This window comes from Rhodamnia argentea, chromosome 1 (assembly GCF_020921035.1).
Source record: "Rhodamnia argentea isolate NSW1041297 chromosome 1, ASM2092103v1, whole genome shotgun sequence".
NCBI lineage: Eukaryota > Viridiplantae > Streptophyta > Magnoliopsida > Myrtales > Myrtaceae > Rhodamnia > Rhodamnia argentea.
The window spans coordinates 18446631-18518719 of NC_063150.1; the positions used below are offsets into that span (position 1 = coordinate 18446631).

A 72089-nucleotide genomic window follows, 5' to 3' on the forward strand; every position below is an offset into this window, starting at 1 on the left:
GTTACTATGTCTGAACTCTATCAATTCGCCACTAGAGCATGCCTTAGGAAACTCATATCGAAATTTTAACAAGAACAAAGGACGTTCGACGATCGAGGGGAAAAAGAAAAGATCGTCAAGCTTCTTTATTTCTAAATACTCAACACACAATACCCTAAGAGCAACTCAAAAACTCTGCAAGTGGTGACCCTGCTCATAGATTTTCGTAAAGAATGGAGCATCCACCTTGGACCATCGACTGCCCAAACTGGTATGTGTCCCGTAACACATTCAATAATTTTCAAGAACACCTTCCTAAACGGCGATCTAAATGTTCCTGTTTATATGGAACAACCACCTGATTCCGTGAATCACTTCGCTCAGACGATGTCTGCTCACTGCGACATGCTTCATATGCCCTAAAACAAACTATTAGGGCATGGCTCAATAATTTCAGCGATTTTCTTCTTGTATATGGATTTTTTTGCATCATTTTTTATCCGTCACTATTTGTTTACCGCTCTACGTGGATGATATAATACTCACTGGTGATTCTCAAAGACTATTGAACCATCTTGTGCAAGAAATTGGTCAAATGTTTTCCGTGAAAGACCTTGGCACTCTTCATTATTTCTTGGGCATTGAAGTTAATCGCTCCACTGATGGACTCTTTCTCTCGTAATAAAAATATGCCTTGGATCTGTCAAGTTGAGCATCAATGGAGCAATGTAGGCTGATTGCTACTCCAATAGCTATCAAGCAACCACTAGTCAAATATGGTGATAAGCCCTACGATGATCTATCCCATTTTCAAAGTATTGTGGGCATTCTTCAGTACCTTACCCTCACTCGTCCAGATCTCTCGCTTGGAGTCAACATAGTTTACCATTGTCTCGGCTTAAAAATTTAGGCTAATGGATTATCATATTAATGAAATTAACTAATCTAAGTCAAACTCTCCCAAGCCCTACCAATTCACAACTTAAGTTTAGTTTCATGCAAATATTCATCTTAGAGTCGTCACTAATTGTTATTGGTAGGTCGATTAGAAACCTAAATAAAATAGTAGGAGATCTATTTTATTCCTTCAAACCAGAGATTAAGTGTTTAGGGATTTGGTTACATTAATTTGTCAATTAATGGCCTCTCGGTACCAATTTTCATGAAAAATTTCTTGATTTGATGATTTATGGGTTTTCTCTTATGACATGACAAAGATATGCATGACATGGCAAATGTGATTCTAAAATATATGCTATGCATGATATTTTTGGTATTTTTTTGAATTTTCGGGTTTATGAAAAATGATGGCAAAAACCACCCTAAAGTGAAGATAACATTAATTATAACTTAACAAATTGACTTCTCAAAGTCTCAACTTATACTACATGTTATTTTCATGTAAAAGATGATAAAAAAAAGTAAGTCACCTTAAGAAAAAGGTGTCATCTTTTTGACATTTGTTAGGAATTTCATTAAAAAGAAAAACACAAAAAATTGAACAAAAATAAAAAAATTTGCACTTAATACAAATTAAATTCCGAAAATTCTGATTTTATTTGTAACGTGCCCTTACATTAGTGCCGTAAGAACGAATTAAATATAGAAAACTGTCAGCCCTATATACATAGGGTAAACCATGAAATTCTTTGGAGTTATCAATCCCCCTCTCAAAATAGAGGGTTTGATGTATAATTCTTATGTATATTCGAGCACGATTATACTTCAAAATAGATGTCAAATTACGTCCATTTGTTCCGAAGGGAGAAGGCACAAGGGAGTATGAATTATGGGCATGATTGTTTATTTAAGTGCAAATTTTGACAAGCAATCAATAACATGAATAAATAAATATCCATAAGAACATGATAATAAAATGCAAAAATTGTGAGTCACCAGGCGAGAAGCAAAAATCAACCAGACATCGAAGTAAAATCAACATATCATCACAAATTCGGCCAAGCATGATTTGGCCAACAGAGAAAGAAATGTGCCGAAAATTTACTTCTAGCAAAAAAGTGCGATTATCCGACTCGATCTTGAAAAAAGTAAGATAGTGAATATTCCACAAATAATTTAAGAAAAGATATATTCCAATTAACTTCACCAATTCTCAAAGATATGCACAAAATTCTATTAATCAATCAAATCAGACTTTCTCAAGAGATCGGAATTTATGTGCAAGAGAGTTGAATTTTCGGTCTTTTTAGGAAAGTAATGAACTAAAATTACTTATGAAAGATCAAACATTTTTTTGATATGTTAGAGCGCAACGCTTTTCAAGCAACTCCGGGTTGAAACATGGCGCGATGCGACTGGCGACATTGCATGGTTGATTGAAGGTGATACAGTAAAGCAACATCTCAAAAGTCCTAACTTTGACAAGCAATTAAAAGTTCATTCTTTTATGATCAAAAGGTTCTAACTTTAAAAGCCTTTGATTGCAAATCATATGAATTCAAAGAAAACAAATGAACATGTATACTTTTCAATCAATCATCACAAGTATTGCAATCAAAAGTTGAAAGAAATTACCTTTTTTTAAGCAAAAATTCCAGCACTTGCAATTCACCCTAAAAAAGCTTCCTTTGATCCAAGTTCGCTACGGATTGAACTCAAATTCAACCAAGGCTCTAACAAAAGGTGAGTAGCCACGTTAGATCTCAAAAAAGAATAGAAAAACGAGCCGTTTTACTACTGAACAGGGGCTGATCCGAAGCTTGAAGTGGCGCAACAGCAGTGTGGCGTAGGGTATGGTTTCTTGGAAGGCGTCGGGGCTACTTCAAATGATCTCGGGACACCGCAGCAGCAACTCCAGTAGCAGCCACGTGCAGAGGCCAAAAAACGGTCCAATAGGGAGCAAACGCAAGTCTCCAATACTGGTATTTGATATCTTCGGTGGTGGCTTGATGGATGACCATGAGACCTCTGCCTTTCTCACGTTTTCTCTCTACCATGTAGTGGAGTTCTTAAAAAAAAATCTGATCCCCCGAATGCGTGTGTGATAGATCTTTATATAGTGGATTGCTGGGGCTTCTTCAAAGAGTTTCGAGATTTCCTTTTTCATCTTCAAAGAAATGAGATTCCTTTCTTTCTTCTTCAAAGAATATCGCATTTTCCTTTTTCATCCTCCATCCGAGATTCCTTTCTTCACATAAAAATATATTTTTCAATGAATATCACACCCTTACATGGTCGGATACATAATCTCCGTGTGGCAAATCTTTCAGGCCATGAACAAATATCTTTTTTTTTTTTTCAAACTTTATTTCCTCCTTTCCTTAATCAAGTGAATATCATGTTCTGTTGTGCCCAAACTGTGAACCACATACACTTGAGAATGCAATCTTTCACAATATATGGCCATGATCAGAATGCTTGGTTGATTCTCACGATCTTGGGGGCTTAAATCCAACGCCTTTAAGTTCACTCATCGTCGGTCCAAAAAAAAAAAAAAAATACAAGTATGCAATGTAGAAAATTAAACTAAATTATGTGAAAATTAATTTAAATAATTTTTCTAGGGACTAAGCTTATCCCTAATTGTTATTCAATCAAAATTTAGGTGTCAACAGGCAACATATGCATGGCCCAACCAATACTCACTATTAGATGGTAAAAAGTATCCTGCGATATGTTCGCAGTACTTTACACATTTGGTTTTGCACTATGTCTCATAGTTTTCTTCATTTATTTGGCTTTGCTGATGTAGACTCGGCTAGGTGCAAACTCACCCAACATTCAACCACTGGTTATTGTACTTTTCTCGACTCAAATTATATTTCATGATGTGCCAAGAAACAACTTAATGTGGCCCACTCCACAGCTGAAGCCGAATATTGGGGTCTAAACTCGCTTGAATTTCATTCATACTGCGTGACATTGGGATCTATCAACATCAACCTTCGATACTTTTCTCGGACAACATTTCAGCATTACATCACACAACTAATCCATTTTTTCATGCTTGGATAAAGCACATTTAGATCGATTATCATGTTGTTCGTTAAAAGATTGCTTTGGTTCTATTGTAATTCGATATGTTCCGGCCTCCTCACAAGTTGTTAATATTTTCACAAAACCATTGACTCAAAATAGGTTTGTCTATTTACGAACCAAACTTCGTCTCTACTCCTTCCCATTGACCAGTCTGAAGTGGAGTATTGACGCAACAAATCATAAAGCAAAAAATCAAAATGATTGGAGTGCACAATCTTCTACAAATGAACATGAAGATAAGTTATCAAGTAGAGTACCCGCGAATTGATAATTTAACGATTTTTTTTATTTGTTTTTATTCTTTTTTCATGTATACCAAAATTGTTATCTTTTATCACCATAATTATAGGTAGTGATATCACTACTTATACTATATTATGTATCAATATGAAAGGAGCGCTTCATCGACATTCTTCATTTCTTTACATCTATCGTTGACGTGATACGTTAGTTCTCACAACTTATCGATGGATGCACTAATTTCTTGTTTGCAGAAAAGAAACTCGTACCATTCAATTCGACATTTTGAAGTGTATGCTTGCAACATGGAAAAATTGTCCAAAAAATCTGTATTTTTGCCAAAAGGGTGTGCAGCATTCACCACACCCCTCTTCAGTTAACAAGGAACGCACACTCCAATTTCCTGCCTGTTTTCTGTCATTTTGAGAGACATTTTCAACCACAAAAATGTTGTCCAGCGGTCGACTTTCTGGTGCTTGGTCTCAACCTACGCAGAACATTCTTGGTCTTCATCTTCGTCTTTTGTATGCATTCGTCGTCGAAGAACGCCAATATCCTGCCTGTTTTCCGTCACTTTGAGAGAAATTTTCAATTACAAAAATGTTGTCTAGCGGTTGACTTTTTGGTGCTTTGTCTTAGCCCATGTAGAACGTTCGTCGTCTTCGTCTTTTGTCTGCATTCGTGGACTTCAATTAGGACGCGCGAGTCACTACATTTGCTTGCAGACCGAGCAATGTTACATAAACGAGAAAAGTCTTATGAAAAGTCTTATTTTATAACCTTCTTTTTTTCCTACTAAACGTGTTGATTTTTGTTGTTGGAATTTGCTCATGATCCAATGCATGGATCGCGATGGTTTCAATCCGATTGAAATTTTCTCGTACTTCAATTGCCCTTCGAGCGCCTTGCAAGCCTCGTGAATAGGTTAAGTCAACGTTTGTACTTGTTACAACTCAAAAAAAAAAAAAGAAGAAAGATAATTTGCACACAATTAATGAGGTTCAACTAGTGATCGCCGATCGCTAACACCAACTGCCACATTGATAAATTTATAATGCCCCAATCACCTGTAACCCCGAAATTTCTTTGTGCATCTATCATTGCGTTTTGACAACTTATCGATGAATGAATTAATTTCTTGTTTGCAAATAAAGAGAAACTCTTGTACCGTTCACTTCACCAATTTGACATGTATGCTTTCAACATGGAAAAATTATAGAATAAAGTTTTAAACATATTGCACTTTTGTCAATTCAATCTTAAGCTTCTTAATTTTTCCAATTGAGTTTTAAACCTTTTTTGCATTTTGTCAATTAAGTTCTTTTGACCAATTTTGGACGAGCGCCTTCTAGACGAGCCCCTTCTCATGTGTAAACTAGATTGAGAACGACATGTGAAGTTAACGAACAGGGAAGCCTAAAGTCCAACCCAAAGTCTATATCAATGGGTGGAAAGACACCATACTAGAATAAAGTTTATATAAACATGAAAACAAGCCATGTGGGACAAAAGTTTTATAGAAATTTCATACACCTATGCTTTGATGAAATTCGACTGGTGTTTCTTCCTTTCAAAATTGCCTCTCAACTTTTTACGGAAGATAAAAATTGAACCAAACCAAGAGGAATAGCAAGAAAGTCAAACCACGTCAAAGACTTGAACTCAATGTTGAAGGTCAAACCACTACATTTTACAAAGAATACAATTAAGTCATAAAACTTATTCAATTGGTTCAATTGAGTTATTCCGTTAACTCCATCCAATCTAGCTAAAAAAATGTTGATGTAACTAAAACATGAAATTGAAAGCCAAAACATCATTAGCATTTTTCGTTAGCCAAAAATAGTAGAAATTAACTAGAAGGACTTGATTGCATTTTTTGTAAGTTTTAAGACTTGTATAGTCTTAAAATTATTTTCGGAAACATGTATGTTTTTTCCTGAATTCCCTAGAACCTGGCTATATAGCCGAAAACAGGATATCGAAATATATAAATATATATATTTAGACCTGTATATAAAGTTTTCGTAATCAATTTAAAACCCGAATATGTCTTAGCTTTTAACAGGGTAGTCAGCAGGTAACTTTTTGCTGGAAAGGAAATAACAACAAACAAGCCATTTTCAGGGTCGACCGGGTCATCTGCACTAGTCAATTGTTATTTGTCTTCCCCTACAAAAAAAAAAAAAAATGATTACAATCCATGAGGCATCACTTTCTCCGGAAGCTTTTCCAATCATCGTCTTGCGCACACGTGGGAAAATAATAATAAAATTATTAAATCTATTACAATTATATCAATTTAATTTTTTTTTTTTTGCTAATTGAGCCCTAAACATTTTCACATGGATACCGTCCATCCACCGACCATCCTACGAGATACTACCGACGCTAATGTAAATTCTTTTATGAAATTTTATTAATGTTTTCTTTTCTTTTTATTGTTAAGAGCCGGCAGGAGGCCGCCGGGCACCGGTAGAGGCCTAGTGACGCGCGCCACCAGTTCGATTGCCTAGATTTGAGTAAGGGCGTGAGCCCTCGCCAGCCGCCTGGGAGGGCAATGAAAACCCGACCACATTTGGGTAAGGGCCACCCTTGCCCTATGGCCAACAGCCTCTTACCAACCATTATAGATAAAAATTATTAAAAAAATTCAAAAAATTTTAAAAAATAAAAAAATTTTCATGCCAACGATGACAGTGCCACGTAGGATAGTTAGCCAATGGCCAACGTTCATGTCATCAATTTCCGATCAAAGTTGGCCAAATTGACTTAATTGAAGAAATGTGAAAATGTTTATGGCTCAATTTTCAAAAAAAGAAGTCGAGAACTAAATTGACATAATTGTAATACGTTTAAGAATTTTTTGGTAATTTTTCGGCACACATGCTAACACTTCACAGAGGCTGGGTTTACAATTTTCAATCTCAAATTGAAGGTGTCCAATCATCTTAAACCGAAATAGACATAAGGTTAAGTCTGAACGAGGATGGCCACTGGGTCATGTTGCAATTCTTGGGACAAAGTTCTTAAAATAGATGTAGAGCATGTTATCATCAAACGAATTCTTGACTATATCCCTACTCCTTGATTACGTGGGGACATTGCCCTTCGTCCGCTTGCAAAACGGGGATCAAACTTTACGCACCGTGACAAAGAAAAAAGTCAAATGATCTTTAAAAATATCTATTTCGGGTCTTATTGTTTGCCCATGAGCCAAGAGCGCAGCATCATCTACGAAAGTCGAGTCTCCCACGACTTTTGAATAGTGGGTGCACGTAAATCTAAAAGCCCATTTTTTTTCCTTTCACTTTCTTTTTTTTCCTTGCCCGTCGAGAAATGAGCTATATAAATGCATCATCAACCCGTTCTCTAATGATTTTAAATTTTTGAAGAAAATGAAAGCGTTTGTGCAAAATCTCACTCAAGCATGCATACAAAACACAAAACAGTACACACACCAGAAGAAGAACACAACCATGTAATAATGTGGCAAGAAAGTTGGGAGAGGACAACACGTACACACTATGATACGCATGCACAAATGATCTATACAGACGAGAGATGGGACGAAGATATGACCCATATAAGACAAACCAAACGATGATCAACAGCATCCAAAGCCCATGCATGCTCAAAACAAATAAAGAAAAGTAAGAAAAACGGAAGAAGAAAACTGGCTGGCAAGGAAGAACAATGAAGTGACCATCTCATAGAGGCAGACAGACAGAGAGACAGACAGATTTAGGATTGGAGAGACCGGAGCCAGTGGATGAAGCTTTGAAGGGTAGCGACGTCAGCGCGATGATGGTTCTGAGTGAACTCCAAGAGGTCGGACCATGTGAAATCCGGGTACTTCCTCGGCACTTCCATGCCGGTCCAGAGAAGATCTGACGGGGGTCTCACAGTCCGGTCCTCTCTCGGGCACACAAAGAACACCAGTGACCTCCTCTCGCTCTCCCTGTTCACCAGCGCCCTGTGCAAGCAACTCTTGTACCTCCCATTCGTTAATGCCTGCGATTTGATACTTCTTGATCATTCGCCCTTAAAACAATTGTTGAGAGTGGTTTCCTAACTCTTAACTCGACAAATATCGAAACCATAGATTATTATGGAGAAGGAAGTAAAGGAACAAATGCTCCCACGAGTGCCCACATTGCCATGCAAGTTCATTGGCAAGCGCACGTGGTCAAAGGACAAGTTGGCTGATGATTCAGGGGAACAGCTAAAATACAGGACGAAAAGAAGAGGTAACAACGGTTTTCAATGATGATAAGTTAGTTTTATTACGAGAAATGCTTATGTGACTACCTTAACTTACTGTAAGAATAACATTCTGTTTTGGACCATAAAAAAAAAATAACAAATTATTCAAAGTTGCTATGGGTTCCGCTTTTTCAAGAATTTGTTGCTCACAATATGTTGTTGTTTTCACAATAACCCAAAAATTTTTACGCTAGCAAAATCGTATTATTACGAGAATGGGCCACAGTCGTTACATGTGGAAAGGTGTTTTTACCGCCTATGACTACTTTATTAAAATTCTCGGATGTTCAATCCTTTCTGGCACCGCTTAGTTTCGTCTTCTTTTTTTCAAACGATATGTTCACTTAGCAGTTTTTAAAGAGGCCAAGCTAAATGATGATCAACTTTTTCATCCTTCTATTAGGGACACCTACATATATACACCTACATTGCAAGTCCTAAATTTTGTCGTACGCCATGCAATTGAATTCTGGACATCTTAATTTGTCCAATATCTTTCAAACTTTGGAAATGCAATCTTTGCTGCTGTTAGAAAATTCAAACCCAAAAGTTCAGATTTTAATGAGGAGATACCGTGTGAATATAAACCCCCATTATAATTTCGCACCTAAGCCTGTCTAGTATTTTTTTAGCACCTTCTCTTATAAGTAAATCACAATGAATAGGATAAGCAATATCCACATGCAAAATAAATCGATACAGGTTTAAAATTTTCGGCGTGATTCTAGTTCTATTTTATAGTCGGGAAGAAACCAGTGTGGAAGTACCATGAAAGTGTCTCCAATGTTGACGACGAATGCGTCTTGACGCGGCGTGACGGCTTGCCATTTATTGCTTACAAAGACTTGGAGGCCACCGACTTGGTCCTGGTGGAGGATGGTCAAAGAGGTCGGGTCGGAATGAGGACCCGTGCCCATCGCAAGCCCGGGGGTTCATGCACGGCGGGTACAAATTGCACCTCATTATCGAACTCCCATCCTCAAAGAAGTCCCTGTAGTGCATGCGTTCGATCCCCAAGCTTATCGCCAGCAACTCCATGATCACCAGTGCTAGCTTCTTCATTGCCTCACAGTACTTCTGGTACACCCATCTGATTAGGATCACATGTTTATTAGATAAAACTATAGTCATTTAAAAGTAAATTCCCTTACAAAGTCGGGGCATATGTTCATCTAAGTAGTTACTTATAATGGAAAAGCGTTTTTATCATGATTGCAAAGACTCCTATATATGGAAATGATACTTTGCAGTAAGCATGTTTCCATGGAAAGTTACTCTTTGCTTGGTCCATCTCTTGTGATTAAGCCCAAGATTTTTCCATGCATGCATTGGTAGTGGTATATCAGCCAAGCCTGAACAAAGGCGGAAAATGACTTGGAAAGAAGGATTGTTCTCTAAGAGAAAAGGGAAGAAAGTAAAAGAAACCGAATGGAAATTCAAGCCTTTTGTTTTTGTCAAGATGTTGAGTTTTGTAAAACTATGACCAACTCCTCCATGTTTGCATCAAGGGTGATCTATTTTCAACTTTATTTTTCTATTGACGTGGAGAAAAATCATGACACGTGCAAGTCTAAAGATTGGGTAAATTAAAATTAATGAAAAAGTTAGTTCGATCGCCGTGTGCCACACCCAATAAATGGGTGTCCATGGTAGCACTTTTGCTCTAGAAACCAATTTCTGATCAAAAGTTGATTTTTCTACTTCTGAATTTACTTCTTGTTCAATTGACTCCAAAACTATGTCTTCAACAAAAAATGCTCCAGAAGTACAAAAATCGGATTTTGCTTCAGAGTTACATTATCAAACAGATTTATGCTCCAAAAGAATATCTGGAGCAGAAATTTTATTCCAAAAGTTACGTTACCAAACTGAGATGCTAGAATCAGCCTAAGCTAGCATTTTTTTTCTTGAGTATTTAGGGTTGTGGAGTTATTATTTTGACATACTCATAAAAACAACATTAATAACCGCAAAATTATCTTACCCTGTATGTTCAAAATCATTACCCAAGACAGATTTGAAGTAATCAACCACCACAATGTCAGAGCTCTCATTCTTGTGAAACCCAAAAGAGAATGTCTCCTTCCATGGCAACTTGGATGAGTACCTATCGGCATGAGCCCCGGAGTAACCACACACACCTCCAGTCCTCCTCTTCATGCCGAGCTTCTTGCTCATGGGGAGCCCGAAAATAGCGTCAATCTCATCATAGGCGGCTCTTATGAGGCCCGGGTCGACGCCGTGGTTGATGACTTGGAAAAAGCCATGGTTGGTGCAAGCAGTCCTGATGAGCTCAGCAGCCTGAGAAGTTGCTTCTTCATTGCCTTTTAGGAAGCCTGACAAGTCTATGAGTGGCTCTTTGAGCTCATCTTGGGCGTGAACAAGGTCTTTGGATGGCCAAATGAACTCTTTTGGTAAGTTTGGTTGCTTTTGGAGCAAGGAGGGGTCAAATAGGAGGGTCTCCTTCCCATCCTTGAGCTCCATTGCAGGACAAAGAACAAGAGTTGATGATGAAGTGCTTGTGTCCATTAGAGAAGACATTCTTTTGTACGCTCTTTTGCTACTGAAAAAACTAGCTACTTATAGAGCACCTGCAAGGTGGGACCCCACCGTTTGGACAACAAAACAAGGATGAATATTTAGAATAAAGATTTTTTTCTCTTTTTATATATTCCGTAGAGTATCTCCAGATAAAAGATAAATTCACTTAAGATAATACTGCAAAAAGATCATATCATCCTCCACTCGATAGAATTTTATGGATTACGCTAGCTACCCTTGAGATCAATGCAAGTGGCTTAGTGGTTTGCATGCATCGTCATAGATTTGTTAAATCGAAAAGTTCTCAGAAGCCTCATTATGAAAAATTGACGAAAAAATTAGACACTCTAGATAGTTTTAAACTACAAAGATGAAAATTTATCAGCATCAACGGACCAACTAAATTATCTTCTTGTTTTGTCAATATTTTCCGTATAGTACTCTCTTTTTTTTTTTTTTGCTTAACACTTGAAAACCTTTATTCAAAATTTTATAATCTTAAGTCTGAACTTTATTAATGGATTTAGAGCCATTTTAAGATAGCTGTAGTTGAAACGTAATCGTGTTGTGCTTTTAGTTGTGCTGTGGAATACGCTTTAACTTATGTGTTTGGTAATACGTATTTTAAATTTGCAACAGTTTAAAATTGGGTAATGGTGGAACACCTCATAAAAGCTACAACACACTTATTCATAGCTAAGTTGTTGTGGGAAAGTTATACCAAACAACCTCTTATTAGGTACACTGGTAATATAAAGATAATTTTATTTTGTCATCACTAAAAGTTTGACACGTGTATATTTGATAGTAAATTAGACAACTAAATGTTTGTATGCGATATCACAAATATAGTAGTAATATGAACTATTTACACTGCCGGTATACTTATCAAATTCCTTTCCTCGTGTGACAAATTAAGGATAATCATTCCCCATTCGTCATGTTGTGTGCCTGATCACTTAATCCATGTAACCTATTTGCGATGTCGCCGACTAGATTTGACATTCTTGTCATCTTATTCACACATTACTTCACTCGAACAAGCTGGAAAAAAGTCATTCGTGTTCGAGTAGTGGCGACATTGATGATTTGATGGTAACCATGTGGACATTTGGGCATGTTGAGGGACCGAAATTTGATGTTTGGAGAAGTTCTGGGACCAAGACTAGAATCCACCGTTCTTTTCTAATCGATGTGCGGTACAACGACAGGCAATAATATATATTTCAATGGGAAAATTATCCAAAAAGTCTTGACCATATTGCATTTTTAACAATCCAGTCATAAACATTTTAATTTTGTCAATTCAATTCTAAACATTTTCATATTTTGTCAATTGAGTCTACCGAGTCAATTTTTACAGGAAATTATCGACGTGGACATCAACCATCCTACATGGCATGGCCGACATCGACGTGAACAATCTTTCATAATACTTCAATATTTCTTTATTTTTTTCTTTTTATCTTTTCTTCTTTATTTTGGAGGGCGGAGGGGGGGTTCAAAGGGCCGGCAGCCCCCTGGCAAGGGTGTAACGAGCCCTCGCGGGCCACAGCGAGGGCCACCATGCCCTTGCCTCGCTAGATCCAGCGATTGCCTTGCACTTGTGTGCTCCTTTGTCCTAGCGAGGGCATGGCGAGCTCTTGCAAGCCGTGGCGAGGACATGACGAGCCGTCACGGGCCACAACGAGGGCTTGGGCGAGGGCCACCACTCCCTAGCATCACCAGAACCGACGACTGCCTTGTACTTGTGGGCTCCTCTGTCTGCTTGGAGTTATGGGTGTGGCAACCGCATGGGTTGGAGTCAAAGCGAGAAGCCAAACTGTTGTAGAGCAGCTTGTTGTCCCTGAAATGCACACTAGTGTCAAAGTCTTGCTAGATTTAGCATAGCAAGGGCGTCTCGGCCCTCACCCAAGCCCTCATTGGCCATAGCGAGGGTGGACAAGGGCTGTGATGTCGTCGCTGTGGCCCGCGAGGGCTCGTCATGCCCTCGTCGGCCTTACTGAGGGGTCGTGACCCCTCACCCACAGCGGACGATGCCTCGTCGCTTGAAACAAAAGAAAAAAAAAATAGAGCAAAGAAAAGAAAAAGGAAAAATAAAAATATATAAATTCAAACATTATAAAAATTATCCACTTCAATGCCGATCGTGGCACGTAGAGCAGCCAGTGTTCATATCAATAATTTTCGGCAAAAATTATTTGAGTAGACTCTACTAGTAAAATATAAAAAAGTTTAGAACTTAATTGACAAAATTAAAAGGTTTAGGATTAGATTGGCAAAAGTGCAATAGCCTAAGGACACTTAGGACAATTTTCTTGTACTTTGATCGATTAGCAAACTTGTGCTATACTCGATAAGATCGTGAACCGCCAACAAATATATAAATAAAGTAGGGCATATCCAATTTCGCCATCAATTTGTTACATATCTTAGCATGCCAAATTAATAAATCAGTCTGAGTAAGTTCATAGTTATTTTGACGAATTGGTATGAGCGACCGGAGTTAGCGGGTGATCCTAAAAGAGTGGGAGTGGAGAAAGGCCAAAGCCGCCCATTTTGTTCTTCTGATCACTCTTAGTATCTAATTATCATTAACTCATGCATATTTTATGATGCACCTAAATAATTCATTATAAAGGTGAGTTGTCTCAAAACAGTCCATCAGAAAAGTTGACGCAAAGGTTTGGAGAAGAGGTAAAGGGACCAACGACACGGACTCCTGTCACTCTCACCAACAATCAACGGCGGTTTTGAACGTTACTGTAGCATTCTTTTTTTTTTTTTTTTTTTTTTTTTATGACTTAAGTTTTCCTAGTATTTTTAACTAAATAGTTGTTTTGTGGTTTTATAATCTTAAGCGGAAACTCATGATGTTTTTTTTTTTTTTTCTAAAGCATGTACTGTTGAATGTCCATATATGGAGTCGACTTAAGTTTTCCAAGTCATTTTTAACTCAAATAGTTACGTTTTGTGGTTTTCACAATCTTGAAAGCGGAAACTCATACATGCTTTTGATAATTTCCCGAATTTTAGATAAGATAAATGTTGCGGGATTCTTCCGAATTCTCATCCCTACTTATCCTACCAAAACTTAAACTTGACAGATCATTATGTTCTCATCCCTACTTAGCCTACTAAAATTTTAATTTTAATGATCATTATGCTACTGTATTAATCAAACTGATGCAAAAACTATTTAACAAAATTAGTCTAATAGATAACTTGTCAAAGACTTGTTAGAAAGAAAGTCATGCGAAATCCAAAAGATAAAGAATTTACGTAGAAAAATTTATTTTTCCAAGAAAAATTTGTGTTTGGAGACAAGGCCGTACATGACCCCTATCATCTTTAATGCTCTATTCTGTCTTATATGACGGTATATTGTCCTCTCTTTGTCACACAAGAATAAACAAATTTTTGCTTTAGTTTGAAAAGCAACCCATTCATAAGTGACTCAGTTAGTTAGGGCATATTTGAAATTATGTAATTAGGTGCACTGATTTCAGATTTGATTTCTCAGTTGAGCACTTATTATTTGTTTTGGAAGCCATGGTGGTAGATTGCTGTATTAGTCTCCCTTAAAGAAGAGTTGAGGTGCGCGTAAGCTGGTCCGAATACTTCGATTATAAAAAAAAATTATGATAAGGTTTAAGGTACCTATCAAGAGTACATGAGGGAGGCGAAGGACTAAGACACGAGACAAAGCACATGCATTCCCCGATATGGATTTTGTCTAATGAGAATCAATTTCCCAATTCCAACACTTGTCTTGTCCTACGAAGAAGACAACAAATCATGTAACGCCTATCCCTTTCCTTGCAGTTGTCCACAAGCAACGTGTCTTGTCCATTTTTTGGGGGCGTGTAGCCCCGGATGCCCATAATCCTTTGTCCGGCAATATAAAATGTTATTCAAAGAATATTAAATTTATTTATTTGTTTTTATCAATTCAACGCTAAACTTTTTAATTTTACCTACTAAATCTTAAATCTTAAATTTATTTATTTATTATATGTTTACATTTTTTTCAATTATTTTATTAATTTTGTAAAATTTCTCTTTTTTTTTTTTTTTTTGCTTCAAAGTTCCGATGACCTCTGCCGACCATTGAGTAAGGATTAGCGACCCACGCCAGCCCTGGGGTGAGGGCTACAAAGCCCTCACCAACCATAAGCGATGGTTACGACCCTTCGTTGAGGCGACAGAGGGCATCACAAGCCCTCATGGACCACAGCTAAGGCATTGCGGGCATCACTCGCCCTCATTGGGCTACCACACCCTCGCCTCGTCGGATTGCCCACGTTAGGGCCGGCAAGGGTGTCGCGGTCCTCATCCACCCTCACTACGGCCAACGAGGTCTCGCAAGCCCTTGCCAGATCTAGTGATGACCAACTCGCCTAAGGGCCGGCGGGAGTTGCCGGCCATTGCCCAGTGGCCGGTGGAGATCACCAACCCTCAACCGCCAGCCCTTTGAAACAAAAACAAAAATATATATAATAAAAGAGAAAATTCAATAGAAAGTATTCAAAAGATTCAAAAAATATCAAAAATCATCCACGTCAACGTTGGCATTCACCGGATTGTCACGTTAGCGATTTTTCATCAAAATTTACTGGATTGACTCAATTGAAAAAACGTGAAAATGTTTATAACTCAATTAACAAAATTAAAAAAATTAAAATTGAATTGACAAAAAAGTGCAATGTATTTAGTTGTCAAATGCAATAATGCACTTGACAACTTGGGGGTTTTGTTAATTATAAGAAAGAATATCATCTAAGGCTGCTATTTTGGCGATGAACAAGACATGGTGACTTAAAGATCTTTGCATATTGCTCCTTAGCCAATGTGACATTTTTTAACATGTCCTTCTTCTTCTTCTTCTTCTTTTCAATTTTTACTTATAAATAAAAATAAAAATTCAAACTTTCCTGGATTTCATGCATGACGTTATTAAAATGTTGTCATACATCGCTTAATAATGAGTCTTATATGCTTTTTATATTAATGTTGTATCTCTCCACTTATCAATTTAAATTTTTGGGTTTGACTTTCTAATACCCATAATTATATATAAATCAGTAACTTCACATATATAGAGTACCATTTCATCCGGTCTGTCATGACAAGTAGGTGATGCGGTGATTCGAACCAGGGTTATGCAACATCCAAAAACCAAACAATCAATTGTTCAGCAAAACTCTCAACTGTTTTTGAACATGCATATCATGTATAAGGTATTTAGCGAACTCCATTTTACCTTCGATACAAGCACCAACACCATTTTTTAGAGGCGTCTATGCTTTACTTATATTTGATGTGGCTGTTTTTTGCAACTTTTGTGAAATTAATTATTGGTACATAAGGCATTGTTTGTTTAGCGAAAAATGAATAATTTAAAAAAATATTTTCGTGAAAACGACCACTTGTATCATTTATAAAAATGAATGAACGTGAAATATATTCATCGACCACGAAAATATTGAGTCATAAATTATTGTTGATAATGAAAATATTTCTCGTTGTTTAATTATTTTAACCGATACAATAAATCGTTTTTAAAAAATATTTTTCAAACTATTTATTTTTTGAAAAACAAACAGAGCCAAGATTCTAAGTATCATAGAGACGGTATACTTTTTCCGATGATTTGATTACGTAGGACACTGTAGGTGAATCCACGTAACTTAGTATATTGAAAAATAGGAAAATTTTAAATAAGGATCCGAAGTGCCCTCATTTTCTCAAATAAGAACCCGAAAAGTATATTGTTTCAAATAAGGATTTAAAATGCTCTATTTGTTTCAAAGAAGGGTTTGACCAAGGGCATTTTTGTCATTTTTCTTTTTTTAATCCTTTTCCCTTTTTCTTTTCTTTTTTCCTTTTTTCTTTTTGGTTTTTCTTTGTTTTTTTCCCTTCATCATTTTCATTCCCACCGACGAGAGCTGGGCAGCTTCGGTAGTTCAAAACACTGACTTGACTACGTTGCCTGCATTTTCAACGAACAATTCCCACGCCTCTTTTGTCGTTCAAAACTTCGACTGTGAATTCGGCATCAGTCTTCATCTCTCGACGTATCTCGAAAGACCGAGACGTCAACATAATCTTGGAACCTGGATGTGGATGGGGAACGCCCAGACAATCGAAATCAATTGTCTCCCGCACATCATCTCATATGAGGTGGAACCTATCTACTTTCTCCAGTCCCTAGGAAAGTCTCGAAGCCATCCTCTTCACACTTTCTTCTGTCCTCACCTCCATTTTCAACTATCTGCTATCTGTGTCTGAATGGCTTTCAGGTCTAGTTTCTTCAACATCGTGACCTATATGACCACACCAAAATGATGCAGCGGGGAATCGGTCCCCAATGAGTTGTTCAGGTTCTTCAGTAGGGCTGTCTTGCCGACTACTCCCCATATGTTGATTCTTCAGACACCGCCCTCTCCCAGAACTTTGGCAAAATTTTCTGATGCCACAATTTAACTCTCAATCCTAGGAACAGGAAGGTGTTCCACAGGCTTGACAGGACTGTTCATGACCACCATGCCTGCCAAAAAATTCCCGGCTTTGACAAGTCGTTTGAAATCATTTATCGTCTCTGCGACAACCAAGCCAAGTTGGCAACTGATTTCCGACGTAAATTCAAGTTGTATTTGTAAATTTATTTTCGATATTACCCTTGTTTATTCTTCAATGGAAATCTCGTCTGGGCAAGGCAAGCCCTTGCCGGCCGTAGGCGAGGCCAGCCCTAGCTAGATCTTGGCGAGGCCAGCCTCACGGTGGCCGACGAGGGACTGGGAGAAGCTGTCCCTCTCGGCTGACAAGGCGAGCAGGCTGTGTAACTCCACCTAGGGAGGTGCGTCGACGGCACCCAGGCCAGGCATGGGCAGGGCGAAGCTGCCCAGCTCTCATCGGTGATGAAGAGGATGAAGGGGAAAAACAAAGCAAAATTAGAAAGAAAAATGGAAAAAAAAAAAGAAAAGAAAATGACAAAATATTTAAAAGGAAAATGACAAAAATGCCCTTAGTCAGGCCATTGTTTAAAATAAAAAGGGTCCGAAGTGTCCTCATTTTTTCAAATAAGGGCCGAAGTTGCGCCCAAATGTAGAGATAATATGTTTGGCAAATAGTACACACTATCAAATTAATTCATGTTAGATTCGAAAAACCAGCGTCTAATTAAAAAGCGTCAACTTTTAAATTCGGGTCAATTCGAACATAACGGCATTTTGATCCGAATAAAAGAAATAGCATTTCGATTTCTTGATGAACAGTAGAGATAAAGATAAATCCATCAAATATATTTATAATAGGGTTAATATTACGAAAAACTCCAAATTGATACACACGTGACAAAATTATCAAAAACTAATTTTTTGACCACCAAAATATCTAAACCAGTACAACCGTGAAAAATTTACTTTCTTTGAGGTTTTGTTAAATTTTACCTTCAAATTATGAGTTGGATGAAACATGACAGTTGACGGGTGTACCGGTTTGAGATTTTTACTTTACGTTTGTCACAAGTATACTAGTTTGAATTTTTTCATGATAATAACTCAATTTAACAAAAACTAACATAGGGTAAATTTATCACATGTGCACCATTTTGTGATTTTCAATGGTCGAAAAATTTATTTGAGGGTAAATTTGTCACTTATATACCAGTTTAGGATTTTTTATGATTAAAAAATTAATATTCGATAATTTGTCACAAGTGTACTAATCTAAGGTTTTTCATACACATGTGACAAATTTACCCTAACTAATTTTTTATCACCAAAAATTTCAAATTGGTACACTTGTGACAAATTTACGGTCCGTTAGTTTTTCTTAAATTCAACCTTCATATTGCGGAGATAGATGGCACATGACAGTTTACAAGTCTACCAATTTGAGACTTTTGCCGTCCATTTGTCACATGTGTCTTGGTTTTAATTTTTCATGATATTAATTCAATTTGACGGAAACTAACGGATGGTAAATTTGTCACAAGTGTATCAGTTTGGATTTTCAATGATGAAAAAATTAATTTGAAATAAATTTATCACATATATAATAATTTGCGATTTTTTAAAGTTAAAAAATTAATTTAAATAAATTCATCATAATTTTATGATTTAAAATTTTCCGTAATATTAACTTCATATATAGGGTAGAAGCGTTTGACTCCTAACCGGGACGTGTCACTTCTCAATTATGATCAATAAGGCAAGCACAATCACAAAAATGAAACCCTAGATGAATCATACGGAGTCAAATTGCATCGGAAAATTATGCGTGGACTTCCTGCTCGGCTTCGTCCTTGTCTTTTGTCTGACTTCGGCTTCGTAGAACGCAAGAATAGACGGTTTTGTGCCGGCCTTCCCAACACCGTGCTCGTTTTGCTTACATGTTTTTTCCTGAAAAGTTATTGAAAATCAATGCGTATGCTTATTTGATATGGGATACCGATTATTTAAGCAGATCCGTTAAATAGATGGATCGAACTGAATTTAGACTCAATAAAAAATAATCCGACTTAAATTGACCATTTAATCCTAAGGCAAAGTATAACGGATCAATCGAATTGGGACCGTCTAGATCGGACCAACTGGCCAATTTTGTTCGGTTTCCAATTCAAGGAGAGAACTGGATCGAGCTGAATAAATTAAAAAAGAAGAAGTTCTTGAGACCTTCAGTTCTGGAATTGACCTTGATTTGCTTCGGACACTTGTTGTAAAGCCTCTCAAGGGCCTCAACCTGCTCAAGCATGTAGCTCGCAAATTTCCCATTGTCTAAGCTATTGCTACTATTGCTGTTCCCATCCCAAGTTTACCGTCCTTGCAGGAGGTTGCCACCGCCAGAAAAATTTCAATTCAATCACACTGACTTTCCGGGAAAATTCTGACTTTCCAGGAAAAAGAACCGCAGAACTTCTCAAGAAATAGTCCACAATGCCTGACCCCAAAGCACCCTCCTTTTCTTTTCTCGACTCTTTAGAGCTCTCAGCCACATGCAAAATGCAAAATGCAAAATGCCAAATGCCCACGATTTCAGTGCGGTTGTGAGAACTGACTGATAAGCACCACCGAACACAAGACGAACAGTGAAAAATCTCTCTCTAGAGATCAGCGCTTCTTCAACCTAATACTTTTCCTAAGCGCAAGCTTCATATATAAGTTTTGTCTATTATTCGAGAATCGGAGCTCAACTCTTCAATGGGACCGAATAATGTTTTTTTAGAAAGAATTTCCTAATGTAATCCTCATACATAGTATGACTTCTAGGTTTAACAACGACGCGGTGCAATTAATAACAGATGGTCCCGTGAATATGACGCTAACGAAAAAAATTTAACGACCGATCCAATGATTGGACCACCCGGGAACCAATCACTTTTACTTAACACGTTTTGACATATTTCTATGCATTACAAATTTAATGACTCTTACCCAGCCCAACACACACTCTACCCAACTCATATTGCTAAAATATTTCATATTTAACTCAATCTAGAAAAATACATACCTCAATTGAGGTAAGAGCGTGAAGTGAGCGAGCGCTCAATTGAGTAAGGGCAAGAGAGTGAAGAGAGAGTCGTGCAAGTACATATGGATTAGATCTAAGTAAGTTGTAATACATTTGACACCCTTATAATTTTGGATTTTTTACGATCTATTTAATGTATAACTAATTCATCTAACCACTTGGCCGATTAAATATGGGTTAAGAAAAATGAGTCCATAACCCATTTTGACCATTCTATATAAGAGTTCGACACCAATGTCCACATGACCGAACAATAAAGTTGGCGTAAACAAGGATTGGCAGTAGGAATATAAGTCAAAACATCTCCTAGAACTTAGTGAAAAATGTAACGGTGTTGGAAGCGCACGACAGAAGTTCGATACATACACCTAGGGAGATCGTAAAGCGGGAGCTTAAGTTTGAGTCTGTCAACATATCCAGTTGAACCCACATTTACTCGAAAGCTTAAACCAATGAATAGACCAACTTGGTTAGTTCATGAATGCTGCCATCGGACCAACATTACTACACTACAATGCCCGTCATCGGCACATCCAGTTAGACCTACTTTATGATTGCGGGAACCGGTTCAAATGTGAGGAACAAGGCTTTATAAGTATACCTTTGCCCACCATCAACTATGATACTATTTGTTGGGAGCGAGTAGCAAAAGTCCAATACCTTCATTGGGAAAGATCGCTGAGATGGAATCTAAGTCCAAATCCGTCAATATATCCAATTAGAACTATCTTATGATTGTAGGAACTGGCTCAAATGTGACGAACAAGGCTTTATAAGTATAGAAAGGGTTTGGATTCAAAGCAAGGCACGTGGAATCAACCAATTGACAAGATCCAACTTATTTTGTCCAATTTTCTTCTCTTTTAGCAAAAGATCTTGCTCTTGCGAGTTTGTTTCGTGATCGTGCCGTTTGATTTTTCCGCTTTGGATTACCCATGGGACTAGCTCGTGTTCTTTTCTAGGCTGTATATCGTTCAACCCGTATTCTAGCAAAAGATGAAAGTCGACCCACCAGGCGTGGACCGCCTGCTATCAATTCCGATCGCGTCTGCAAATCCCGCCTCCAGGGATGGAACACCGGTTTTTTGCCTGCACTCTCGTCGAATCTCGCGTTTCGGAAGCTCCTGTAACTTGTTTCGCCTTTTCATTTCTCTTTCTCTATGCTCGAACATGTTTGCCACGATGCAGTGCACTACACGGTGGGGCGTGTTGATAAGTGGATGCATAAGCCTCGCTTCAACTCGTGTTCTTCGTCCACTTATGCATGGGTTGTCCGAAGTTAATTGTGTCAATTTACTCTTAAACTTTTTTATTTTGGCCAACTAATCATAAATTTTTTCACATTTTACCAATGAATCCATCCGGCCAATTTTGATTGGAAATTATTTAAATGAATGACAGTCATCCTCTATGATATTGCAGGCCCTTATGTGGAGATATTTTAATATTTTATTAAAAAAAAAATCTATCCTTTTTCTTTTCTTTCTTTTTATTGTTAAGGCTAGCCGGAGGCCCGGTGACGTCCACCCGCCATTAGGTGAGGGCCTACAAGCCCTCCTCGGCAGCTGGCGAGGTCGCAGCTCTTGCCCAGATCTGAGTGAGGGCTGCAAGACCTCTCCGACCACTAGGCAAGTGTTGCAAGCCCTCACCTTCCAAGATTAAATTTCACTCCATACCTAAGTCTCTAGAGCATGCCCGAGAAAGCTCGGATCGAAATCTGATATGAACAAAGGAAAAGCTTCTTCATTTCCAACACCAAAATACACAACACAGCACAACACACTAATAGGAATAGAGAAACCCCACAACAACTGGCGACGATACTCATAGATTTCCTAGAGGATGCAGCATACGTTTTCGTTCACCCACTTTCCAAGCATGTACGCACCCCGTAGCTTCTTGTACAGTGGTGAGAATTCGCCCCAGTTCCTCGTCTACACCGCCACGTTACTAGAGTTAAAGACTGATTCAAAGACAATCGAAACAATTCATGTAACGGTAAATTTTTTTAGGAAATTTTTTTTTCAAATTACTTATTTTTCATGAAACAAACGAAACTTCAAAGACAATTGAAACAGATCATGTTATGGCAATTTTGTCTACTTGAGGTGGTAATTTTTGTGAGAAAGATAGAGAGAGGTAGAGATCCTACTTAGTTATTAGCTCCGCACACCTGAAGGCCAAATCTCACCTGCATGACATTTTTCCTAATTTCTAGTGTTTCGAGGGCAGAAAATATGATCAAAGAAAATATTTTCCGATCAACAGAAAACATCCTTTCAAAATTGGGGAAGACGTTTTCCATTTCTGTAAAAGGAGAAATCATTTTCCACTGTTTCTCACGCGTGCTCTTGTCCTCTTCCTCAAGCCAAAATCTCACCCCACCTTCTGTCACTCCTCTCGATTTCTCTCTCTTCACTCCCACTCTCTCTCCTTGATCCCTCCCGCTCTCTCGATTTCACTTTCTTCACTCCCACTCTCTCTCTCTCCTTGATGGCTCACAGGGAGGAGAAGGGTTTGCTGATGTGATTGTGGTCGTTGATGTTTCTGGACAAGTTTCGTTAGATCTGAGAGAGGGACTGGAGGTTGCAACGGACGATGTTGTCCACGAAGCGCGGGTCTCTTCCTTGGTGCGGCCCAGAGGGACGTTGATGACGTATGACTCAACGACGACGGTGTCCTCCTCCCTGTCGCCCTCGTCGGAGGGGTGGATCATATTGACAGACCTGTAATTCGCGAGGTGATGGTCACCGCCGACCACATTGAAGCTGATGATATGGCACTCGTCCTCGAGGATATCAAGGCGCTCGGTGCTGTTGGTGGTAGGGAGGCCGGAGACGAAGTGGATCTCGTGGAGGGTGCCCACCACGTTGTCATCGCTGCCGGCGAGGACGTGGCAGCTCATGACAAAGTGCTTTTAGGACCTGGGGGTTGTCAAAGCGGCAGACGAAGGACTAGACAGTGGAGAAGGAAGCGTCGATGCATTACAACACGGCGGAGCAACACTGGTTGGGGCCAACGGCCTAGGTGTGGTAGAGGGCGGCCGCCTTGGGGACGGGGCACAAGAGGCGTGTGCTTTGGGTAGTCTTGGCACATGGTGGCTATCATGGCAGCGGCCGTGGCCAGGGCAGGGTTCGGGTTTAAAACAAAAAATTATTGAAGGATGTAAATGGAGGAAAATCAAATCCACTTTTCCATAACACACAACAAAAAATATTTTCCGAGTCTTTTTCATGTTTCAGTCAAACACCGAAAAATATAGTCATTTTCTTGGAAATTGGCTTCCCGAAAAACATTTTCCAAAAGCGACTTATTTTTCGTGAAATAAACGGAGCTTATTATTTATTTTGTCACATCCTTCTATCAATCACAGTAACTTACACCTAGATCTGTCAAAACAGATTCAAACCCATTTAATAACCCATAAGTATTTAAATGGATTATAAATAGATCATAACAAACTTAGCAGGCCAACGTAACGAGTCTACAAAATAAAAATAAAAAAGAAAAATAAGTGGATTATAACAAATTTACAACCAATTTAAGAGGCATCTATCATTTCTTTGAGTTCTTTTTTTTATTTTTTTCCTTCCTTTTTTTTCTTTCTTTTATCTTACGCACGACGGCCGCTGGTGAGGGTTGTTCTGCTGATTGCCCACGGATTTATTGCGTGGTCACATTGGTCTATGATCTACCATCACTCATTGCCGAACCACCACCAGATTCACCAATATTACAACCTAGGGCTGTCGCCGCCAACACCCACCTCTATCATCAATCGCTTTAACATTCAGACCTACACAACATGATTTAAACAAGTAGATGAAGGGTCGCCATGAGCAAATCGATGTTGATGCACATGATGGTCAACACTTGGGCCATGGATACAACATCGTCAACTTGCCGATAACCGCCATTGGTCACCTTATCAAGGAAGAGTTCTCGGTTGTGGTTGCCAATGAGTAATCTACTGGTGATAATTGCTGGCTAATGGAGATTGGAGAGTGAAGAAAAAGAGAGGAGAATAGGGAGAATTGTCTGAGGAAAAACCACTACGCCTAATGGGATCTCGCGGCGGTGGCGGCGAGCAGGAAAGGGGTGCTCGCCTGCAGCACCGGCCCTCACCTATGGTCGGCGATGATCGGGTGGTGTCGCGACCCTCTCAATTCTTAGGTCGAGGGAGCAAGGGCTAATGGGTCATCGTTATCTAGCTCGTAATGGATGGATTTCGGACACGGGCCCATCCCATGGCCTATTTCCCAAGTCACGACGAAGAGGTTTTATTAAAGAAACAAGGGTCGACCTTCTCATAACGTTGGGGTTGGACCCATAGTCGCAATATGTGCATAGTGCGCAAGCCAACGGAGTGGCCATCAATCATTTTTTGGAGGGTATGATCGGAAACCCTATCGAGTAGTAGGGAGAGTCCGTTTGATTCTACGAAAACCGGATAAATGGATTCGGGATGTTGACACCGAATTTTGCCAATTCTGTATTTTATTTTCTTTGTAAAATAGAATATGTCAAATTTGTTAAATATGCATCTTTTTCTTGTTTTATTGCAAAATAGAATATATATATATATATATATATATATATATATATATATATATATATATATATAAAACATGAAAGTAACAAAAAAAGGGATCGGGGCCAGGTTGAACCTAGCTTGTGCTTCGGCCCACCTCTTTTCTCTTTTCAGCCAAGCTAGGCCCAAACTCCCTTTTTCTCTACGGCCCAGTTGGGCAATTCTCCTTTTTCAGCCCACTTCTACCCTTCAGCCCTTCCCACTCGTCACCCTCTCCCTCACCATTGCCATTTCACTCACGGTCACGACTCAGGTCACTCACAAGCACACCATGTACTTAACATGTTATCTTGTCAATACACGTCCCCCAAGCAAATTTCACTCCCATTCACATAAGGAAGTTTGGGGAAGGAGGCAGAAGGAGAGTATAAGTGAAGAGAGTTTAGCGGGCTAAGGGTTCTTTTTTTCAATCGCCAAAAAGAGAGGAAGTAGCGCAAGGTTAAAGGGAGTTGAGGTGTAAGGAGGCAAGAGCCAGCTGCGTGTTGATCGGGAAAGACCATTGTCGACCACCACCCGTGCTTGTTGTCTTCCCCCGTTGGCGGGGGTCCTAACAGGTTGGTCTTTTCCTCTTGGTAGATCGCCCCGACAGAAGAAGCTTGTCGAACCAAAATCGTTTATTATTTGGTCCGGCGAGTTTCAACCAAGTTAATGAGTTAGTTCGCCTCCTACGTCGCTTGTTGTTTGTTGTCCGAGGTCAAACGGTAGCCTTGGTCTTGCCTTACTCATCTTTTCTATTCGCGTTCCCTTCCCCCTCTCCTTGGGTCCTCATCGAAACACCATGGCTTCCGCCATAGAGTTTCATGCAAAATAGTGTTTGATTCATGCCTGTTGTTACCTATATCAGTTGTTGGTCTGTTGCACTTGCTTGGTTTTGCTTTGTGGACCATCGTTTTGGGCACGTTGCCATCGGGGAAGGCCTGACAGGGCCCTGGCTCGCCATCTAGGAGGTAGAGGATCCAAGATCCACATAAAGGAAAGCTGAGATGAGCTTGGTTTGAGCAGAGACCAGTGCGACTAGCATAGTCCAATAAGGGCGGTTGAAGTTGCGTCTAAGCAGAAACCCAACGGGACGGCTCCGTCTAGTCAACGGTGTGACAAGCGAATCCCAACAGGTGCAGAAGTGACTCGAGCACAAACAGAGGAGATGCGACCTCGGGCAGAGGCGACGCAAACGTGAACGGGTGGTGACGCCAGCTCGAGCAAAAAGAGGTGCGGGTTGAACGGTGGCACTTCGACGAAGCGACATAGAGACCGGATTACGAGATGACAGAATGGCTGGTAAGTCCCGGCGTCAATCAGCCAGTGGTCCGGTAGGGCTTGATCTAGTGGTCAAGCAGAACTAGTTGGCATCCAGGAGGTCCGGCAGGCGTGACTTGGCGGTGGTGCGGTGAGCGAGTCTCGACGGCATGGCAGTGAGGCGTTCGGAGGCTGGCAATATCGAAGGAGCAGCGTCGTTATCGGTGTCGCAGAGGAGGATGTTGCAACGCAAAAAAGACAACGAACAGTAGCGCGAGCAGGCCTTCCCACGTCTGTTTCTTTAGCTGTTTGGGCTGCTCGGATGAGCTAACCTGGAAAAAAGAGAAGTTACTGGGCCTGAGCTATTCTGTTACAAGAGAATGGGCGGTCTAGGCTTTGGGAGTTGGGCTAGAAAGAAACTTAGGCCTAGTTCAACTAAGACAAAGAAGTGGGCTTTGACCTCCCTTGTGCGAGTCAGGCTCGGGTCTGGTTCTCTCTCTCATTATGGATTAGGTCCAGCGACCTAATCTAGGTCCGGGTCCGAGAACCCGACCCGGACCCAGTTCCCTTTAATTATTAATAAAAATAATAAAAATATATAAAAATTAAATAAAAATCAAAAATTTCAAAAAATTAGAAAAATGGTCTCCTTGACCTTTTTACCCCCCATGTGAAATTTTAAGCCTCGGATTGGCGTTGATTGAAGACCGATGTCCAGTCCGGTCCGATATCGATATACTTCGACCTTCACGTCGTAGTTGTTTGTTTAAATATAGCCATCATAGATTTGGTCTGCATGTATTCATTCCAGCCTTATTTTGTATATTTACCTGATTGAGTGTTTATTATAATATTATCTTTTGAAAACTTGCCTGTTAATCCCTTTCTCCATATTTTTAGGTTAAGGATAAATAGGTAATTACACAAAATAATAGAAAAACATTATGCATGATCATTTAGTATTGGTTAGATGCTTGGCAAGCTTAAAATAATATGCAGAATGTATGGTCACCTTAGGAAATATTGACTGGTTAGGTACAGAAAGGGCGTTAATTATCTAGTTAGCATAAACAAGTCCCTAGAACCCGGAAGCTCGGTTACGTAGGAATCGAGATAACACTCCCGAGTCTCGATTGATTTCTAACCGACCCCAATAGACTAGTGGCAACTTTTAGTAGCATTTTAGTTTGCTAATCAGTAAAAAGAAATCCAACGTCATGCGAGGTAGGACTTGGGAGAGTCCACACCATTGACTTATGGCAATAGCTCTAAACCCGCTAGACCTCGGGGGAGGTTCAAGGCAGGTCACGATAGCTTGGCGACTCTACTGGGAAAGTATTTATGAACCTTTGTAGACTTGAACCATAATAACCAGTTGATTGCTCCCTAACTTGATCTACATTTTGTAGCGCCGCAAGGAAAACCAGGTTAATTTGCTAACCACGTGTTAGATGTTTTTGCATGTTGGGAGTTATAAGGGGTGTAGTGATTGTTGACCTGTCATTTTGTAGGGAGTCATTTGGAATGTATGTTATTTGGATATATATTGAAGTGGTATTCGATATACCTTGTTATGCATGCTCTCATACACTACACTTTTTTCACACACATCCAGCGGTCAAACACGGATCGCAACCCCGGAAAACCCTTAGGAGGTGTAGGAAATAGATTGAGCCATACGCAGTCTCGCAAATGGCATGATCATTTTCTATCCCGCTCATCACCTCGAAATATGTGCCTCAATCCGATTATGCTGTTAGCATTTTTAGGGGCAGTACATCATTTTGTTGTGGTGGGAGCCTTTAGCCGTTAGTCTACCCTACCTTTTATGTCTCAAACCTCACTATTAGCATGTGCGTATTTATGCCATTAATAGATACTATTCACCAACCACTATGAGTATGATTCCTACTTTCTCCCAATTTTTCCAAACCTTTGTTTGTAATGTCCTTGTTATGTTAATTGATTGATTGAAATACTTATATGTGATATAGACTCGATAGGAAAACGTGACATCACTCTTATCCCCATTCCCGAAATACCTTTGTTGGCATGGTGGCAGAGTATGGATTGTTACAACTAGTGATATGTCAAGGAACGAATCGGCCACTTCATACATCTACTCTAGGTTCGCGGTCGGGCCCGTGCCATCCATGCCATAACACACTTTTGGAATCCGATCACATCCACCTTCATCTTCAAAGGTCATGAGCTAACCCCCACCCTCGAAGAATACTATCTTATCACCGGCGTCTACCTAGAGGAAAAACTAATTGAGCTACCTTTGGATAGTGATCCCGTGAGCACCCTTGCCGAATTCCTCGATTCACCCAAAGTCGAGATCACTAAAGTACTCAAAAGCAACGCCGGCCGTTGCCCTTTGACCTTTTTATTTGAGAGATTCTCAAAGATGCCAAAGAAGGATGACACCAAATCCGCCAGAGCTTTTCTTCCGGCTTTTTTTGATTTCATAATTTTTCCAATGTCCAGAGTTGCCATGAACCCTCTTCTTGCCCATGTTGTGAGACAAGTTTGCATCAATCGGGACTTCATCCCTATGATCCTAGCTGAATCTTTTTTGTCTCTCAACGAGTTTAAAACTGATATTGATGAGAAGAAAGTGTTTCATGCGTCCGTGAGCCTTTTATATACATGTTTCATCCCTCACATTCATAAGACATCTTCCCACATAACATATTCCATTTTTTGAGGAGCTTAACTCCGCACCAAATCCAATGGAAATTCAAGGGGTCCCAATTCCAAAGCATCCGCCTTGCTACCGCCAACACCGATCCCATACCTTTGTTAGGATTCACTGGTGCCACTACCTGTCACCCACTAAGGACGGTCGGACAACATGGGGTCTTCAGGATATCACACCGCCATTGAAGGAGCAATTATTCGGGTTCAACCTCCCGCACGATCGGACGGATAAGCAAGAAATCACCCTTCGGCAAATGGACATTAACAATATCAAGAATGCTTGGGAGAACTGTTATAAGCGGACCATTGTCCAAACTCCCGAGCTAGATAGCGAGATGGGACTCCATCAAGCATCCTTGGCGTACATCCATCACTCGGCGGATCCTAGGGAAAAGTACACTAGAAGTGCCATAACTTGTGTACGGCGTTCACTTAAATGCCATAACTTGTGTACGGCGTTCACTTAAATGCCATAACTTGTGTACGGCGTTCACTTAAGTGCCATAACTTTCAAAAATCGTTCACTTGAGTGCTACGTCGGAGCAAAATCGTTCACTTGAGTGCTAGAGTAACTTTTCCGGCGTGCCACGTCGGCTTTCCAGCGTGCCACGTCATCTTTCCGGCATCTACGGTAACTTTTCCGACATGCTACAGTAACTTTTCGGGCGTCTACAGTAACTTTTCGGGCGTCTACAGTAACTTTTCCGGCGTCTATAGTCAGATTTTCCGATTGCCACGTCAACATGGCACTCAAGTGAACGATTTTTAAAAGTTATGGCACTTAAGTGAACGTTTTGAAAGTTATGACACTTAAGTGAACGCCGTACAAAAGTTATGACACTTCTAGTGTACTTTTCCCGCGGATCCTAATTGCCAAGTTGTCCTACCTTTGATTCCCCCGAAGGTAATCCACTATGGTCTCTAGCAAGAAGACGGCCAATGAGCCAAGAAACAGGGATAGGTCACCTGAAAATCCCATTTTGTGGTCAAGGGAGTGGGCATTTTGATACCGATGGATCTGTTACCTATCGAGTCTATATCATACTTTAGTCGTTTCTATGACAGTCTTTTGTAATTTGATGTTATAACCCTGTTTCAGTTTTTTTATGTGAAACTTGTATTTCTTTATAGACTTTGTTGTCAATATAATTATTATGCGTTTTTCCATGTGACCATGTGTCACGACCTATCCTTTCCTCTCTCGAGGATCATTAGGTTTAGAGGCATTACCTATCCGTTTAGGCGCAAACTCTCCCGAATCTTACCTCTCGTGACGTTGGAATTCATTTTTATGAACTAACATTCCAAACCATTAAGAGTCGCTACTAGCCTTTGGGGTCAACTAAAAACCGATCGAGATACGAGAGTATTATCTCAATTCCTACGCAACCAGAGCATCTAGGTTTGGGGACTTATTTAAGCTAATTATTTTAACTAACGCCCTTTCGGTATCTAACCAATTGATATTCCTAAAATGACCATGCATTTTACCCATTACATCAAAACTTAAAGACGTCTAACCAGAACTAGGTGACCAGGCATGATGTTTTTTTGTCATTTTCATGTAATTATCTATTTAGTTCTCAGGCTAATATTCATAAGAAGGAGCTTTAACGTAAAGGAAACCTCAATGCAATTTTAGCGAGATGCCGAACGTTAACTAAAAGAAAAAAAAATGACTATCCATTAACAAAAAAGTAAACTCGCGGATCAATTGCAAACTCAAATAATCGGACACGAAATGTGGTCGGGTATATAACAAACTAAACCGGAATGGACGTTAACCAAATATATATAAAAAAGAAGAAAGACTATTTACAGATAAAATAAAAATAAACATGCGGATGAATTGCAAACTCGAACAATCGGACACGAAATGTGATCGGGCATATAACAAACTAAACAAGAATAGACATCGGTCGACCCCCATTGCAAAATAACGACAAAAGAAACTAATTCTACGAAAATGCAAAAGCAAAGATTGTTTGGTTCTTCCGATTTTTTTTGTCCCTTTCGATTTTTTTTTTTACTTTTCTTTTATAAACGAAAAAAAACTTTTATGACTCTACGCTATAGAAAAGGAAAAAAAAAAGGCCTTCACATTAGAAAAGTATGAAACATGAATGTAAAACCAAGGTCGATTACGAATTATAAAAAATGGTGTGAGTTTGCACAAAGCGAATTACCTCTTTTTTTTGCCTTTCTTTTTCTACTTCCTTTTGGTCTTTCATATACAAAAAGAAAAAGTATTTCTGATTCTATGTTATTTTTAGATTACGAAATCTTCTAATAAAAAAAATGCAAAACACAAACAAAATAATAGAACCCTAAGTCTAATATGGATCATCTTAAAGCGCCGTGGGTTATAAATAAAGGGGGTTCCTTCTTTTTTTTTTTTTGTTTGGTCTTTCCTCAAGCACTTGCATTTACAGAGAATCTATAAAAACCGCCTCAAGGAGTGTTTTTATGACTGCAAATCTCGAACTTCGGGTATCGCAAGCAGCAAACTCAAACATAGATACGAACTACTATGCACACAAAATGATTTGAACTCAGTAGCAAAGGATGGATCAAATTAAATCCCAATGAAAGTTCACCCCAATATGCGAGTTTGATATAGTTGAGAAAAGCTGGGTTTAGAGCCAAACAAGTGGATATGCTTCATTCCAATCAGAAGTCTTTCATGTATGAACTAGAAAGGAAAAAGTGTTCGGCCCTAATGAAACTAGGTAACGTGTAATTTCCAGCGCATCGATCGGCTCTGAAAACGGTTAGATGCACTCATTGAAAGAGCAACGCGAAGCAAGCCATATGGGAAACTCCTAGTCACCAACCACGACTCGGATCAACACTTTTGCTGCAACAAAAACTACACTCGAACAAAACAGGGCCATGGCCAAGAGGAAAAAGAAAACAACAGGATATAATATGGCATGAATAGATTCTATATTACTTGATACAATATTAACTTGACTACGAGTTCATCGGACCAAGGAAATCAATGATCTCAGGCCAGTAAACCCGAGTAATTAAAACGAAAAATCAAACCCCATTGCAGATAACTTACATGTTGAAAGTTGGAACCAACAAATAGCGATGAACTTCATGTTAAAACAAAACGTGGGAGCCTTCCTTATGCTTAAATGCGATCCGCCCTCACTCATCTTTTTTTTTATTATGTTCTTTTTCTTATTTCTTCGAGAGAGAATAATGAGAGACCCCAACCGACCGATTACATGGCTTTTGAACAGCAAACAGCAAGACCACAAGAAAACAAATGAAAATCAACCGGAATCAAGAAAAACAGCAAAATATACGGTTTTAACATAGCATTTTATACTACTCAAACTACAATGTTAACTTGACTACGAGTTCGTCGGACCAAGGGAATCATAGCTCTTGGCCCGGTGAATACGAATACTTGAACACAAAAAAGAGAAAAGGAACAGGGGAGGATGAACCACCTGTTTTAGAGCTCAAACAGCAAACAACGGCCACAACCTTCCCTGTTCACTAATACGGTTAGTGTTCACTCATTCTCTCTTTTTTTTTTATGTCTCCTTTTGTGTTTTTTTTTTAAAAGAGAGAATGATCCCTTGAGCCCCCTACGTTCTGCCATCTCCTCTGTTTTATATCCTCCACCAGTTAATAGGTTTTTTTTTTCTTTTTCTTTTTCCTTTTTGTGTTCTTATCCCCTCGGAAATTCACCTCCCCTGCACCGCAAAAGCTAACTCTCTCCTAATCCTCTGCTTCTATCTCAAGCGAGATTTTCTACTATTTTTGTACATCGGCTATTCTCTGCTGATTGCCTTATGAATATCTGCCCAAAACAGCCTCCGAGAGAACCCTAGCTCAGCTCCACATCAGCTCAAGCTTGCTACTTGCGTTTGGTCATCATTCTCTCAAACTGAATGAATTCTGTACCTGGTCTTAAGCGAAAATCTTCTGTTGCTAGTCCTTTCAACCGAAAAAATCCTACAGCTCATTCTTTGCAGATTTTTTTTTAAACAGTTGTCTCAATCTAGCTCCAAGAGCCATCCACATCAGCTCCACATCGGTTCCAAATCAGCTCTACCTACTTGCTGATCTATGTCATCATTTTCCCTCAGCTTCAGCTGAAATTCCTTTGTATCCACCTCTTTGTTAGCTAATTGGTTGGCTCTCAACTTCTTGGGAACAAGCTGAAGTCACTGCAAGTTGCTTCTCATTCATTAGTCATCCTTCCTTCTCTGTTGGAATTGAAATTCTCTGGTAGATATTTTGCTATGTATAGACGAAACTCTGCCATTTTTGCCTTGTACATCCGAAACTTTGCTATTTTTGCCCTGTACAGCCGCCCAAATTAACCTCTAAGAACTGATCGGCTTCAACTTGCAGATTCAACTTGCCTTTATCTTTCTCTGGTCATCATTCTTTTTTGTCCCATGTGCTTTGCTCCTTGACTTTTCAGCCGAAACTCCCTGGTGCAGCTTCCTCAAACTCTTTTGGCGACTACTTTTTGGCTCTTCAGCTTGTCAGGAGCCAACCTAGCTTATTTACAACTTGCGCTTGTAACTTCTGTTGCAAATATGGACTTGCTACATATATTATCCTCTGCCGTAGATATCATTTGCTACCATATCCAAAGTTATCTGCAATAGATATTATCTCATGATGTAGATAATATTCTCATATATTCTCTGCTGTAGATGATATTCTCTGTAGTAAATATTCTCAGATATTCTCCATTTGCAAATTCTTGGTATAGATCTCTCTCTCTTTTTTAAACCGTGTTATCATCTTTTTGTTTCTCACTCAATGACTCGATCCGACATCCTTCTTTTTTATTTTTCTTTCTCTTTTACACTTTTTTTTAAAAGCACAATGGGTGTATTTACATGAATCGGCCTATTCTATTTTGCGGAGAAAAATAAAATACAAGGCTGATAAAATTAGGTGTCAGCATTTGCCCCTCTTGGAAGGGGATTTCGAAGAGGTTCCATTCCAAGATGATTGAACACCTAATTTTGTTCCGTCAAGGACCGGCTTGGTCTATAGGGAATAGAAAAATGGCACGACAGTGTAAGAACAGGCTTGGTCTTTCGGGGAAAAGGTAAATAGGCACGACCTTGTAAGAACAAGGTTTAGCCTTCCGGAAAAGGAAATGGCACGACCGTGTAAGAACGGGCTTGGTCTTTCGGGGAAAAGGTAAATAGGCACGACCGTGTAAGAACAGGTTTGGCCTTTCGGCAAAAGGAAATGGCACGACCGTGTAAGAACGGGCTTGGCCTTTCGGGGAAAAAGAAAAATAGGCACCACCGTATAAGAACGGGCTTGGCTTTTCTAGATATGAAGAAAAATGGCACAACCGTGTAAGAACGGGCTTGGCCTTTTGGGGAAAAGGTAAATAGGCCCGACCGTGTAAGAATGGACTTAGTCTTTTGGCAAAAAGGAAAATAGGCACGACCGTGTAAGAACGGGCTTGGCCTTTTGGGGAAAAGGTAAATAGGCCCGACCGTGTAAGAATGGGCTTAGTCTTCTAGCAAAAAGGAAAATAGGCACGACCGTATAAGAACGGGCTTGGCCTTTCTGGGAAAAGCAAAATGGCATGACCGTATAAGAACGGGCTTGGCCTTTCGAGGAATGGCAAATAGCATTATACTTGTTATGGAGATTCAGGTTAAGTATTCTCGATTCCTTACACTCTCTTTGTGTCTACGGTCTTGGATATACTCACAATGCATACATTTTAGTCAATCCGAAAGGTCTTTCAAGGACTATAACGTAGGCTCGGTTATGGGCTTATATAAAGGGTTTTCATGCTTTGAGGTCACATTGGGGAAGCATTCGATCATTACCCTCGTCGGGTTTACAAGTCAAGAACCTGGAAGGTAAAACAATAGATAATTGGCTCCACTCCTTCAAGTAATAACTTCATTGTAAAGTCTTCATGTCGACTTGAAACATCCCAATCGGAAGAGACTTCGGATGGGTTGTAATGTCGGTTTGGGAAGGCTTGCAAAGCTTAGTTTTTCCTTTTGGAGGCTTCATGGGTCAATGATCATATTGGCTTTAATACCAATCTTATATGCTTTTGAAAAGCAGCTGACTTTGGGAATCCACAAAGTCTCGAGAGTCCATTGGCTATCTATCTTTGTTTGGCAAGAAAAGAATTTCACTCTATTTTCTGCATTTGTTTCTATTCATGGTAAGCTATATGCTTCTTTTTTCTTTTTTCCCCTTTTTTTATATGAGCTCTCCGAACTCTCAAGACATCTCACATCAATGCATAATTACCATTTTTCCTGGTAAATCACATGCCTTGCCCCAGTATAGGGAGATGATAATCACTCGAGTTTCGGAAATGAATGATTTTAGGCTCAACTTGGCTAAGCAAAGGATATTAATGTTTAGGTAGAAGAAATAAATGCTCTTCTTCATTTCGAGATGCTTCGAGTTTCAACGAAGATTCACCCGAAGTTGCCACAAAAAGGTTAACACAAGTGAAGGCAATTAAATTTTTCCTACCTTTTCTCCAATTAATTTTCAACTATAATCTCACGTGTTTGCCCCAATCTGGGGTGATTCTTGACAGGGGTATTTTGAACATTCTCCCTATTCAAGCTCAAAGTGGCAAGCAAGGGATATATGGTGTGTATGGGGAAAAGAAGGAACTGCATTTCGTCAATTCGACCCATGTATACATTGTGAATGAGCTTTGTGTCTTAGACATGATTTTTACTCCACTCAACTCTCAAAGTGTATCGGGGATATATTTAGGACATGGCTTACCTTCCCTCCTCTTTGATGCTCACTTTGCATGCTCTAGTACCTCGTTTTCATTTTGCAAAATCATATGTTTAAATTTACCTTGACGAGATTATTTTTTTTTATGCAAGATGCATGTATACAGTGCATGGACAATATCAAAGAAGGTCATTCAACTCTCTGGACGAAATGCTTTCTGAGCTTCTATGATGATTTGAATGCTGGATTTTTGAAATCATTTTTCATTCAGGCCGTCATTCTAACAATGCGTTTAAGATTGCTCAACTTAGACTTGAGATGCCTAAGTTCCTCGCAAATGTCTTGACGATTAATGAATGCCACTCAAACATTTGAAAATGGTGATTTCAAATCTATTTTGATGAAAAGACATTTGAACAACTTTTTCTCATTTCTTTTTTTTTGGAGTTTCATGGAAAAGTATGCTTACCTAGACAATGCTAATCAGTAAATCCTTTTGCTTTTATTTGTGTGAGGCTGAACTCTAGCTCGTCATTGATAACCCTCACAATTCTTGGATTGCTTTGCTAGAGATATCTCTGACGTCTCATATGAACTTCGTGAGCTGGCATATTGAAAAAAATTCTTCGTCTCATTTGGGCCGGGCGCTTGCATCCTCTTCCCGCAAAAAGGAGATGCAAAAAAATTTTTATTAATATTTACAATGGAGCTTCCTTTCTCTATTTACAAGGTGCCCCATTCATGCCGTTCCCAGGGATCGAACTCCGGGCACATCCGGACCTGTTCATTCCCCTGACCACCAGGCCACGGCGCTATTAGCGTCTATAAGGTGCCCCTTTTTATTTATATGAGACCTTCCGAGCATGCCATGCTCCTTCACGTTATTTCAAATGTCGATTATTTGCAAGGCTTTTGCAATGGGCATCCCATTATGTCGATCTGACATCTTCTTCTTTGAATATGCCTTAACCACCTGCAAAACAAATCAAATATGTATGTATGCATGATATGCATGAAGTAAACAGGCGCAGGTGACTCGAATTTTCAGGAGGAATGGCCTTCAAGGCCCTTTTGATATTATTCTTGCGAAATACTTTTTCACAGTATCATCATTTATAAGGCTTGGCCATACTTGACCGTCCATTTCAGCTAAAATCAAAGCACCACTAAGGAGGACCTTCTTAGCCACATATGGCCCTTCATAATTTGGAGTGAACTTGCCTCCCAGGTGTGGTACAAATGGCAGCCTCTTCCTTAACACTAGGTCATCGATCTCGAAAAGCCTAGGACGAACTTTACGGTTGAAAGATTTTGCCACTCACTTTTGATATATCTGGCTATGACATACGGCGCACAATCTTCTCTCATCGATCGGGTTCCATTGCTCATACCTTTGCTATATCCACTCGACCTCTAACGGCTTTACTTATGAGAGAACTCTTAGCGAAGGAATCGCAACTTCAACAGGCCGAACCGCTTCCATACCATGCACCAACGAGGAAGGGGTTGCCCCGGTCGAGGTACGAATCGACGTACCATATGCCATCAATGCATAAGGAAGCCTCTTGTGCCAATCACGGTAATTCTCATTTGTCTTCGATAGAGTCTTCTTGATATTCTTGTTTGCTGCCTTGATTGCCCCATTTATTTGTGGGCAATATGGAGAAGAATTCAAGTGACTTATTTGAAATTCCTCTAATACCTCATCAACTAGCTTGTTATTTAGATTCGTGCCATTATTTGTGATTGTAGCCTCCGGAGCTCCATATCGAGCAATGATATCACGACGAACAAATTTGGCCGCGGTCCTTGCAGTGACATTAGCGTAGGATTTAGCTTCAATCCACTTTGAAAAGTAGTCGATAGCCACTAGAATGAAACGATGCCGTTCGATGCTTGAGGATAGATCGAACCAATCACATTTATTCCCCACATAGAGAAAGGATATGCTTCGGACATCCGGTGTAACTCATTGGGCGGAGCGATGATCTTGTCATTGTAAACCTAGCATCGATGGCGGTGGTGAACATGTTGAATGCAATCAGCCTCCAAGGTGAGATAATAGTATCCCAGTCTCATGATCTTTTTACTAAGCAAGTATCCATTCATATGGGGACCACATTCTCCCTCATGAATTTTGCTCATCAAATGATTGGCTTCCTTGGCATCGACACATCTCAAAATCAAATGATCTCTTATATAATGCATTGCCATTGAGGAAAAACTTTAACGAGAGCTTCATCAAATATTTTCTATCAGCCGATTCACTTCCTTCGGGGAATTCTTTTTTTTGTAGATATATCATGATGTCTTGGTACCACGGCCTTCCATCTGTCTCTTCTTCTATCGCTATATAGTGAGCCGAACGCTTTAAAATTTCGACTCTTAACGGCTCAATATTTAACCCTCCGGTTACCTGAAGCATCAAGGACAACATGGCCAATGCATCTGCGAATTGATTCTATGATCTAGGAAGATATTCAAATGTTATTTGCTCAAACTCCTCAAGTAACCCCGCTAAAAATTCATGATACGAGGACCAACTTCGGGTCACGAGTTTTCCATTTTCCTTGAGTCCGGAGGATGATGATGGCTGAATCACCATAGACCTGCGGTCTTTGAATCCCCATATCTATGGTGGTTTGCAAACCAAAGATACGACTTCATATTCAGCAATATTATTGGTGCATGGGAATATCCACCTAGTAGCCACTGGATAACGTTGGCCATCCGGGGAGATAAGCACCGCTCCTGTACCCAAACCTAAAAGATTTACGGGTCCATCGAAGTACATCGTCCACTTATCGGTGGTTATAAATAGGACACGATCGTCAAGAGGATCGGTATGAGGAATTTCTGGACCCATCGATTTCTCCGCCAAAATGTCAATTATAGTGCGACCTTTCACAGACTTTTGAGTTATGCTCTGTATATCAAACTTGGAGAGGAGGATTTGCCACTTGGTGAGTTTTCCAATCGGCGTTGCCTTTTCCAGCGGGTATTTGATGGGGTTGCATTTAGTGACCAGTAGGATCCGGTGATGAAGGGTGTCTTGCCACGGCTTGTGCAATACCCAAAGTAGAGTTGGACAAGTCTTTTCAACCTCGGAGAAGTTTACCTCGGAGTCGGTGAACTTTTTGCTGAGGTAATATATCGCGCATTCCTTCTCGTCTAATGGTCTTTTCTGAACTAACACTGCCCCCAATGACTCCTTATGGATGGTAAGGTAGAGAATCAAAGGAATACCGGGAGTTGGTGGACTAAAACTGGGGAGTGAGTTAGGTAATGCTAAATTTTCAAAAAAGGCAGCTGGCATTCAACATCACACACAATCTTTGTGTTTTTCTTAAGGAGCTTTAAAAATGGCTTTGCCGTCTCGGATAATTGGGATATAAATCTCGCCACATGACTCAACCTTCCTAGTAGGCTACGGACCTCTTTGATAGAAGTAGGAGGTCGCCAATTCGCATATGGCTTGAACTTTCGGCGGGTCTATTTCAATGCCCCTGCTGGCGACCATAAAACCCAGCAATTTCCCGGACTTTACTCCGAACATACATTTCGCGGGGTTAAGGCGTAGTCGAAACTTGCGAAGACGTTCAAACAGCTTGCATAAAACCACGACATGGTCCTCGCTTGGCCTAGACTTCGCGATCATATCATCCACATATACTTCGATTTCCTTGTACATCATATCATGAAACAATGCGACCATGGCTCTCTAGTATGTGGCTCCTGCATTTTTTAGGCCAAATGGCATTACTTTTTAGTAGAAAGTTCCCCATGGAGCAATAAAAAGAAGTTTTGCTCCTATCCTCCACTTTCATCCATATCTGGTTATAACCGGAAAAACCGTCCATGAAAGAAAACAGCTCGAATCCAGCCGTACTATCGACCAGTACATCGATATGGGGAAGCGAAAAATCATCTTTGGGGCTAGCTCCGTTCGGATCCCGGTAATCGACGCATATTCTGACTCTACCATCTTTTTCAATCATAGGGATGATGTTTGCTATCCAATCCGAATAATGCGTAACCTTAATAAAGTTTACTTTCAAAAGTTTCATCACTTCCTCCTCAATTTTTTTGGACAACTCGGGTTTTATCCTTCTCAATCTTTGCTTTTTTGGCGGTATCTTTGGATTGGTTGGTAAAGTGTGTTCCATGATTTTAGGATCTAGTCCCGGCATATCGATGTAAGACCGGGCAAATACATCTTGATACTCTTGGAGAAGGTCAATTGTCCTAGCGGCTTCTACTTCTTGTAACTGTGCTTCGATTTTAATTTCTCTGACACATTCTGCACTACCTAGATTTACCATTACTCTTGGTTCTGTTGTTAGTGTCGGTTCTGCTGTTAGTGTCTTTGATTCATCATGGTTGTTCCATTCAAATTCAATCATCTTTGGGTCCTCGGTATCGTTGTCCGAGTCCAAGGGATGCTTCTCTGGTGAATCCGAATCACATGCATGCTCATGAATATGCATAATGTCATGCCTAAGACATGATGCGGAAGGGTTAGCAAATTTCAACATAGATAACATGTGCAAAACGTGTAAGATAACATGTGCAAAACATGTAATATTTTGAAATTGTTTTGGGAAAACATTTTTCAACGGGAAGCTTTTGGATATACCCTCATCTCATCGGACTTGATAGCCCTTTAGAAAACTTCTTTAAAAAAAAAAAACTCGGGATACGTGTGAAAGTCCAACCCTCGGGATTATACCGAGTTCGTCATAGGACCGGCATGTACTTTCACACGACCTTAATAAAGTAGTGCCTCGTTTTATTCAAACGAGGGAGCCGCATAACAACATTTACAACCTTAAACCCACGGCTCTAGGTCTAAAGGTCAAAAAATAATTTACATACTGCCGTCGGGAATCCTATGTACGGGAAACGGTCGCAAAGGACATATGTACATCTCAAAACATAAAGGAATGAACAACCCTACTCTAGAGGGTTGACAAAAACTCCCGATGATTCAGGTGCATCGGATCCCAGAGTGACATAGACGATGAACTCCTCGAACAGCTCGGCTATACCATCTCCTCCTTGTGCAACATCCTAGTCGGGCCAGCGAAAACCTCTTCAATAGGAGTATGATAAGACAAATCCTTGGTAGCTATACCATCGATTGTATATGTCAGACGATCCTAGTTATCACCAAGGCAGCTTCGGCTTCCTCGGTCTTTTTGATCGCATCTTTGGTCATAGCCTATACCTCCCTTGCCGAGCTTCTGATGTGCCATGATGGGCTTTGTGATTCCTTGGCCATATAGTCCCGGACCTTGTTTAGGTATATGGCCATGCTAGAGTAGAACCCGGGTGGACATAAGTGATGGGCCGGACATTCTTAGGGTTTGCATGGCTGCTCCTTCGGGAACATGGATAGCAGATACCAGTTTAAAAGTGTGATAGCTTGCCTCTTTGCTTCCCCCAAGCTCGATGTAAGGGATTGCCATGCCTTCCGAGATTTCCATATTAGATTCTCCATGTATAGTTATCAGCTGGCCATCAACAACAAATTTGATTTTTCGATGCAAACATGATGGTACGAGTCCAGTTGTATGTATCCAGGGCCTTTATAGTAGCAAATTAAAGGAAGGAGGGATATCTAGGACACGAAAAGTGATCAAAAAAGTAGCTGGTCCAACCAAGAGTTTCAAGTCCACCTCACCTAGAACATCCTTCTTTACACCATCGAATACACAAATATACAAGTTTGACGCACGCATTCTTGACTCATGAAAATTAATCTGACGAAGGGTGATTAATGGGCAAATGTTAACCGCAGACCCATTATCAATTAGAACTCTTGATACCATCCTTCCACAGCATTTCACGGAGATGTGTAGCACATCTGCGTGTGATCGGTCACTAAGGGGAAGGTCTTCATCAGCAAAAGATATCTAGTCCTTAAGCAAAATGGACCCAACAAATTCTCCTAGCTGAGCTTCATTGGTTGTCTCTAGTATATGGATTCGCCAAGAACCTTTAGTAGGGCCTCTCTATGTTGATCCGAGGTTTGAAACAGGTCGAGGATCGAGATCCGAGTGGGCATCTTCCTCCGTTGATCCACAACTAAAAATTCACTAGTTTTTACTACCGACGGGACCTGTTTGGCCTCTTTATCAGATTCAGGCTTCTTTTCAATCAATAGCTTCTTTTCGGACGACCCTGGAGGTGCAAGAGAGCGACTCGTTCGGGTAAATGAATCGACTCCGCATGTGTTATAGTCCTAGAGAGCGACTACCTTATAATCTAATGGGGCTGATGAGGACGCTATGTTGTTAGCCAATGGTATCGCTGCGTTGTACTCCCACGAGCCGATGGAGCTGGTGGATTGAAACTTGATGGTGCTGCTACGTTGTAGTCCCACGGAGCTGTTGCATCTTAATTTCATGGAAGTGACATCTTGTAATCCCAGGGAGTAAATTCGACATCGACCGATTGGAATGGCTCATCGGGTAAGAAACCATCCTCTGCACCAACGGGCGATGTGTCAATCATGATCAACCAAAAATTGCTACCAGAGAGATCCATACTAGCATTTAAACTAGCTTCCATCTTGATGAACTCTAGAGAATTTAAATCAATGAGCGTATGTCCCGGGTTCTCTTCTAGAAACCTATACATATCATCTTTAGCGGGTAGGTCAACGATCATAGGTGTTATTATAGCAACAATTAATTCATCGGGGTTTGATGCTCTTGCTATATCTTCCCAACCATTTGGAGCGACATCCTCGGCATTTATAGTCGGGAGCAGTGGAGTTGAAAAAGTAACTCCGTTGCTAGGTTCGGGAGTATCATAGTCATCATCTCACTTATTCCAATGGGCTCAAGTCTCGGGTATACACTCTTGAAAAAACCAAGAAGGGGGTAAATATTTTGCTATAAAATCATATCCCCCGCTAGGCTGTCCCAGGGTGTCGAGTACCTCGTCATTTTCAAGCTGCGGTTATCGAAACTCATGATCCTACGGGCGCCTATCTTGAGTATCAGATTCCTGTTCATTGGGCGACCCAATTGATGATGTGAGCGATTCATTGAAGTCCTCTAGCTCGACCAAGAGGTTGCCAATCTCGGTCCCAGCCAATTCTACTTGAAGCTCAAGTGTTCTTTGGTAACGAACGACACATGACGTCATCGGTAAAGGAGTAGGGAGCTTCTTTCGGGGGATTCGTATTACGCCCATTTGGACCATTTCATGGATACGAGCTCGTTTCTCGTGGATCGTAACATCTTTTGCACCGTAATATCCAGCTAGCACTAGGGTTTCGTATAATCGAGAGATGTTTACTCGTAACTTCTGGTTGGAAGGATCTTCATCTTCAAGTATCATCCCAACATTCTGAGGATGTGCCGGCAAGGGGTTTTTTTGGATGTTAGGTTTAGAATTTTTAAACGAAAGTATTTTTCTATCTAGCAGATTTGGGATCTTAAGCTTGAGGACAAAGCGGTTGTCAACGTCATACCCTTTCTTGCCCATATAGTATATGCGGGACTTTGATGGGTCAAATCCGAAATAATTCGAGAGAGGATCTCAAGCAACTTCTTTGGCTACAAGACGTTTTTCCAACAATATCGGCAAGAGCCGAGATAAGGGTGCAGGGAGTGGGGTAAAGACTTCGTCTTTCTAGGGTTGCTGTTACGATAACCCTTGTAATAAGGGGTCGAGGGACCCAACGAGGCCGCCGGTAGTCGTTCTCTTGCGGGAGGATTTTGTATAAAGGCGATTTCCATTTCTTTCTCCTTCTTCGCCATAGGCCTTCGGCTTGCCCCCTCCACAATTCTCCCCAAATGCATACCACTCTTGATTCGTTCACCTATTGCAACCAATTGTGGGAAGTTTTGACACCTTGAATAGACGAACTTGTGATAAAATTCGTTAGGAAGTTCCTTTAAGAAATGGTCCAGTAATTCGCTTTCTTCAAGGGGTAGGCGGACTTCCGTTGGTAGCGCACATCATCTCTAGGCGAATGCCCGAAATGTTTCATCCCTCTTCTTTTCCGTCCATGATAGAGCATCGCATGTTGGACCCATTTCGTGTTATACTTGGTAATGATCTACGAACAACTTAGCCAATTCTTCCCACCTTTCAATTTTATTCGCATTCGAGTCCAGGTACCAACGAAGAGCTGCTCCTTCTAGGCCGCTTTGGAAAGTCCGAGTCAACAAATGGATGTTATTGACATATGGGCCCATTCCGTTGACATAGTGCTTAAGGTGTGCTCTAGGATCGCCTGTCCCAGCATATTTTGCGAAGTCGGGTACTTTGAACTTCTCTGGAAATTCGATTCTGGCAAATTGAGATAAATCCCCGATTGCTTCACGATCGCGCTTATTTTTTAATTCCAATTCGAGCTCAGCAAACCTTTGTCTAGCTTGTTCCTCCAACCGGGCCGAGATAGCAGTAGTTACGGGTTCGAGATCAACGGGTCCAGGAATAGGAACCGGCACCCCTTCAATGATTTCGGCTCCAGGATTCTCGTCAACCAAATCGGGTATATCAAGCGGTGCGGCTAGATTCGGATTGCGTTGCGACAGTGTCCTCATTTTTTGAACAAGTTGCGTAATCACCTGTCTCAATTCATGAACTTCGGCCAATGCGGTTACACCCCGATTCTGTGATTCTTGTTCCATTTGGGCAACTCGAGACCAAGTACAGTAAGGTGAACGTTGGAACTTCGTGATTTTTTACCTGTTTTGAAGGAAAAGTCAGCATGTAGAAAAGTAATGAAAACAACAAATAGAACCTTTAAGTTCATATTTCTTTTGTGATGAAACCGAGACAAGGAAAAGCTTGATAATTCTCATGATGTTTCATCAAAAAAGGGAAAATATGACATTTTAAAGGAGTAACACACGATGATTGTTCAAAATGCCCCCGTTTACATTTAGCTAGGCGAGTACAAAAAACAAAAAAGGTCTTCACCGGTTTCATCACAACTTGGTGAAGAGAAGGTTTATATACAATATGTGACATCCTGTATTCCGACTCATTTTTAAAGCCTTGAGTAAATGAAAAGTCTCATTGATGTATTTCAGTTTAATCTCACTCGGAAATGGTCCATTTTGAGCGGACTAACCAAATGGGAATGGCTAGCTAAGAAAATCAAGTACGTGACCTAAGAACTTGATCCTGGACTGACTCTTTGGCCATGAAAATTGTCGAGGGAATATTTTAAACCAATATAGGCCGATCCTAGAATGATTAAAGAACGATTTGGATAATACCCTACGCTTGGATCACGAGTGATTTCGTTTGACCTCGTATGGGTTCCGAACGTCCCTAAATTATTTTCTAATGATCGTGCCCATCGGGACTAGTGATTGACCATCGCAATTGAATGACAACCAAAGTCACCATGGCTCGAGAAATTCTTAAACATGATATTAATCACGGGTCAATACGCGTAACTCCTAAAAGCCTCCCGTTAGTTTGAGATATCTTGAAATTTCAATTGATCGAGATTGATCGTGAATCGAGCTTGGGAATTTGACGTCAAACCTTCAAGGGGTTTCGATAATTAAATTTTGGACGTTTCCTTATCCAGTGTACAATTTCTTCATTGTTCGCCTCAAAAGGTTCGGGAAAAATAAAATTTGGACTGAAAATGGAAAAAGACCCATTTACCCTTGGAGGATACCCAATTTTTCACTTTTCCTCAAGGGTATTTCGGTTAATACCTCTCTTGGCCGAAATTTTGGACTAGTTTTAGTGAGGAAATTACCTTTTTGCCCCTCTTGACTTTGAAAACCCCAAAAATATCTAGCCCTAATGTTATCCAACCTTTTTATTAATCATTATTTTGGTCTTCTTCTCCATTAATTCAAGATAACTTTCTCTCTCTACCTCACTCCCCTCCTTGGCCGAAAATTCCCTCTCCCCCATCCTCCATTGCTAAACATTTTCCAAGCTTCCCCATGTTGCCTTGAACTACGTGAGCTCAATTCTCCACCGTGAACCGCCTTGAACCGCCGGAGTAACTTGGGTTGAAGCCAATCAAGGGGAGTCGCCGGAACCGTCGGTTGGAATCAAAATTTCTCGCGACTTTCTCGTCGAAAAATTTGCTAGATTTGTGATAAGTTGGTTTTTAACCTTAGATTAGGTTTTTAGGTTGCTAATAGACATTTTATTGAGTAGTTTTGAAGAAAAATTGGTTGGATTTGTGCTTGAATATGGTGTTGGCCGAAAATGAGAAGGGGAGGAGAGAGAAATGCTGCAAGGGTGTTTATTTCAGCAATTGAAGCTTGTCAATTGGTAGGTGAGTGGTGCTACGGATATTTGGCTATTGTCAAGGATAAGGAAAAGCCGAAAAAGAAACTTGAAGAGATACCTGTAGTCAAGGAGTTTCTAGAAGTATTCCTGAAGAGTTGTCGGGATTACCCTCGGAGCGAGAAGTAGAGTTTGCAATAGAATTAGCTCCAGAAACATAGCCCATCTCTAAGGCACCTTATAGGATGGCTCCGGCGAAATTGAAAGAATTAAAGGTGTAGTTACGGGAGGTGTTGGATCAATGGTACATTAGACCCAATGCATCACCTTGGGGTGTGTCTGTGTTGTTCGTGAAAAAGAAAGATGGGTCACCGAGATGATGTATTGACTATAGGCGGTTGAAGAAGGTGACGATCAAGAATAAGTACCCACTCTCAAGGATTGATGATTTGTTCGATCAACTTCGTGGGGCATCAGTATTTTCGAAGATTGATGTTCGCTCGGGATATCATCAATTGTAATTCAAAAAGGAGGACATTCCGAAGACGGCATTTCGGACGAAGTACGGTCATTATGAGTTTCTAGTGATGCCATTTAGACTAACGAACGCCCCAACTGTTTTTATGGATTTGATTAATCAAGTATTTAAGCCCTTCCTGAACAAGTTTGTATTTGTGTTCATTAATGACATATTAGTCTATTCAAAGGATAGAGAGGAACATGAGCAACATCTGACGATAGTATTACAAACCTTAAGAGATCATCGGTTGTATGTCAAATTTAGTAAGTGTGAATTTTGGGTGGATCGAGTTGTTTTCCTAGGTTATATAGTTACTAGAGAAGGAGTGTCGGTAGACCCAGCAAAAATAGAAACCGTACTTAATTGGCCAAGCCCGACTACAGTATGCGAGATTCGTAGTTTCTTGGGATTGGCGGAATATTATAGGAGATTTGTGGAAAGATTCTCGAGGATTGCCAATCCTCTGTCAGCTGACTAGGAAAAATTTGAAGTTTAAATGGAATGAAGAATGTGAAAGGAGTTTTCGGGAACTCAAGAGGAAATTGACTACGGCACCGGTATTGATGATACCGTCGGAATCGGGAGGATTTGTAGTCTATAGTAATGCCCCACATAAGGGTCTTAGGTGTGTCCTAATGCAAATTGGAAAAGTCATCACCTATGCATCTAGGCAACTAAAGTCGTATGAGCTGAATTACCCCACCCATGATTTGGAATTAGCGGTAATAATGTTTGCGCTAAAAATATGGAGGCATTATCTCTACGGAGAAAAGTTTGAAATCTACACTAATCACAAGAGCATTAAGTATTTATCTTCTCAAATTGGAATTGCTGAACGATTATGATTGTGATATATTATATCATTTGGGAAAGGCAAATCAGGTGATAGATGCTTTAAGTCAGAAGTTGACGTCGATAATAAGCTTACAAATGCGAGCGTGCAATCCGCTCGAAGAAATCTCAAATTCAGAATTTAAAGTTGAAGTGTATGAAGTAACCGGTATTTTGGCCACGCTTAGGATTGAACTTGAAGTGGTGCAAAAAGTTAGAACCTTGCAACAAACGAATGAAGAAATCTTGAAGATTCGGGACGAAGCATTAAAAGAAAGATGGATGGATGTTAGCATATTGAAGGATGGAATTGTTCGCTTCCGAGGACCTATTTGCGTGCCGGATAATAAAGAATTGAAAGAGAAAATTTTGAACGAAGCTCACGGGAGCAAATATATTATTCATCCTGGAGGTACTAAAATGTACCGAAATCTCTTATAAAATTATTGGTGGAATGGGATGAAGAGAGATGTGGCTCAATATATAGCCGGATGTCTAACGTGTCACCGGGTCAAGATAGAGCATCAGAAACCGACGAGATATTAAAACCATTAGAAATTCCTGAATGAAAATGGAAACATATTACTATGGACTTTATTCAAGGACTTCCTAGGACGTCAAGTGGATATGACTCTATTTGGGCGGTGGTCGATTGTTTGACAAAATCAGCCCATTGCATGGTAGTAAAAGTGGACTATCGGATGGAAAGATATGTGGAATTGTATGTCGGACATATAGTACGTTTGCATGGCATACCTATGACTATCACGTCAAATAGGGATTCCAAATTTACATCCAATTTTTAGCGAGGTCTTCAAGAAGCACTAGGAACTAGGTTGCAATTTAGTATAGCATTTCATCGTCGGAATGACGGGCATATAGAAAGGGTCATTCAGATTTTTGAGGATATGCTTCGTGCCTACACCGTTGATTTTAAAGGAAATTGGGATGAGAAATTGCCTCTAGTGGAATTTGCCTATAATAATAGATATCAACAGAGCATTGGCATGTCACCGTTCGAAGCGTTATACGGAAGGACATGCAAAACACCCGCATGTTGGTCCGAAGTGGGTGAAAGAAATTAACGGGACATGAATTGTTATAGATTACTTCGGACGCGGTGATTGTAATCCGTGAACGTTTGTGGACAGCGCAGAGCAAACGGAAAAGTTGTGCTGATAATCGAAGACGTCCATTGCGGTTTCAAGTGGGCAACCATGTATTTCTAAAGGTGTCATTGATGAAAGGAATATCTCGGTTTCAAAAGAAATAAAAGCTAAGTCCGAGATATGTTAGACCATTTGAGATCTTAGAAAAAATCGGTGAAACGATGTATCGGTTGGCACTTCCACCAAAGATGTCCAACATATATAATGTTTTCCATATCGTTGAGGAAATATCAAGCAGATCTCTCTCACATATTAGACCATGATATCATGAAAATAGATGAGAAAGTTCGCTACACGAAAAAACCAGTTCGAATTTTGGATCGAAAAGAACAGATATTGCGAACTAGGACGATTCCATTGATAAAGGTATTGTGGCAACACCACAATCAAGAGGAGGCAACTGGGGAAAGCGAGGCCACAATGAGACAGCAGTATCCATTTTTGTTTGAGTAATGTAAAGAAACAAACAATTTCGAGGATAAAATTATTTAATAGGGTAAGAGTTTGTGACACCCCTTTTTAAATAGTTCTAAATAAATGAGAATTGGAAGAAATGGATTATAAAGCTAACTCGAGTAGAATGGAGTAACGGACCATTCGGTTTTAGTCACTGGATTAATTAATGGGCTCGATGGATGAACGGTGATTGAATAGCCGAAGATTTGATCCCGGCCCGTCAAATGAATCTCGGCCCATTTGTGCTTGGCCGCAAAAGGGACCTCTTTGGAATTTTAGCCCACTTAATTGTTCGACCTACTAGATTTATCGGTCTTTAATTCTTGGCCCAACACCATTCACGATAATCAGGGTGCGAGTGGTCTCGATTTTTGCTTAGATTCAACCCTTTTGGGGGGACCGACCTTCTTTGCTCTCTGCTACCGTGAGCTACGCAAAACGCAGCCCAATCACTTAATCATTTTTTTTTTTTCTCTAGCCCAACCACAGCCGGCCCCTTTTATTTTCTTTTTGGGCCAAATGTAGCGGGCCGCGTGAAGTTGACCTAGCCGAACTTGGGTAGCTGCCCCCTTGGTCATCCGGCCTAGCAACATGGGCTTCACGGAACCGGCCCGATTGCCTCTTAGCTACAAATTATGAAGGGCCAAGAAACCCTTAAAGCTTGGCCCACCCGAGAAGCCTCAAAACCCCATTTTGGGTAGACCTACCTTCGGCTCCTTCTTTCCATCGATCGTGTCACACGCTACGTTTCCCCTCCCCTGTTCGGCCGCTTGACTATGTAGCCCTCTCCGTCCAACTAGGCACCGATGACTTCACCATGAACAACGAGCTCTGTCCAAGCACAGCAAAACTTAAGGTGAGTCAACCCTCTAACTCACTTACTAAATTGTTCGATTGGGGGGGTTGGGAATGGTGAACGGAAGTGTATAAGCTACGAGTTGGGTTCGATCAAGGAGCGCCATAGTGCATTTAGTCGTGATTCGATTGCATGTGTGAAAAAAATGAGGAAATGGATCTTGCGGACTAGGTTTTAGTCATGAAAATGTACTAGCGGGATGAGAAGATGTGGCTCGGCTCACACTCGGGGGGCTCATGTTACATTTGTCAAGCGTCAGGGAGCCAAACCGTGTTGCATGTCCGATTTATTGATAGGTTTGGGCGTCTTGGGAGTTAGGTTAGTCGGATGTTGGCCGACCATTGAAAAAGGTGATGCAAGGATGTGTAAATAGAAATGTGGATCGAGGAGGGAGTATGATCGTGCACGACGGGGGTCGAAGTTGTAAACCGAAAGGGAGGACCGTGAGGGGATAGTCTCGGTTGTGTTGGGAGTGTCGGAATATTCACAATATGGTTGTAATAAGTGATTTGTAGTAGAACTAGTTGGGTAAACGAATAAATAGGATACAATAGGTAGAAAGTTGTAAAGTCGGGCGCATGGTATTTGTGGCCAAGAACCTTAGGGACTGGATTGAAGTGTGCAATGTGGGTTACGGTCGTATGCGTTCTCTTCTTGTATGTGGTAAACCCCTTCTTGATGTATGTTGTGCCAATTCAACACAAACGTGTGAATATGAGTATTAGGGATGGGTTTGTGTGGACCCAAGTTTAGTTACATACTTGGCATAGTGAATCCGACTTCTATGATAGAAATTTGGTATAGTGAAACTCGGTATAGCATGGCATAAGGCATAAATTATTCATGCACACAAGAATGGTTTTACATAACATGAAAAAGGAGCGATGGTGAATCGTAGAGTTAAGTTCTTAATCAAACGTATATACCTCATGGAGTTTATGAGAAGACCATGTTATGTGATTGGGTGGCCCCGATGTGTGATTGGAACGATCTATGAGGTGGTACGAGACGATACTGTGAATACATGATCATACGACATATCATAGCATCTCATGTGCATTCTCACATATAATGAACCTCGAGATGATGGACATGGTCTTAGCTACCGAGTGTTTTGATACTTATTTTTTTACTGTTTGTTGTTCATCACATCAGATAGTTTAGTTAGTGATTTAGAGTTTCGACTTGTTGAGTTTCTCACTCCGTTGTCATTGACAATGTTTAGGTAAGTATGGCTAGCCTACTAACCATTTTTATCAATTGGAGTTTATTTTTGGTCTGGTTGCCGTTTGGAGTTCATCCACGTCATTGTCACTATGTGTTCTGGACTCGTGGGAGGTTCCCTCACGCTGGCCATTGACAATGTTTAGGTAAGTCATCTGGTTCGAGCTACATAGCCGACCATTTAGTTATAGGGTGACTCTCGGTAGTTGTAGGTAGGTGGCAACTGTGTAGCATCGATCGGCGGTGACTTTTTGGGATAATGGTCGATTGATGTAGAGTCATGGGAGTTTTTTTTTTTTTTTATGTACATGTTGTGGGTGGTTAGGTTTCTTTTGATGTACTGGGTAGAGGCGATAGGCGACTTTTTGAGGCCTTCCCCAATGTATTCTCCCTAGTTGTACTTAAAATTGATTCAACTTTTGTCGGCCTTTAGTAAATAAAGTGCTGTGTTTTGATAATTTGCCTGTGTAATTGCCTTCAATTAGTTAATTAATATTATTTGTTAGTGGATGTGGCCATGACGCGTAAAAATAAAACAAATATTTTCATCATTCGCAAAAATGTTTAGATATAAATTATTATCAATGACGAAAATACTATTTATTGACTAAGTACTTCAAAAGGTATATGCGATTATTTTTATCAAAATATTTTTAAATTATTTATTTTTCACAAAACAGGTGCACCCTTAATCTCTAAATAAATCCAAATTTGCTTAACGATGCAATGAAGAATGATCTCCACGTTGAGCCTGGTCAGCGGGTTCGGGACTAGACTGGATTTGGTAGAATGGTGGTCTCATGGGTCCCATTTTCTTAACTATTTGAAGAGCTGACGATGGCCACTTTTAAAATTTCATAAAATAACTACCTAAAAATTAAAAAATGATATACTCCCAAAATATGAAATGATTGATTATTTATGTGAAAATAATGTTTTTTAATTTATCTTATCTCTAAATGATTATAATTTCTCTTTTGCTATGCCTCTTTGCAGAGTGCGGGAATTGAACCCCGCACCTATGATACTAGGCACTCTCGTTGTATGGTTGCTTAGTTGGTATGTTTTAATCACTAAAAATTTGCACAAATAATACCATGAGAAGTTATAGCACACATTCTACTCCAACAAACTTTCATAAAAAGTTTCATGAAGAGTCTATGCTTAGGGTCAGTTTATTTTGTATAAAATGAATGATTTCAAAAACATTTTCCTAAAAATTAATGTTTTGCATCGCTTACAAAAATACAAAAAAATCTCCATATTTCATGAATATGTTTAGACATAAATTATTGTTGATAAAAAAATATATATTTAATTTATTAATCATTTTAAGTGATAAAAATATGATCGACTAATTTTCAAACGATGGAGAAAATATTTTTTATCTCTATCGATTAGTGCATTAACCTCAATCCATGGTGTACTCTCTAGCTCCATCCTAATTTTCAGACACCAAAAGAAAAGAAAAGAAGTAGATTCGAGCACGAGTACGAATTCTCCTTTTCCTCTCTCAGTCAACTGGGCCCCACCCTCGATCGCCGATCTCACGCTACACGGGCCGCCACGTGTCCACCTCGGCGAGCATCCGCCACCCTAGTCCCCACCCATCTCCTCCTGCTCGCAGCCGCGTCCGTGGAGCCTTTTTCGAACGCCGCCACTGTTTCTCTTTCGCCCTCTCCTCCTCACTGAACGCAGCACGACACAGCATTTGCTCGAACCGCGACTGCAATCCATGGCGTCCTCCACCGTGATTCCGCCGCTTTCGGCGTCCTTCGTCGCCAGCAAGGTGAGTTCCCATGCCGGTATCTTTCGTCTTCGACTTGAGTGCCCGAGTCATTGTCGACCTGCGTTCGATTGGAGGATTCGCGCAATCTAATCTCTCTTGCTTTTTTTGCAGAAAGAGTTTGGGCTTTCCGCATGCTTCGCTTCGCAGCCGTTTTCCTCCACAAAGTCGAAGAAATCGGTCTCGAAGAAGATCGTATCTGTCATGGCGCCTCAGCAAACCGAGCGCAAGCCCGCCACCACTGGCTCAGTTCGGTTATTTCTGATTTCTATTGTCCCATCTTCCGATTGAGCTCGATTACAAGTTTTATCTTTTGTGGGGATTTTTCTGAGCGGCGGATTGTGGTTGTTTTAGGTGAAAAATGCGATGACGATGACTGAGAAGATATTGGCTCGGGCTTCTGAGAAGCCGGAGTTGAGTCCCGGAGAGAATGTCTGGGTTGATGTTGATGTCTTGATGACGCACGATGTTTGCGGCCCTGGTTCTTTTGGCATCTTCAAGAAGGAGTTTGGTGAGAATGCTAAGGTATTGAACCTTTGCTTCTATGGCTTCCCTTCACGATTTTCGAGCTCTTTGAGGGTGTTCAAGTTTCTGATTTTATTTTCCTTGAACTCAAGGTCTGGGATCGCGAAAAGATTGTCATCATTCCTGATCATTATATTTTCACAAGTGACGAACGTGCAAATCGCAATGTGGATATTTTGAGAGATTTTTGCAGAGAGCAGAATATCAAGTACTTCTATGACATCACAGACCTTAGCGACTTCAAGGTATTCTGGTGTGGTCAACTTTTTTTATTTGATTACCTACTCTATTTCTTTGCTGTAAGAAAAGCTTATGATCCTTGTCTGCAACACCTCTGTTGATCTTGAATTCAAAGCACATCACACAATTTGCAGGTTAATCCAGACTACAAGGGTGTGTGTCACATTGCTCTAGCCCAAGAAGGTCATTGCCGACCTGGCGAGGTGGATTTTTTCACTCAAACTATTCTTTTGGTATTATGTGAGGTATTGTCTGAAAGAAATCTTAAACGCTTATCCTGCTCCAGGTTCTGTTAGGTACTGATTCTCACACCTGCACCGCTGGAGCTTTTGGCCAGTTTGCCACTGGTATTGGCAACACAGATGCTGGCTTTGTTCTGGGGGCTGGGAAGATCCTGCTCAAGGCATGTATCATATCCATATTTATTTCGGTGTCTGCCATCCCTCATAAAAATGGATAGTGGATAGATGGTTGTGGTCCTTGAAATTTTAGCATACTTTGCCGTTGGATTTAAATTAAACTTGAATTTTTAGTAGATCTCATCATTAAACTTGACTTTTTAAGATCATGTTTGGTAGTTTCATTGTTATATATGATTGGGTATTGACTGTGCTTTCTCTAAGTTATGTTTCCTTCATACTGTGTTTTTTGTTGTGCTTTTACCTCAGTGACTGCTAGGTGCCAAATGATGGTTTTTATTTTGCTTGTGTTCGTCCATCTTGATGCAAGATATCAAGGATGATGAAGAACTATTCCTAGTCGCTTAGCTGCTCATGATGTTATAACAGCTAAAAGACTTCAAACATTTGCGTTTCTCACTTTTCAGAAGAAAAGTAATAGTTCTAAATTTCAAATAATTGCTGTGCAGCTAATCCTAATCTATAAATAACATGCTGGATTAATAGTTTTTGAGGATTGGGATAGTTTAAAGGGCAAGCACTTCCTCATTCTGAGGTGGCCCTGTGTTCTGAATTAACCTGGATGAACCCATTTTCATGTACTCAAGCTTTTCCTATTATGAATGAAACTGACAGATCCAAATGTGAGAAAAGTTAGCCGCGTCCACCTTTTAATTGGTTGACGTGGACTCGTTATTTGTGTTTTCCATATTTACTGCCATATCATGAACTGGAATTCTCCTCTTCTAATTTACCTTTTATCTGCCTCTTGTTTGGAGAGGAATAAATGAAGGAGGGGCTAGGGGTTGAGGCTCTTCCAATTTGCCTTCAATCTGCCTCTTTTAGGGAAAGGATGAAAGGAAGGAGGGGCAGGGTGTTGAGGCACTGGGAAGGAGGAGGGAGGATATGTTTTCTATAGAGAGAGAGAGAGAGAAGAGAGAGAGAGAGAGAGAGATTGAACAAGTATCCGTCAAAGCATTGGCATTAATTGCACGCATATCTGTAAATATTTGACATTTCTTCGAGTGATATTTCCTGGATCTGTGTTGATGTTTTTGTGATTTTGTCGGCATAGAATCATGTGTAGAAGTCAAAGTGCTAGCAAAAGATAATTTGTTTATTTATTCACAATTATCTTATGGTGTTTTACTTATTAGGTATTTCTCATCTTCTTGTGAATCATTGGCCTTCCATTGACCGTGAATTGCAGGTGCCTCCTACTTTGAGATTTGTGATGGAGGGAGAAATGCCTGAGTATTTGCTGGCGAAAGATTTGATTTTACAAGTAAGTTCATTGGTCTACACTGAAATTCAAACTATGTGGCGCCTCGAGGCACCATGTGCTTCTGCTTATTTTCTATGGTCTTTCTCCTTGCAGATTATTGGAGAAATATCAGTTGCTGGTGCCACCTATAAATCGATGGAATTTGTTGGTTCTACTGTTGAAAGTTTAACTGTAAGTGGACCTGTTAATAACTTCTCTTTTTAATATTATAGCCCTACATCCCTACTAAAACTTCTTGTTGTCAGATGGAAGAGAGAATGACATTGTGCAATATGGTTGTGGAAGCCGGGGGTAAGAATGGTGTCGTACCTGCAGATAGCACGACATTTGAGTACCTTAAGGTTGGGTATTATGACCTTAGATATGACTCTTAGGTTATTAGCTATTTAGCTCACTTTTCTAACACCTATTTGCGCAGGATAAGACATCAAAGCCCTATGAACCAGTTTACAGTGATGAGAAAGCCAGGTAATTAGCATGATTACTTTCATTTGTCATTTATGTTGCAATCCAGTCTGCACAACTACTGGCTGCTGCTAAAGGGGTTGTATCTGTTTGCCATGAAAAATGTGCTGTGTTAATTCAAGTGAAAACTGTGCGGTGTGCACTTTTCTGGCATATAAATTTTAATAAAGTAGGATAATTAAGAATACTTCTGATTTTACTAGCCATGCTCAGTTGTGGTACATAGCGTCTTCGTAATCAAAATTATTTTGTGAAGATTGTGTGTATCCATTTATCTGTTGGAGATATACTGTAACTTGTGCAACATGAGGGATAGAATGTTTTGATGTGATGGTTGTGAACAAATATCTGGATCTGTAAATTGAATCTTTGGCAGAGATTTGCACAGAAAAGCAGATGTGGACAAGTTATCCATAAGAGCATCAGATACTGTTTGTCCTAATACTGTAGCGTTCTGCACCAGAGCAGATATGATGAAATTATTCATGACCACGCAGTTGGATATTTATTGGGCATAAATGTCAATTTTGTAAATGGACTAGGTAGTCTGGGTATGATACTATTCATGACCACCGCTGTCTTTCATTGTTTAGCAACTGTGTGTGGACTAGGAAGTATGGTTTTTTTGTATGCTTCTTCGGCTTTTTGGTTGAACTGAAGAAGAAACTGCATGAAAGGACATCTAGCTGTAGATGAACTCCTTGTCGAATGGAAAAAGGAATTGGAAATGTCCTGTTCCTCATAAAAAGTAGTTTCTTTGATGAAACTATGCTAAGCTGCTTGACTCCTTCTAGAATGGAAGATTGTATGTGCTTCTTATTTAGGTTTTTGGAATTATGGAAAAAATACATACATGTTTCTATTTCCTTCGTTGGTCTTTATTTTTCTATTTTATTTGTAAAAATTTTCTATTTTACATCAAATCTGCTGCAGGTGGGCTAAGCCTGCTTGTAAGCCATTTTATACGTAAGAAAATACCTAATCCCCAAATAGTCACCAACAGGTACTCCAATTGTCACAAAGCTGTTTATGGCAATCAAAAAGCCTTAGATCTAACAGCTTACAAGAACTTACTAGCAACCTAAAAATATTTTAACATTTGGTCTAACAACTCTGTTGACATTAAAAGGGCAAAAGGATGCCTCAAGTGTCAATATTTGTGTACGGCGCTCACTTTAGTGCCAATAAATTTTTTTTTTGGATCACTTAAGTGTTAAATCGGAGAAAAGACGATCACTTTAGTGCCAACGACGAGAAATTCCGGTGACCTCACCGGTGTTGGCACTTAAATAATCATTTTTTAAAAAATTGGCACTTAAGTGATTCAAAAAATGATCACTTTAGTGCCAAATCAGAGAAAAAATAATCACTTTAGTGCTAACGACAAGAATTCCGACGATCTTACCGGAGTTGGTACTTAAATAACCGTTCTTCAAAAAAATTGGTACTTAAGTAATACCAAAAAAAAAAAAATACTGATACTAAAGTGAGTGCCGTACACAAATATTGGCACTTGAGGTGTTCTTCTGCCACAAAAAAAGTGCAGAACACCAAGACAATTTCAAAAATATGGAGGTAAAGGATTTCCCTTTAGTCTGTGATAGAACCCAATCAAATTCCAATGACCGAGCACTACGAGTTTGAATAATCCCACAACTTCTGCCAAATAAGTGCAGAAAACTCAAACGGTAACTCCTTTGTTTCTTATCACAAAGCTGATCAGCTTCACCAAGACAACTAGCAAATAATTGTACTCACAATGTTCCATTCAGCAAGTTGATCTCTAATAGCCAACTTGTTTAGAATCACTAACCAAGCTAGGAAGCAATGCCTTGGTATATGAACTACCTTATGCCACACCTTGTAAGATCCTCTTACCTGGAACAGCATTCCAGGCCCTGGTGGTGGTAGTTGCCATCAGAATTGGGCATGGAAATAGGTTTGTCATGCTGCTGAACATTAGAAAATGGGACACCACATAGAACAGCTTGGATTTGTACAAGACAATGACACCTCTAAGGAGGCCAGTTCTATCTATTACATGAAACTTACTATCTAGAGGAGAGGAGAATCGTAAATGACTCTATGAGAAAACCTGTCAAATAAAGGACTGATAGTGCTGGGCATCATCTCTAAGCTTCAGAATTTCCAAACATGGAATATAAAATCGTCATTAGCCGCTCTACATATCAGCCAGTGCTGGGCACCATCTCTAAGCTTCAGAATTTTCTTCCAGCAATTGGAAAGAGTTACTGGTTACCATAATTTCCTCTCCTTGAAATTTGCACTTTAAATGTAATTTCAGAAAAAAGGGACAGCTGAAAAGATATGTAGAAAATGATCCAAGAATATCATTCCAAGTGCACCACAACTCTAATTAGCAAATCGACTAAACCTACAATTGAATTTTATGACAAGTGGCATTCCCATTTCTATACGATCATAGCGTATCTGTATCTCTGGCTTAGTAAACGAGGACGGCTATGAATCATTTGTAGCCTCTCTTTCAAATGATTTGTACTTGTTGTTTACTCCATAAATGGTTTGTCCTTCCTCCTCCAATGCAGTTTACCTATTTAGATAGATCATAGATCTCGAGAAAAATTGCATCATGCCCCTAAATATCTGTAGATTTAACTTGTACTGGCACAAAACTTCAATTATATGGTGCATTCAAGGACTATATCAATAAAACATAGGACAATGAGCTGTTTTTCATGCGACATCTTGTGTACTACCAGCATGTATTGATTACTCATGATGCTGACTCTTTAACAGCGTACCAAATAGAATGCTGTTCTAACATTCTGTGATTTCTAGTCTTGTCCTTGTTTTCTTTTATTATGCTCCAACAATTATTGACTAGCTTGATTTGCTGTCTTGAAGATTTCTCTCTGAGTACCATTTTGACATCACAAAGTTGGAACCCTTGGTTGCAAAGGTGGGCGTTACATTTTTTTCTTGAAAATTCAGTATTCAAATGCTATATATCTGTGTATTTGTTCCGTTAAACAGTATTCAGTCCGTGTCCTATATTTTCATTTCGTAGGTTTGCCAAAAGCAAGCTCTAAGGTTCAGTTTGTTGCAGTACACTTTTTATGCGCAGGAATTATTCTTTTGTAATGAAATCCTTCATTGATTATTGAAAAATCGAAGTAAAGAACGCTCTGTTTCATGCAGCCTCATTCTCCAGATAAGCGCGCCTTAGCCCGAGAATGCAAAGATGTGAAGATAGATAGAGTATACATTGGATCCTGTACTGGGGGTAAAACTGAGGATTTCCTAGCTGCGGCAAAAGTTTTTCTTGCTTCAGTAAGATAAACAATTTTTTATTTAATTGAAATGTTACTCATATGACATCATGAGTTTATGCAATTTTGGGGCTTGTTTATTTAAAATTAAGTCTTGAGTTACAACATATATTTCTGCTTTTCCCCCAGTGTTTAAAATATGATCCACATTCCAATGCGTCAACGTTTGTGTCTTGTGAAAGTTTTAAGTGTTTTAGGATTAAAAGAAATTCATGTGTTGCAAGATTTAGATTAAGCAAAAAGCAAAAAGCAAAAGTCTATCCAGACATGCTCTTACTTAAGTATGAAACCCATAAATCATGGTTACATACGAAGAAATGAGACCGTATAGTCACATTGTGAAACTAGTCTTGTTTGAAGGAAATGTTAAAGAGATGATTGTGATAAGTGGTTGATACCTATAGTTCAAGTCCCGTTAATACATTGAGTTTATTGATTATGCAACCGTCTCATCAATAAAGAAAGTTATCCGACAGATTCTTATTTGTTTTGCCAAATTCTCTTGATTAACAATTATATGTTTAACTGGGTTTTTGTCAATTATGTTCTTTTATCAATATTTATTCTCAATAAATATGAAGCCTGGAATTGTGGCAAAGATATTTATGTAACAACTTCTTTTTCTAGATGGCTAAATAAAAACCTTAATGCTTACATAGACAGAAGAAGAAAATGCTAGGATAGAAGCTGTAAGTATGCTATACTGAAAATAGGTTGCAAGAATTCTTTGTTATATGATGGATTTAACTTTGAATTGATAAAAGAATGCGTAAATTGTTTTACTTGAATGGCTTAGTCGAATATTTAGTGTTCGTACCAACTAAGTTTGGCTTTCTATCCAGTATTTTGGTTTTCTACATTGTTGTTCCATTATGTATGTGAAGAGAAAATGACCCTCAAAAGATGAACTTAACAGTTTTTGGATAGAAAGGAAAATGAGACATTAGCAATTTGGTCATGATAAAAGTTCTTGTTGAGTTTTAAACATTTTGCTGTCCTTGGTAACGAACTACGTAAAAGATGCATTGTGTAGATGGGCAGACATGCTTGATTGTCCATAAATCTGTAAGTCCAATGTTGATTAGCATTGAACAAATCTTGTGTACTACCATCGCAGCACCTTCTTTGATGGTGGATTTGGTCGACTTTATCTGTCGTGTTTTTATATGCTGCATTTAGTAATGAATTAAGGTTAGGACATAAGACAAGTGTGATTAGAATGATCCTTCGATCAGACTATTCATCTTGCTAATTTGCAATCCTTCAATATAGTTCTAGACAAGTACTTCTGTTATGTTTTATTATGAATTTTGCTTTAGATAAAAATGACATCTCTTTGAGGAATTTCTTCTGAATTGTGCTTGCTATGGAATGGTAAGTTATGTAAAATGATTAGAGTTCTGATAGTAAAGTTACATCCTATCCTGCTAGAGAGTAAATTTATTTGTATTGTAGTGGAGTAAAAATAACCATTGCCTCTGTATTCGTCTTCATATATACCTATGCATCTGCCACTGTTGTATTTACTTTAGTTGTTTTTTCCACAGGGGAAGAAGGTTAAAGTTCCCACATTCCTTGTTCCTGCTACCCAAAAGGTTTCAAACACTGTAGCAGCTTGTTTAGTTTTACATTGACTTTTCTTTTAGTAAGTTTCAAATTGGAACTTGCATGGGTGGACATAATTGATATATGATATTACGTATCATAGGTGTGGATGGACGTATATACCCTCCCAGTACCCGGATCTGGTGGCAAAACTTGCTCCCAGATATTTGAAGAGGCAGGTTGTGACACACCTGCAAGTCCTAGCTGTGGTGCTTGTTTAGGTGGCCCTAGAGACACTTATGCTCGAATGAATGAACCCAAGGCAAGTTTTAGTCATATTTTAATTTCCTTTTCTTCGTGTTGCGATATGTAACTATGACAAATGAGCTACTTTGCCTTTAATTCTTAGAAGCCAATGCTGTTAGCTGCTACAAGGACCATATAAAATATAAAAAAAAATTCACAAATCTTAGAAAGTTCCCCATTTAGTGGCTAGTTTATGTCTGTTTAGTGGTCCCTAATTGTATTAGTTGGGCTTGATATTCTACAAATAGTTTATTTTTATTGGATCTTGATAGTATCAACTTCTAATTTATTTGCTAAAATAACAATCAAATCCCAAGGCATTATTCTGTTGGTTGAGTTAATATGACTTTTTGTTTTTAATTTAATTCTTGCAAGTTACAGTTGCTATTATGCTACATCACAAATACTAATTGCAACTTACTCGTCACATATGTTGCAATGCAGGTCTGTGTATCGACGACAAACAGGAACTTCCCTGGGCGTATGGGCCACAAGGAAGGCCAGATTTACCTAGCCTCCCCATTCACTGCCGCTGCATCTGCTTTGACCGGTTATGTTACAGATCCCAGAGATTTCTTGCAGTAAACAATGGCAACAGTGAAGGTGGCTAATTGGTGCACTACCACACCTTATAACTTAAAGGTTAGATCCAGTGTGGATCGTAGATGTTCTGTTGTGCATTATACTATTGCGGTGTTTCTCAATAAGCTTTTCTACCGAGAGAGGACACTTTGGAGGGATTGATGTTTATGAGTAGTAATGCTTGTAGAATACGACTCGGTAGGAAGTACATGGTTCTGTTGCATATGTATAAGGAGGAGATGCTATTTGGTTTCAAAATGATGAAAAGATTAGAAGATCAGTCTTCTTGCTGCTATTGCTTTCTACGTATTGGTTCGGTCCAAAAGCATCATTCAGCTCTATGAGTGTATTGACTTTCTCTATTTCTATAGCTAATCAAGAAATATACTTAACATAATTACTTTATTGAAGTGGCACTTAATGTATAATCATCTTATTATTATGAGTTACCTGACAATGCCACGATTCATCACCATGCTATCAGTTTTAAGAGATGGAAGCATGGTTTTCTGTACTAATGAGGATCATGATGCGTTCATCTCTTATAGCAAGACAGATCTTTGGTTTTACCAAAAAAGTGCTGACTTTGGAACCAGAAAGGAGCACCGTGTGATCTTGTATTTTATTCATCGAGATGATCGGATGGGTTTTAACATAGCATAACTCGGTAGATTTATATGCTTTTCTTTCATCCTAAGGATGTGCAATGTTAACTTTTTTGGTGGACCGTGCAACCTGTTATATTGATTCGATTAGAAGTTGGGAGAGGCTTTGGGATCTATGGTCCTGAGAGCGAGGTTTCTCTTCTCCCTCGTTTGGCATGGGTGAACAAATCGGGGATTGTTAAGGACATAAAAGTAAGGGATGCTAATGAACCGAAATTTTTTATTATAAAAAAAAAATTCACTCAGTCTACCTCTTAGCGGTGAGTAGCAGGGCGGTTCAACTCGACAAATGAACTGAATCAGGATTGGTTTGGGTCCTGTTTCTGTGGCCTAAAACCTTATCAGGATTGGTTTAGTTCTCGATTCTAAGGCCAGAAACGTTGGTTCTACTTGGGAACCGGTTTGGTTCAACTAGTTCTAAGCCGGTTTTGCTCCTACGAAGAATTGAACAATGGTTATCAACATAAGCAAATAAAATAATGAAAAAATCCAGCTTTGATTTTTTAGAACAATCGTAAGAGGTTTAAAACTGAATATGTTTTCCGTAATGAAAATAGTGAATAAAATGGTCACTTCTCTCAAGTCCCGCTCCGGTTCCGGTTTCATTCTTTTGAAATTCAGGTTATAGGGTCAATTTCCGGCCAACTTTGAAATTGCTTGATTGTATACGTTCATCTTATTGTTGATTACATCGACCTCGGAATATTAAAATCTTTATGCGAATTGATGTTATGAGGCAGAATTGTGGAGCTAGTTTTTTTCCCTGTGGCCGAGGAGGTAAATCAGATATTTTGTCAGCTTAATTAACGCTGCAGATACCGGAAATATTGTGACAATTGCTCCAAAGCTGCGTCGCAGAGGAATGAAAATTGACCGAAGTTCATGCGTATAATAGAAGAACATGAGGCATTGTAAAGGGAAAAAGATAACCAAAACCAATCCGGACAACGTGAAACATGTGTTTAGTTGGGATAATTACATGAATGGTTCTTCAATTTTAATTTATTCAACGTGATTTTTGAACTTTAGCCAATGTGCAATGTCATTGCTGAACTTTTAGTTTGTTCAATGTGATCTTTAAATTTTAGTAAATCTTTATCAATCCCCTAATTATCCAAAAAACATCTCATATTATCTCATCATCAAGATGACGTTTAGCATCGCATCTTGTTCTAACAAGTTATGTAAGAAGGAAAAAAAAACATAATACAAACATAGGCTCGGGTCGTTCAAGTATTTACATTATTCAACACTATTAAAAAATCCAACCCTCATTAGTTTATTACCCTTCCAATAATTCATATTTGAAATTTACTGATTTAGCTTCTAATCCGATAAGTTTAATTTTTATCTACCGTTCGAACGTACTGAATTGGAAACCAAATTGGCAATTCCCTTAACTTGTATTAATGGAGGACAATATTGAACATTTTCTATACTTTCATGTACCAAAAGTTCAATTCCACATTGAACCTATTAAAAATTTAGGGACGATATTGCACATTGGACTAAGTTCATGAATTATTTGTGCTGTTTTCCCTTTCGAAATGCAACTAGGCCTTGCCCAATGCATCTGGAAATGATTTCACGTGCATTCTTACTTTCGAAAGGGTTATCATCCACTCCTGAGACCGGCCTTCCGTGACTTCACTCTTTGTGGTACTCTGCTAAAACCTCTGGGACATAACGTGGGCGGAGACAATCTTCATGTTGCTCTTGCTTTCCAGCTGTTGCGTGCAAAGCGAAATCATGAACATCTCCAACTCGAGCCTGCATGTTTTGAAACAGTACAGAACCAGATATAATACAAACCTGTCATGCCGAATTTCTGTCTAGATGATTAATCAACAAGAAAGAATTTAGACACGAGCCGAACTCCGAATTAGATGGGTTTCACACGAACGAAAAGGTTCGTACTTGGACCGGTGAAATCGCATCTAGTTCATCCAAATAAGAAAAACACATGAACCCATTCTAATTTGGAGAAAGAAACTTCCATGGCCGGAATCAGAACCGGTTGACTCGGGAGAACTTCTATGATCGCTCGAGGAGGCCATTCTCCGACCTTGAGGCGTCATACTAAATTACATGTCATCATAATTTCTCTATATAGTGTTGTAGCACACGACTTTACTGAGAGGAAAAAAAAAACATTTTATTCAAGGTTTCAGATCAATTTGTTTGTAGTTCAACGTCCGATACCACCGGGGCTGATTAGTCGAATGGAGAGCAAACATCGGCATGTTTAGCACGGCCTAATTAAGCCAAGAATAAAAGAACAATGACAAAGGCAGGGCCAAGCGTCAGTGAATCTACTCATAAGATCTCTCATGAGATGGTGTATGGGTTATCTATGTCCTTTTGCAATAATATGGAAAGTTCAACAAAAAGAAGAATGTAGTAATTCACGAAAAAAGCCTTTGCTAGCACATATATTTGATTGACAAGAAATTGCCAGACGCACAAGCTTGCTAGAGGTTCGTTCAGCATGCGGCTCGAATTCGTAATCTTATGAAAGCTAGTGTGATCGTATGCTGAATTCGTAATCTTGTGAAAGTCAAGGATGACCCATTTATCACAGGTAAATTTCATAGCGCTATGATTATCATAGTTGCCCTCCAACTACATTGTTTTTTTGTCTTGGTTTGGTTTATATGTCGCATGTTGTCCCAATTTCTTTCCTTTATTTTTTTTTGATGATAGTACACGTTTTCATTTAACCTTAAGCACATATTCAAGACTAAAGGCCAAAAGCTAACACAATACAAACTTTGACAAACATGTAAACCAACTCTTAATCAATAATATTTTTTTGTTAAAGATGATTCTAACAGATTCAAGAGCTTGTGTTACCGATCAAAGAAAAGAACAAAAAAAATTGTTTGAGATGCTATTAATTTACATGATTGGATATTCTATCCAATTCATTATTGCAACTCTTCCCATCAACTCCCTAATCATTAAGCACTGTTTAAAGGTCGCTCGTCTACACTTTTTAGAAGCAAAAAATAATGCTTCTTTGTTTACCACCAGAATTTAGAATATCAATCGAATGTTAAAATTACATCTATATCTCATGAAACTCGTTATAAATTTTAAAAAGAAATAGGAATACACTGCCATCATCAGATATATAAAAAGTAAAGGATGAGGAAATAAAAAAAATTATTGCAATAATAATTAACGATGCTTGTAATTTAAATTTTTATTTATTTTTATTTTTTGGAGCTGGTTTCTTTTCCTTTACTCAAAAAGTGGCCTTGAACAAAATTGGAGTGCTCGGGGTTGTGTTTTCTCAATCGTCATAATTTCATACTTTACATGCATGATGTAGATGTCCCTTCAACTTCGCTTTTTCTCAAAAAATGGGGAGCAGATGGAAGCGACAAGCAATGAGAGCTTTTTGCCTCCAACGGGAGAAGTGCCCATCTTAGGCACATATCACAATTTACAGTTGTCTTGGTGATTGAGTGTTTGCCGTGGCCTCTTCTTTCCCCCCTTTTTTTTTTCTTTTAGAAAGTTACATAAATAACATCATTTCTTCCGTAGACGAAATTAACTATAAATGTTATTCAATTTGATTCCTAAACTCTAGCTCAATTTATAATGATGTCCCTAAACTTTGAGCTTATTCAATTTGATATCTAAACTTTTAGCTCAATTTGTAATGTTGTACCTAGAGAATATGAAACTTTAATATTAAGTCGAATATGAATTGATGGAGACAATCTAAACTTTTTGGCACAATCTAAAGATTATTTGACATATATAAAGTCCATAATCACTTAAACTCTAACGATATAAATGGTACTCGAATTTTGATTCGACGAACTTTGAGCTTATTCAATTTGATACCTAAACTCTAGCTCAATTTGTAATGTTGTCCCTAAACTTTTAAGTCGTTCAATGTGGCATCTAAACTTTTGGCACATGTTCGATTTAATCCATAAACTATATGAAAATATTAATATTATCTCTGAATTTGAATTGATGGAAGAACAATATTGACCATTTTTATATAGTCTAAAGATTATTATGAACATATACAAAAATTTCATTGATCACATTGAACAAATTATATATTTATACTAAGCAAAAGTTCATGAATCATATTAAACAAATTTAAAATTAAATGACCATTTCATATATAGACCATTTAGTCATTCTTCCTCGTTTGTTGGTCATCTTGATTTTCCCTTTTTCTACACGGGTTATGCACTGAAAATGAGGATGCAATTGTTGTATAAATTGGAAATAATCTCAAATGGGTGGTGATCAAGCACATTTCTACATTGAGGAATCGCAAGTTAATAGTTGGTTTGGATATGACATTTTCCCATGAGATTTTGGTGTGGGAGTATGATGAAAATAATTAAATTCCGTTCACAAAGGCCAGTTTCGTCTCTAAAATAAATTAGCACATTGGTTAAAGTGATTTATCACTAAAATAGGGACGTAATTTATCTTTAGAGATTTGTATGCACAAGCACTACGCGTCAAGTGAGTATTGATTAGGCGATTTTCGATAAATCCTGCATGCAGATTTAACAAAAGGATTTAAATTGTCGTCGGCCTGATACGAAGATTGAGGTTGCACCGAAACAAAGTACATGGGATGGTTGAAGTTAAATTTCCTCAACACTAGGGGGATCAAAAGGGTGACATACCAAAAAAAAAATGTAAATTACAAAAGAAGGTAACCATGGCAATAAAAGAAACAAAAATAAAATAAAAAGTTTTATGGGTCATGCTATGATCTGCACCGGAGATTATGATCAAGATACGATGGTACACTCTTTTGTCTCTGTTCTTCAGGTGCTCTCTTCTCACCACGGCAGGTTGCATTGTCAGAGAATACTGTTCTGCCATGCCTCATTAATAAATATCAAAAGATAAAAACCCACAGAGATTGAATTAGTGATGGAGGAAAGAAAATACGTGACAAGCTCAGCTTCTCACACATCGTTTAGTGAAAACGATTTTCTCGAAATTCAAGATTAGTTGAATGTTTGATGAACTCGGATTCGTATGTTTAAATTGAGTTTTTGTATTGTCCAAAGCCGATAAAAAGAGCCACAAAAAAATTTTAAAAAAAAGGATAGTCAGACTTGCATAGTAGGTTTATTTTTGTTAAGACATAAGTTAGATTATTGAACACGTGGATTAAGTTTTATTTATTTATTTTTTTTGTTAAGACATAAGTTAGATTATTGGAACTCGAGAATGTATATGATGAGTGCTTTCAATAAGGAAATTGGCCTTTAATCGAATCGTTAATGAACAAAACATAAATCGACAAATTCAAACAATATCAGCTTCAACCCCAAAAGGTTCCATCAGCAAAGGAACAAAGATGGATCTCACTAACATCAACCACAAGGACAAAAAGAAAATAAGACCAAACGAAGGAACAAAAACAATCTCCTCAACAAGCAGCAATTCAAACTCAAACCCTCTAGATAACTCAGTATTCCCATATTTACAGTATGAGAATCCAAAAAACGAAAAACATTCAGCAAAATATGCAGAGCACCTCATGACTCCACCTGTTGGAGAGATCGGAAGGACTCAGATGGAGATGAATCTACCCTTTGAAGACACAAAAAATAAAGAAAGGAAATACAACAAATATAAAAGACAACCGGAGGATGGTCGGCAGAATGTATAGCAGGAAGATCGGCACATTTCGTCAGGGCACGCTCTCATCGGGTGTCTATAGTTTTCCTAAATTATAAGCTTCCGAGGTATTTGCTTCTTTCGTGTAGTCAGATTTGGAAGGGTGAGAATCCTGATGAGGGCGCTATCATATCGGCTTTCTCATTTGCCTCTCGCTCCTTTGTTGGAATCTCGGAGCTGCAACAAGATTTATGAATCGCATTAGAGAGCAGAAAACAAGAAATGGTTCGATTTGGAAGGGAGACTGTTTGAGTGAACATTGCGGGTACCTATTCCATTCACTTCGGAAGTCCTCATGATTCTAAGTCTCTTGACAGCTGTGAGGAACATCCTATTGAGCAATCAAATATGAGCATTAGGAATGACAATTAACAAACTCGGAGCAGCACTGCATGCTTCTTGTTTATTCAGATCCAGTACAAGAGACGGTGCCAGTCGTTTATCAAAAAAATCTAGTCCTAATCAGATCTGCTATTTCCACTTCCGCTAAATCTATCATTTGCCAGTCCTCAACTGCTAAACAGTTTACATGCTTCCTTGAAAAGTCAAATGCCAATCCACCAAAGCCAGAACAAACTCAGGAAAAGACGATCAATTCAACAAAAGTTCACCGATTTGGTTGAATTGATTCGAGAAAATAAAATGTGAGTTCACGACTTACCCCCAAGGAACATCTCCAATGAGCATCCAGTCTCCCTCTTTATCTTCATAAGTTAGCACAAACTCAGAACATCCATTGAGAAGCTTCGAGGACTTCTTGACCTGCCTATTTCCTTCAACCCCTAATAATTTAAAGCATGAACAATTAACTGACTACAATAAGAAGCAATTGCTTATTCACCTTAACCTTGACTTTACTGCTTGTAACTCGTGATAGCTTTACAAAGTCGTGTTTCAAGTTCATTCCATATTGTGAGCATTTATAATTTAGCCCCTGAGATTAAGTTATTAATTTACTCTGAGCAGTAAGAAAGTGTCTAGTCATGCTTGCGCAAATTCCCAGGTTTAACATATTGTCTATGTCATATCCAAGATTTCTCTGTAATTTTGTTTCAGACCCCATCAACTTTCAGGACAAAAAGTGAATAGCCCCCGCTCTACCTTTAATACAGCAAAGATTACGTCCAGAAAAAACATGAATAGAAAAGGGTCAAAACAATTAAACGAAAGGATGAGATTTACCAGTTAAATCAACAGTTTTGGCAGGTCGGAAGAACATGTCTTCCAAAGCTTGAGCTAGAGTCTCATAACAAGCATGAGCATTCAAGTCCACTTTCCTTCCGATGGGGATCCCATCCATGTTCACCTTCACAAACCCGATATTCCTTTGCTCTCTGCTGTCAACATCAGTCTTGCCACCAGTACGCATTTTGTCCTCCGAACCATCCTTTGACTTGCTCTTTTCATTCGGTGATAGGTCGTCCTCGGCTCGAGGAGCCTTTGAGAGGTTGACCAGGCTGTTCATCCTGTATGCCCTTATAGGTGGCCATCCTACAACCTGACTGCACTCATCAACCGAATCACAGTATATATCAGACTGAGAATATAGAGATAAGAGTAATGACATTGCAAAGTTGAAATGAAGATTAGGTAGCACGTAGTAGAATCAGTAATCAGCCCACCTAAGAGATTCGAAGAGAGACAAATTTAAATTTTACAAGAGTCATCTACATCAAATATGGAAGCAAAAACCATGATATAGCAGACAACTGAGACATAGGAGGTGGGACGAGGTGTCGGGTTCAAACCTCCACACCAGCATGTGTTTAGATGTTTATTTTCCCCCTGTATTCCTAATTACAGTACCAACAGGATACACATGATTATTATGCAGAAACGCAATCGGATCCCCACCAACAAATCTTACAAAAAGGGCAACTACATCATAAATTAAATGCTGCGAATTGAACACGAACACCCTTAGAAACATGACTTTTTCTGTTACTTACTAATCCGCAGTTTCTTTAGATGTTTTACCAGGGAAAACAAACAGACTAGTCATGGCAGAAATATGGGAAAAATTAAAAACAAAACTATGGGATGATTAGGCTCAGACAATCGACAAGTTCGCCAGAGGAAGAACATGCCCACATAGGAAAACTCAAGAACGAGTCTGAAAACTACACTTAAAAAGGATACCAAACTTTGCCAAGATGAGCAAGGCTCTGTACCTGACGACCTGGTCAAGAACATTAATTAACACTTAACGCAGACGTTTGACATTCGTTGTGCCCGAATATATTTTTGCTTAATGAAATTTTAAAATTGAAAAGAAGAGACATTTCTCTGTTCCAATATAATGAACATCACGTACGCACTTCATATTTTTTGAGAAAACTCTAAAGTTACTTTGATAAACAATGAACTCTCTTCAAGTCCAGTTTAATGCTTTTCCCCATCACAGCCAGAGATATTCTAGGAAGTCACGACTGATCACATTTGAATCTTTGTTTTGTCACCATTTTCTCCGCAACCAAACTCCAATATGTGAACATCTCAAGTAAAGATATCATATCATGATCCTGACCTTCCGGAGGTGGGGGATCCGCCGCCACCTTCCTGCGAGACGGACTCGTCGGCGGTCCTCTTGGTCCCCACCGACGAAGGGAAGTCGCGGGCCGTCAAGATCCTGCCGCGCGGCTCGCGGGCCGAGACGCGCTTGCCGCCACCGCCCACGCTGAGCCCGAGGCCCAGCTCGAGCTCCGCCTCTTCTCCCGCCGAGTCGAGCTTCGGCGCGGCCGACTCACGGCCGCGAGCAGGTGGGGGTTCCATGAACAACACAGAGAGAGAGAGAGAGAGAGAGAGAGAGAGAGAGAGAGGGATGACAAGAGAGAGAGTTTGTGTGAAGGAGAGAGCTTCTTGGGTTGGCGTTTTTGAGGGGAAGCTGGGAAGGGGGAGGAGGAGTGGTGAGTGGAGAGAGAGAGAGAGAGAATGGTGTTTGGCAATGATGATGGTGAAGAAGAAGAAGGAGGAAGGAGGAGATGGTGATGATGGTTTTTTGGGGGATGGTGGGGCCCCTATGTCTGGCTAGTGCGCTCACCACTCCCTTTCTCTCTCTATCTCTAGACAGTTATGATGCTCATGGCCATCATCATCATCTCCATTCCCATGCATTCTGCATTCCCCCCCCTCTCTCTCTCTCTCTCTCTCTCTCTATATCCTCTTTTCTCTCTCTCTTGCTCTTTTTTTCCTTCCCTCCTTTATTTTTGTGGGAAAGAGATGAAAAAGAGCTTTCTTTTTCTTATGCTCTTTTTATTTATTTTTCTCTCTTTTTGTGCCCTTTTTTTTTAAGAGGGTGAGGAAAGCAGCAGCTACCTATGATCCCTTGGGCCTCAAGCTTTGGGAAAATCCTTTGGGGGTCTTGGTCTTTGCAAGTATGGAAAAGACTTCGCTCTCCATGAAAAACTTCTTTTTTTTTTTTTTATATGTGTTAGGGTTTGGGTAAACAAGTCTTGGATTCTTTGACATGAATTGTCTAAAGTAAAGACCGACCAGCAAATTAGTCAAGACAGCTCGAGAACCGCTTTGACTCCATTCGCATCTTGTTTGAGTCCGAACCAATCGGCTCTCCGGATTCGGGCAGCTTAATTTTGAGCTTTGAATTTGAAAGTACTCTGCTAAAGTAGCTAAGAGTCTTATCGAGTTGTATTTACTTGAACAACATTATCCACGATATTTTGTATCTTATGAATTCAAGTTTAACTCAAGCTTTAAATAGAGCTTGACCTCAACACGCGTCGCGTGAGTTGCATCAAATTGGGTTAATGATCCCATTAAAAATTGTCAATTGATAAATAGTTTCCTGGTTTAAAAAAAATGCAATCACTTTTTCATTTTTCTTTGTTTTAGTATTAGACCCTAACGCAAGCAATTTACAGCAGATTGGTTCGATGATGCCAGTTAAAGTTTCAAATTATTGAATCGTTCCCTCATTAAAAAAAAACAAAAAGAAAAGCACATGATTTGTTTAATTACATTTAGATAGTGGGTAGTGACGTTTAGTGGTGGTTTTCAGTTGTAAGTGCCAAATAATGGAAACAACCCGCAATCACTTAAGACTAATTTAAACGATTATCATAACTTGTTCCCGCGTAAGTTAGATCGAGAGATCAAAAAGGAATCTCTTATTTTAAAGAATAGTATAGATAAATGGACATAGACGCACCTATTGTCAAGCCAAAGGGAGTTCGAGTATCAAATTGTGTCG

The 72089-nt window shown here is 39.4% G+C and overlaps 3 protein-coding genes and 1 long non-coding RNA gene across 4 annotated transcripts; 1 reads left to right on the forward strand and 3 right to left on the reverse strand.

Annotated features, from left to right (window-relative positions):
• Window positions 1-3548: 3548 nt before the first annotated feature.
• Window positions 3549-22747, reverse strand: LOC125315820. Its single transcript, XR_007199102.1, has 3 exons — window positions 22326-22747; window positions 18789-18793; window positions 3549-3580 (listed from the first exon to the last, which is right to left on the reverse strand). It is a non-coding gene; the product is annotated as an uncharacterized LOC125315820 (long non-coding RNA).
• Window positions 7963-11025, reverse strand: LOC115727302 (gibberellin 20 oxidase 2-like). Its single transcript, XM_030657483.2, is given in 4 exon segments — window positions 7963-8232; window positions 9252-9413; window positions 9415-9574; window positions 10469-11025. Coding segments are annotated over 4 exon segments (1149 nt in total).
• A 29938-nt stretch (window positions 22748-52685) lies between the features above and the next one.
• On the forward strand, window positions 52686-61819 carry LOC115727303 (3-isopropylmalate dehydratase large subunit, chloroplastic). Its single transcript, XM_030657484.2, has 15 exons — window positions 52686-52887; window positions 52999-53133; window positions 53239-53409; window positions 53502-53654; window positions 53784-53852; window positions 53936-54052; window positions 55258-55332; window positions 55426-55503; window positions 55578-55673; window positions 55751-55800; window positions 58684-58738; window positions 58978-59109; window positions 60656-60703; window positions 60817-60975; window positions 61404-61819. Exons 1-15 carry the CDS (start codon window positions 52834-52836, stop codon window positions 61542-61544), a joined length of 1533 nt encoding a protein of 510 aa, XP_030513344.2. The 5' UTR covers window positions 52686-52833; the 3' UTR covers window positions 61545-61819.
• A 5826-nt stretch (window positions 61820-67645) lies between these two features.
• On the reverse strand, window positions 67646-70828 carry LOC115755025 (auxin-responsive protein IAA13-like). Its single transcript, XM_030694262.2, has 6 exons — window positions 70720-70828; window positions 70410-70685; window positions 69065-69384; window positions 68544-68664; window positions 68152-68213; window positions 67646-68059 (listed from the first exon to the last, which is right to left on the reverse strand). Exons 2-6 carry the CDS (start codon window positions 70652-70654, stop codon window positions 68010-68012), a joined length of 798 nt encoding a protein of 265 aa, XP_030550122.2. The 5' UTR covers window positions 70655-70685; window positions 70720-70828; the 3' UTR covers window positions 67646-68009.
• Window positions 70829-72089: the final 1261 nt, after the last annotated feature.

Bases quoted from the DNA above. Each gene is read 5' to 3' on its own strand.
- LOC115727303 (XM_030657484.2), top strand. From the start codon at position 52,834: ATGGCGTCCTCCACCGTGATTCCGCCGCTTTCGGCGTCCTTCGTCGCC. The intron at 53,853-53,935 runs GTGGATTTTTTC...ATCCTGCTCCAG, and splicing joins GTCATTGCCGACCTGGCGAG to GTTCTGTTAGGTACTGATTC. The intron at 59,110-60,655 runs GTAAGATAAACA...TTTTTTCCACAG, and splicing joins CAAAAGTTTTTCTTGCTTCA to GGGAAGAAGGTTAAAGTTCC.
- LOC115755025 (XM_030694262.2), bottom strand. From the start codon at position 70,654: ATGGAACCCCCACCTGCTCGCGGCCGTGAGTCGGCCGCGCCGAAGCTC. The intron at 68,665-69,064 runs GTAAATCTCATC...TTAAATTATTAG, and splicing joins CAAAACTGTTGATTTAACTG to GGGTTGAAGGAAATAGGCAG. The intron at 68,060-68,151 runs GTACCCGCAATG...ATCTTGTTGCAG, and splicing joins TTCCGAAGTGAATGGAATAG to CTCCGAGATTCCAACAAAGG.